At 34.1% G+C, this 72,089-nt stretch overlaps 6 protein-coding genes and 1 non-coding gene across 11 annotated transcripts; 5 read left to right on the plus strand and 2 right to left on the minus strand.

The window, feature by feature from the left end:
* The first annotated feature begins 21,902 nt into the window (after nt 1-21,902).
* LOC140881624 (uncharacterized) lies at nt 21,903-24,383 on the plus strand. 3 transcript variants are annotated; one of them, XR_012150025.1, is made up of 3 exons: nt 21,903-23,180; nt 23,435-23,841; nt 23,953-24,383. XR_012150025.1 is itself a non-coding variant. In XM_073287085.1 (2 exons), exon 1 carries the CDS (start codon nt 22,164-22,166, stop codon nt 23,160-23,162), a length of 999 nt encoding a protein of 332 aa, XP_073143186.1. In that variant the 5' UTR covers nt 21,903-22,163; the 3' UTR covers nt 23,163-23,180; nt 23,957-24,383. The 3 variants fall into 3 exon arrangements, 2 of the variants coding, with proteins under 2 accessions (XP_073143186.1, XP_073143184.1); XM_073287085.1 differs by lacking the exon at nt 23,435-23,841 and having other exon boundaries at nt 23,957-24,383; XM_073287083.1 differs by lacking the exon at nt 23,435-23,841 and having other exon boundaries at nt 21,904-23,180.
* A 264-nt stretch (nt 24,384-24,647) lies between these two features.
* On the minus strand, nt 24,648-24,719 carry TRNAW-CCA (transfer RNA tryptophan (anticodon CCA)). The gene has a single exon. It is a non-coding gene; the product is annotated as a tRNA-Trp (tRNA).
* Nucleotides 24,720-32,003: 7,284 nt separating this feature from the next.
* Nucleotides 32,004-35,688, plus strand: LOC140881116 (casein kinase II subunit beta-1-like). The gene is made up of 5 exons (XM_073286164.1): nt 32,004-32,409; nt 33,494-33,712; nt 34,592-34,701; nt 34,795-34,960; nt 35,356-35,688. Exons 1-5 carry the CDS (start codon nt 32,175-32,177, stop codon nt 35,484-35,486), a joined length of 861 nt encoding a protein of 286 aa, XP_073142265.1. The 5' UTR covers nt 32,004-32,174; the 3' UTR covers nt 35,487-35,688.
* A 1,551-nt stretch (nt 35,689-37,239) lies between these two features.
* On the minus strand, nt 37,240-40,767 carry LOC140882614 (protein TRIGALACTOSYLDIACYLGLYCEROL 4, chloroplastic). The gene is made up of 5 exons (XM_073288713.1): nt 40,407-40,767; nt 39,420-39,669; nt 38,592-38,973; nt 37,705-38,009; nt 37,240-37,545 (listed from the first exon to the last, which is right to left on the minus strand). Exons 1-5 carry the CDS (start codon nt 40,679-40,681, stop codon nt 37,348-37,350), a joined length of 1,410 nt encoding a protein of 469 aa, XP_073144814.1. The 5' UTR covers nt 40,682-40,767; the 3' UTR covers nt 37,240-37,347.
* A 5,751-nt stretch (nt 40,768-46,518) lies between these two features.
* Nucleotides 46,519-51,001, plus strand: LOC140884826 (uncharacterized). Its single transcript, XM_073291696.1, has 5 exons — nt 46,519-46,771; nt 47,270-49,536; nt 49,603-49,917; nt 50,004-50,103; nt 50,193-51,001. The coding sequence occupies exons 2-5, from the start codon at nt 48,980-48,982 to the stop codon at nt 50,985-50,987; spliced, it is 1,767 nt and encodes a 588-aa protein (XP_073147797.1). The 5' UTR covers nt 46,519-46,771; nt 47,270-48,979; the 3' UTR covers nt 50,988-51,001.
* On the plus strand, nt 47,275-48,486 carry LOC140878414 (uncharacterized). The gene has a single exon (XM_073282016.1). It carries the CDS (start codon nt 47,275-47,277, stop codon nt 48,484-48,486), a length of 1,212 nt encoding a protein of 403 aa, XP_073138117.1.
* Nucleotides 51,002-51,197: 196 nt separating the features above from the next.
* Nucleotides 51,198-53,780, plus strand: LOC140884827 (uncharacterized). 3 transcript variants are annotated; one of them, XM_073291700.1, is made up of 7 exons: nt 51,198-51,432; nt 51,499-51,659; nt 51,745-51,868; nt 51,948-52,011; nt 52,111-52,292; nt 52,425-52,532; nt 53,163-53,780. In XM_073291700.1, the coding sequence occupies exons 1-5, from the start codon at nt 51,205-51,207 to the stop codon at nt 52,116-52,118; spliced, it is 585 nt and encodes a 194-aa protein (XP_073147801.1). In that variant the 5' UTR covers nt 51,198-51,204; the 3' UTR covers nt 52,119-52,292; nt 52,425-52,532; nt 53,163-53,780. The 3 variants fall into 3 exon arrangements, with proteins under 3 accessions (XP_073147801.1, XP_073147798.1, XP_073147800.1); XM_073291697.1 differs by having other exon boundaries at nt 51,948-52,292; XM_073291699.1 differs by lacking the exon at nt 53,163-53,780 and having other exon boundaries at nt 51,948-52,292; nt 52,425-52,533.
* The last annotated feature ends 18,309 nt before the right edge of the window (nt 53,781-72,089 follow it).

Consider the following 72,089-nt stretch of genomic DNA (forward strand, 5'->3'; position numbering starts at 1 on the left):
ATGGTTGACTGATATTATTCTGGACTATAGTTTGTCAATTGGACTCCATGTTCCCACTAAAGAAAATGTTTCTCGTTTTCACTAGAGGGTGGTGAAATCGTCAAAATAGTGGGAGTGTGATTCATAAAATAAAATTCGCCATATTTTATGTCTTAGTAAATTATTAAACAAATCATCGATTATTGTCTGTTTCATCTCAGTATTTCATTACAATAAATTTGTAATCCACATGTTTCAATTCTCGAACAAAACAAATTTTCTGGCGCAATCTATACAGGATGGTTCCATAAGTTAAGATTGTCCTGAGTTCGGAAAAAATTTTCTAAGTGTTAGAAAAGGCTTCTCCGAAAACAGCCTCGGCTGATGTAACTGCCGAAAGGTTGGCCGAACTAGAGAAATGGTTGGACCATGATCTCAAGGCCAAATGTTACATGCAAAATTCGACAAGTCTAAACAAGTTTGCCATTACTGCAAGAAACCCGGTCATTGGAAACGTAACTGCAAGGAATACCTCGAGCAGTTGAGAACTGCAAAGGGTATGTTTTACATTGAAATAAATGTTTTACTTAATACTACTTCTTGGGTATTGGATACCAGATATAGATCTCACATTTACAATGAGTTGCAAATGATGACAAGAAGTAATAAGCTAAGGATGGGTGAGACCCAGCTAAGGCTCGGGAATGGTTCTAGAGTCGAAGCCAAAGCTATAGGAGACATTTATTTAGTTTTGCAGAACAATTTTAAGTTATTTTTTAGAGATGTTTTATATGTTCCGGATTTGGTCAAAAACATTATATCTATTTCTATGCTTGATAGAGATGGTTTTTCTTGCAATTTTGTAAATGGGATTTGCAATATTTACAAGAATGAATGTTTGATTGGAAATGGACAACTTGAAAACGATCTATATAGCTTAAAATTAAAAGACGTTCCAATTAATTATGTTGATAAACCGGTGACAACAATTAAAAGGAAAAATGATAGTCAAAACCCGGCAAACCTTTGGCATGCTAGGCTAGGTCATATTTCCTCAAGGAGGATGAACAAGCTAGTGAGAGAGGGCATGTTTGATATGTCTGATATTAACTCTCTACCTACTTGTGAGTTCTGCCTAAAGGGAAAAATGACTAAATCTCTTTTCAAAGGGAAACCTGAGCGTAGTCAAAATCTGTTGGATTTGATCCATACAGATGTTTGCGGTCCATTTAGGATTGGTACTAAATGTGGCAACACCTACTTCATTACCTTTACTGATGATCATTCTAGGTATGGGTATTTATATTTAATGAAATATAAGTCTGAAGCATTTGAAAAGTTCAAAGAATTCAAGGCTGAAGTAGAAAACAAACTAGGTAAAAATATTAAGGCACTTCGATCGGATCGAGGTGGAGAATACTTAAGTACCGAGTTTTTGGACTATCTAAAAGAGAATGGGATTCTCTCTCAGTGGACTCCTCCTATGACACCTTAGCTTAATGGTGTTTCGGAGCGTCGCAATCGAACTTTGTTGGACATGGTTCGATCCATGATGAGCTTCACTGAGCTCCCACCTTTGTTTTGGGGCTACGCACTTGAAACGGCGGTATTGTTGTTAAACAATGTCCACACTAAAGCAGTAAATAAAACACCATATGAGTTGGAATGGCAAAGCTCCTAAGTATTCATACTTGAGGATTTGGGGATGTCCTGCTTACGTGAAGCAGACAGTGGGAGATAAGTTGGATAGTCGATCCACTTTATGTTATTTTGTAGGGTATCCAAAGAATTCAATCGGATATTATTTCTATCATCCTGCTGAAACAAAAGTGTTTGTTTCAAGGAATGCCACCTTCTTGGAGAAGGAGTTCTTATTGGATAAGAAAGGCAAGATGATGGAACTCGAAGAAATTCGAGAAGAACCCGAGATACAAAATAGTGATCCTACACCTCAAGAATCATCACAAGACACGCCTATTACTAGGAGATCCGAGAGGACTTCTAGGCCTCCTATTAGATATGGTCTTCTTCTTGAAGGGGATCAAAGTGAACCCGACATTGGATGTAATCCAAGAAACTTCAAGGAAGCAATTTCTGATGCGGATTCGAATTTATGGCTTGAAGCTATGCAATCGGAAATAGACTCGATGCATTCTAACCAAGTTTGGTCTTTAGTAGATCCTTCCAATGGAATTATTCCAATTGGGTGCAAATGGATCTACAAGAGAAAGCTTGGGCCTGATGGAAAGGTATTGACCTACAAGGCACGATTGGTGGCAAAAGGTTATACTCAAAGACAAGGAGTTGACTATGATGAAACCTTTTCACTAGTCGCAATGTTCAAGTCCATAAGAATCCTTATTGCCATAGCAGCATGGTATGACTATGAGATATGGCAAATGGATGTAAAGACTGTATTTCTTAATGGAAACATTAAGGAAGAAATCTATATGACGCAGCCTGAGGGATACACATCCATGGGAAGCGAGCATAAGGTATGCAAGCTTCAGAGATCAATCTATGGTCTCAAACAAGCATCAAGAAGTTGGAACCAGAAATTTGATGAAACAATAAAGGATTTTGGTTTCATCAAGAACCCGGAGGAACCATGCGTGTACAAGAAAGTAGTTAAGAATGCGGTAACATTCTTAGTACTTTATATTGATGACATCCTACTCATGGGGAATGATGTAGGGATGTTGCAGTCAACAAAGATATGGTTATCAGGTAGATTCTCGATGAAGGATTTAGGTGAGGCATCTTATATTCTAGGAATTCAGATCTATAGAGATAGATCTAAAAGAATGATAGGACTCACTCAATCAACCTACATCGACACCATATTGAAAAGGTTTTCTATGGATGAGTCCAAGAGAGGACATCTACCTATGTGTCATGGAGTTTCTCTATCCAAGTCTATGTGTCCCAAGACTGACGAAGGGATAGAGAAGATCACACACGTGCCATATGCGTCAGCCATAGGTAGTATCATGTATGGGATGATATCTACCAGACCGGATGTGGCCTTGCTCTGAGCGTCACGAGCAGATACCAAGCCAATCCCGGTCAAATGCATTGGAAAGTCGTGAAGGATATTCTTAAGTACTTGCGAAGGATTAAGAATTTGTTCATGGTTTATGGAGGGAGAGAATTGAAGTTGGAAGGCTATACCGACTCTAGCTTCCAATGTGACGTGGATGACTCAAAATCAACCTCTGGATTTGTATTTGTGCTCAATGGCGGTGCTGTCTCTTGGAAGAGTTCCAAGCAGGACACCACAGCGGATTCCACCACTGAGGCAGAATACATTGCAGCATCAGCTGCTGCTAAAGAGGCGGTTTGGATAAGGAAATTCATCCAAGAGTTGGGTGTAATTCCTGAAGCTGTTGGTCCAGTCCCGGTGTACTGTGACAACACGGGTGCCATTGCTCAGGCAAAGGAACCAAGGTCTCATCAGAAGTCCAAACACGTACTGAGGAAATACCACATCATCCAGGAGATTGTGGAAAGAGGAGACATCAGTGTCGAGAGAGTGGCCTCTACAGACAATATCGCTGATCCGCTTACTAAGCCCTTGCAAGGACCATTGTTTGACAAACATCGCAAAGCAATGGGATTACGTAGTATGACTAGTTGGCTTTAGGGCAAGTGGGAGATTGAAAGAGTGGGTGCCCGGTTAGCCAACTTGTGGCTAAGGGCTTTTATGACTCTATGTAAAACAATCTTTTGTTTAATATAATTTACACTTTTATAATGGCATTGACTTTATCTTTCTTCATATTGTTATATTATGATATACTATTGTTGTTTTGATAAAGACCTTGAATATACTATAGTGTATGTAAGATGTGGTAGCACATGGAGATGGCTATCATGAAACACATCTTATAGTCACTGTATATTCTAAATTGTTCCTAGTCAATTGAGCCGTCCGCAAATAAGGATAAGGATCGCTCGAGATTAAGACTAGCATTTGCGATGCCGAGTACCACGTTTCATTGGTATGGAACATAGAGATGTTCAAAGCATGCAAACGGATATTCATATGATGAATGATCAAACTACCCTATTCGAACTTTCCAAGTGGTTATCACTTATCGAGTGGATAAAGTCCGCGGTTTTGGTTGTACACCATTAGTCCTTATTACTTGAAACATCATTGAGACTCTATATGCTAGTACTGTACTTTGACTCGTTTACCGACTCTATTGGGGTCATCAGGTGTCGGGATTGGGTACAGTTACGACACATATAGGAGTCGATGCTTTGTTGTCAAGGATTCACCACATACTCGCGAGTGTGGATATCCTATGCGATCTGAGGAGATATTAGTGTGACGAATCTCTGGCCAGAGTACATGATGTGTTTTAGGTTAATGGGTTATCCTAGTAACACATGCGATGTCACTAATAGATCTCCAAGATGTTATGCATAGTTATCGAATCTCGAACGACTCTCGATATACCAATGGTTGTTGATTCGATCGGGATATATGGTTGAAGGGACCGTACTGTACGCTAACCAAAATCTACTGGTTCTTGCAGGCACTATCAGTAATACCTAGGGAATCATGGGGCGATGTTGCTAGGCGCTCTTACCATGATTCTATGGGTAAGTCGGAAATTGTTGTTCCGAGTCACAAGGAGTTGTGAGCCCACGGCTAGCTGTATTCCTGAACCATTGAGGGTTACACAAGTAATGGATTACTAAAACCCCGTAGAGATAGTTAAATTTAAAGAGTTAAATTTAATGAAAGAGAAGTTGGAATTCTTAACTAAAGGGAGTGTGATTTTCTAAAATGACATAGGGATGGGCATTTTTGGAAATCACTGAATTCGGATTCAGAAAAATTATCTTGACTCTAAAAGATATAGAAATTGTTTCTGTGCACATTGGTGAAATCAGTTTATCAATCGGAGTCACGATGAATTTTATATTAATTTCTATAACAACGGGCTTGGCTTGTTGGGCTTAAGTTATGGATTGTGGGCTTTAAGGAGTTAGAGTCCTGATACAATTATAACTAGAAATTATCTATAAATACATGTAGTGGGTTCGAAAATTAAAGAGATTTCATTCATCAAATTTTCGAACACACACATATTATTTTGTAAGGGTTTTTCGAAAATCCTTGTCCCTTTCGGAGAAAATTCGGCTTGTGATTTTTATGAAAAATTACAATCTGAATTAACAGATCATATCTGTTTATTCTCTACGCAAACTTCTGATTGATTTCTAGTGCAGTCAATCAGAGGGTTTTGTTTTCTATTCGTGGACCTAATTGAAGAAACGTTCGTTCATCAGTTCCTGTGATATACAACAAGAGCAGATTAAATTCTGTTGGTGTCCATAATCTCGCTTCGAGATTTTAAGGTAAAATATTTAATTGTGATTATTTATTTTACTTACACAAATTTAATCGTGAAAGTTTTGATACCCAGATATGGAATCGTTCCATATTAATAAAATAAATTTTTAAACTTCTGCTGCACCGGGTATCAATTCAAATTGATCTGAGCACCGTTTTCCAACAGATGCTGCCTATGCTCCTCAACGCTCCTAGAGTAGATCAAGATATTATCAATGAAGACTATAATGAACTGATCAAGATACGGCTGAAATACCCGGTTCATGAGATCCATGAAAACCGCTGGAGCATTGGTCATCCCAAATGGCATCACTAAGAACTCGTAATGCCCATAACGTGTCCGGAAAGCAGTTTTGGACACGTCTGCATCTCTAACTCGCAGCTGATGATAACCAGATCGCAGATCGATCTTGGAGAACACTGAAGCTCCCTGCAACTGATCAAATAAGTCCTCTATCCTCGGCAGTGGGTACTTATTCTTCACGGTGACTCTGTTGAGCTCTCGATAATCGATGCACAGTCTCATACTGTCATCCTTCTTCTTCACAAATAACACTGGAGCTCCCCATGGAGAAAAGCTAGGACGAACAAAGTCTTTCTCTAATAACTCCTGAATCTGCTCCTTCAACTCTTTCATCTCGGTAGGAGCGAGTTTGTACGGTGCCTTTGAGATAGGCACAGTGTCTGGCAATAAGTCGATACTGAACTTCACCTCTCTCACTGGTGGAATCCCTGCAACATCCTTCGAAAAGACGTCCGGAAAATCACGAACCACCTCTATCTCTGATAATAATCTACTAGCTGGTTCTGAGGCCGTGACAATACTCGCTAGAAAACCTCGGCAACCCCGTTTCAACAGCTTCCTCGCCTGAATAAGAGATATCACCTGAGGAATATCACTGCTTTGAGATGCATGAAAAGTAAACGGGTCGCCTCCCGGCGGTTTCACTGACACCGTCCTCCGACCAAAATCAATCGAAGCTCCATTGACTGTCAACCAGTCCATACCCAATATCAAATCAAACCCGCTCAACGGCAAAACCACTACTTTTGCGCGAATAGAGTGCCCCTGCAGCTCCAAATCCAGCTCTCGAATGACACTAGAGGTAGAAATAATCTGTCCTGACGGCATAGTGACATCATAACCACTGTCGACAATTTCAGGTGTGATGCCTATTCGTCTGATAAACTCTAAGGAGATAAACGAATGCGTAGCCCCTGAATCTAGCAACGCAAACGTGGAGTTGCCTCCAACTAAAATTCTCCCTGCACGCAGAAGAATCCCAACAACTTCATACCACTACTAAACTTTTCCCCCAAAGATGAGTCACTAATAACCCTTAATTCTAATAACAAGTAAAACATGCTTCCTATTCTAACATGCAGATAGAAAAATCCCAAATAACAAATTATTTCACAAAGAAAAATCGAAATTCTTAACCAAATGAAGAAATTATAAAATACTAGGGGTAAGATATACCGGTGATCAAGGAGATATCTGGGTCTGCCTCCTCAGCCTGCATCACGAACACTCTCCCTGTAGTGTTCTTCTTCCTCGGGCAATTGGCCATCTGGTGCCCTGGCTCCTTACAATGAAAACAGACGCTCGCTCCTAAAAGACATGGTCCTCGATGCATCTTCTGGCACTTCGGGCAAGTAGGATATCCTCTAGCATTAGGGGCCCCGCCCCTAGGCTGCTGTCTCTGCTGCTGTGGCTTCTGCTGGTTTGGGCTCTTAGACGGCCCAGTATACTGCTTCTTCGTAGGAGGCTGCGAAGATGGTCGCTGATATCCAGACTGAAACTACCTCTTACCCTGCTGCTCCCTGTGGATCTCTCTCCTACCATCCTCCGAACGCAAGGCTCTACTGACTGCCGCCTCATAAGTAAGGACGAACGTCATGCTTGATCTCTGCCCTGAGTCCCTCGATAAACTGTCTCATCTTCTCAGGTGCACTGTCAGCAATCAATGGCACCAAGTGACAGTCCCTATCGAACTGACGGATGTATTCCACAACTGTCTTGTCTCCCTGCCGGAGACTCATGAAATCTCGAATCATCCTACTGCGCATGTCTTCAGTGAAATACTTGGAGAAAAACATCCTCCGGAAGTCTGCCCATAGCATAGTAGTCAGATTCACTCCCCGTGATGCACTCTCCTACCATAAGTCTGCATCACCCTTCAACATGTACACTGCGCATCTCACCTTGTCCGCATCAGTCAACCCCATGTAAGCAAAGATACTCTCCAAAGAACGGATCCACCCCTCAGCAATGAGTGGATCTGTGGCACCTGCGAACTTCTTAGGTCCCTTCTTCTGGAACCTCTCCGCCACATCCTCATCATGGGACAGTCTTGGACGTGCCTCTTGCTGCTCCAACAGAGCAGTAATCCCGGCCATCATGTTTGCATTGGCCTGCTCCAATGCCGAAAGCGGATTCTGCGGAGGTGGAGGTGGAGGTCCCCCCGCGTCTGTTAACTGGTCTCGGAGGCATTCCGCACCACCACATATTTCTTTACGTAAATCGCCATGCATAACTAAGTACTTAAAAATTTTCTGCTAACATAAATGCTTAAGTCTTAAACATGATACTACTAAATCATACTAAAAGCAATTAAAACTTACAGACCGGTAGCGTGGATTTCTGAGCTCGCATAGCAGTGATGACCCCTCCAAGAACGCGGCTCTGATACCAATTGAAACATCTACTACTAATAAATGCGGAAATTTTTTTTTTTAAATAATACTAAGTAAAATAGATGTACATACATGCCCATACATATATGCACAAAATAAACAGATTTAAAAATAACATAAATAAAATGCAACATTCTTACTTAAATAACTGAGTCAAATTTAAATAGAATACTATCAAACAATCCACTTAAAAGTTTGCATGCAATAAAAATTATTTAATAAAAATAGTACTAAAATTCACCACTGACAAACATAAAAGAAACAGAGTTTTTAAAAATTCTTAAAAATATCCATAAAGACTCAGCCGGCGGTCACGGGGGATCACTGCATGTCCGCTCATACGTCCTCACCACCGGTAGGAACTACATCTTCCTCTACGTACTCACCTGCACCATATAAGTGTAGTGAGCCTAGAGGCCCAACATGCTAACATAACAAGGGTTTAAAATAATTCAAATCACTGGAATACTAATACATAACATATACATGAATGAGCATGCTTAAAAATCATGAATCATGACTGAAAATCTTGCTTAAACTTGATCTTATATATAATCATATATTACATACATAAACATTGTTGAGCATAACATTTTCTAACATCGCATGGTCATATCCGTAGTGTAACCTTAAACTTAAAAGTTCGACTGATCAGTCTCTTAGAACCAACGTACGCGACGGTAACGAATCACCTCTTACTGGTAGTAAACTACCCTTAAATTGACAGTAAACTGCCCTTAACATGTGGAGACTGTTCCCCCTTAAATTGTCACACTACTTCAACTTCCAACATAAAATTATTTTCTAACTCAACCTTAAACATTAAATCATGCCATAAAATTATTTCATGAATGCATGCACTGAAAATATGTCCGTAATATATATTTAATTAATTTTTCATAATATAATATACTTATACTTAAAATAGACTTTATGCATAAAAATAATTAAATATATATCCCGGACTTATTTATTTTTCATGGGTTGGTCCAGACTGCTGGTCACTCACTCTAAGCCCATTAAACTTAAATAAAAGCTCAATAATCATATCTTAGCCCAAATAACTTAATTAAACTTAATTGGGCCTAAATAAAAATATTTAAGCCCATTAACTTAATTAAGCCCAATAAAATTCTAGATTGGCCCAAAAATCCACTGACTGGCCCAAAAATTCTCATGGGCTCCCAAGCCCATAAAATCATTGGGCTAACTTAAATAAATTATTTAAAGCCGAAATAAAATTATTTGGAGGCCCAAATAATTTTCTAACTAATTAATAAAAGCCCAAAACCAATTAATTTCTTAATTAATTAAAAATTAAAATACTCGAGCCCGGCCCACCTAACCCGGACCCGGACTCACTTGACCCGACCCTAAACTCTACTGAACCGACCCTAACCCCCAGACCAGCACCCAGCACCCAGCACCCAGCACCCAGCCCCAGCCCAAAACCCGTACCCCCCTCCCTACTCCCTTCGGCTGCGCGAGAAGCAGCCCTTTCAGGGCTGCTGCCGCCTTTCTCCGGCCATGGCCGGCCAGAGCGCCGCCGGCAGAACCTTCCCAAGGTCCTTCCGGTCCTAACCTACCATGGCTCGGTCCCAGCCATGCCCCATACAGCAGGACCGAGCCCCTCTTCCAACAACCCTAAACTGTGCACCCCAAGATAACCAGCTGAGATGGCTTCGTTCCTAGCCCTTCCTGGTTCGATCCCACTAAGCCAAATGACTCATAGGACCCTCACTCACACCCTTACACGACCAGCAGCAGTCTGGTCCCTCCCATGGCTGAAAAACGTGGCTATGTCCAAGCAAACAAGCAAAAACATGAATAAAAACATGACTAAACATGCATGCTTCAAATTTCCAGATTTTCTAACGTAAAAATCGTGGTGATTCTGATAAAAAGAGATTTAATAGCTTATATAGTGTAGAAGAAAAGGAATCAAACATGCCTTTATAATTGTTTGAAGTAGGTTGATGCGTATAAGGGCTCCGGGACGACGAACGGACCAAAAACTCGATAAATCTTCAAAGAACGAGTTGATCGGCTATGGAGGACTATTTTTCTGAGATGGAGGCATGAAGAGGGTTTGGAAGAAGGTGGGAGTCGGCTGATTAGGGTTGAGAGATAGGGTAGGTTTGTTTTAAATTTAATAAATAGAATTAAAATAGGATATTAACTAATTTAGAAATAAAATCATACCTAATTAAATATTTAAAACTCCATAATAACTTAATAATTCTGATAACACAACCCAAATCCCGAAATATAAATTTAAGGGATTTTTAAAATTTAATAAAAGTCATTAAAATGACTTATTTTGGCTAAAAATAAACCCTTAAATAAATATATAACTAAATACTAAATTTTTCTTGACAAAATACCTTAAAATATTATTTTAAGGCTCATAAAACTCATAAAATATTTTTGGCTAAATATTTTGATATCTCGTCCGTCCACGGTCCCGTCTACGCGATCAAAACAATTAATTTCCATAAATCATGAAAAATCACTAATTATGGGTTAAATACTTAAAAATAACTTAAAACATGCACACATAATTTCACATAATTATTTAACCCATAATCTAAAATTATAAATAAATAAAATCTCTAATTATGCATGCGAATTTACGTATTAAAAATACTGGATGTTACAAATATTGTTCATTTTTATTTAATTATTCACTATTATTCCTATTTTGAACCATTTTTATATGTTCCTTTAGAAATAAGATCGGAAAATCGACGTTTTTGGGAGCTTTTATAATAAGTTGGCAAATTAATTTTGATTTTGATGTTTGTCGATGTGTTGCCGTATATAGGTTTGAATAAAGACATCTTGATCACGGGTTCTCGATTTGTTGATGGTGTTTATCAAGTTTAGAATTTGTGATCAATAATACTGTGATGAAAAAATATATTTCAATGTCCAGTAAAAAATGGCATTCATTCAATCTTTTTTGCAATTTTGTGTTTTTTTATATATTTATGTTTTGATACTTTCTGGATTTATCTCCACGGTTAAAATCCAGATGTTGGTTTATTATTTTTGACAACTTAAAACTAGAACAATGACATGATATTGAAAAAATGGTGCTAGAATGAAGCAATTTTTTAAGAAATGCACTTCTAATTTGAGGCTGGGCTTGTTAGGGAAAAGGGTATTATTGGAATAAATGATAAGATAGAAATGAGGATTGTTAATAATGGGGTGAGGGGTGAGTTTATTTAACCAGGTTTAATAGAGGCTAGTCCTTTCTAGAGTACATTGAACTTGTTTAATAAAAATTCTACCAAACAAGTGATTATCATGAAAACTGCCAACAATCATACTTAATCCATGGTACCAAACACAGCCTTAGATGCTATAAAAGGCTTTTGAATTTCAATATTTGATTATCAAGATTCAAGATTTCGTGGTGGAGGCCCATTCGCCTAGAAAAATATTTACGCTGTTGTAGTGGATATATGTTTTAAAAATAATTAGTTCCAACTTTTGAAAATAAAAATGTTTTTTAAATAATAGTTCTATTAATGCTTTTTTGAAAATGCGTCTGCTTATTATTTTAATATCTTATCAATACTCCAAAAAAATATATCCCGCACGATGTAATTCGAACTTCTCTCACTCCGATTTTATTTCTTTTTAAATCATTCAATTTGGGATTATGATACTGTTTAGTCTGCGTTTATTTGGCTTGATATAGGTAAGATGAGTATATTAATCCAATATCATCATCTATTTACTTTAAAAAAATTAATTTTTCTCAAATCTCAAAGCCTGTCATTTCACCTTTTCTTACCCTTATTTGACGTGATATCTCATCTTTCATATTTCTAGATATAACTCATGTTTATCATTATTTTTGGAAAAAAAAATCCATAGATAACCTAATCTACTCTCCCGGTTTAAAATTTTCAATAATAATATAATCCAAATTTTATGAATACAAAAGTAAACATAAGATTATTTATAATAGGTGAAGGATAAAATTATAATTCGTCCACCATTCATTACTTCAATGTCAAAATTAATAACTCGAATTAAACATGTTACCGTTTATCCATTATTATTCTATATACATTAAACTTATTTTAATAATTTTAGTATGGTTTATCCATGTATAATCATATCACACTAAGTAAACGCAGCCTTAATATAATATATCACAATTTTAATCTCTCTTGATTAATATATGGATTACCTACATTATAGTGAGTTAGAAAACATGACGGCCTCACGGAACTTTATCCGTGAGACATGTCAACCAACTCATATTTACTAGGGGTGTCAATTCGGGTGGGTTCGGGTCGGGTTGACGAGAAAAATATTTTAAAAAGTCTCGACCCGAACCCGAACCAACCCGAAAATGATCAACCCGAATCCGTCTAACCCGGCTAACTCGATCAACCCGATTTTATTATTTTGTTGTTATTTTTTAACAAAATAATTAAATAAAAATTTAAAACACACAATAATAATAGTAATATTTAATTTAATCACATGATAACAAAATCTAAACTTATATATAATTTAAATTTGAAAGTCTAGTTGTAGAAAATTTAAAGTATACTTATTGCAAAAAATAAAAAAAAACTATTCTAAAAAATCAAAATTGTATAAAATAAACATTAAATAACAAAAATCTATTATATCAATATATAATAAATATTTTTCAAATATACAACATATGATTCTGAAAATGAGAAAATATTTTTAAATTTTATATATATAAAAATAAATAATAAAAAATTTCGGGTCATCTCAGGTCAACTCGGGTTGACCCGAACCCGATTAATTTTTTCGGGTTAGTTTTTGGGTCAAACCGATTCAACCCAAACCCAAAAACCCCCAACCCAAACCTGATATTTTTCGAGTTGACTCGTGTCGGGTTGGCGGGTTAGGTTGGTTTTTTACACTTCTAATATTTACAATAAAATGTAATAATTTTTACGAAATTGACTCGTAATACCGTCTCACAAAAGTTTTTGTAATAGTAAAAATATACGTGAGAATGGGATTAAATATAAAGTAAAAGGCATCATAAATTTTCCGTCAACTTCTAAAATAAACATCAACCACAGTACAACACCAAGGAGTAGCTAGTGTATATTACCTAATTATTTGCTTGAACATATATATATATATATATATATATATATATATATATATATATATATATATATATATATATATATATAAAGAAAAAGACATCATAAATTCCGTCAACTTCTAAAAAATCGACATGCATATTTTGGTCACAAACAAATTAATTCGGCATGTAGGCATGTAGCTAGCTCAACGAAAATTAATTTAAGGATTTTATCGATCCCGTCACAAAATGAAAATTAGCTTATAGGCCGCCAGGGATTTTTTAACAAACAAAACAACCAAAGGCCAAAGGGTGATCCTCAATTTAATAAGATCATCTTTCCATGTTACATACAATGCAAACATATCTGAATTAAAGATGAGAAAATTAAGGAAAAATGCATAGTTTAATCTGAAAGATGAGAAGATTTATACATTTATTAATTTTTCCATAATTATATTATAATTACAGATCAACATCATTCGGTTTGCATGAGCAGCTTATTATATATAGTTACAAATCATTAATATATTTATTTAGGTATCTATGTACACAGAAATATTTCACATATATGCATGCACTCACATACGCTTCGTCTTCCACCATTTAAACATTTCCATGAAAACCCTAATCCCAAAGGGCACTGAAGCAGTAGCCAACAGGTACCGAAACCTCACAGATTCGTCGGGAGCTATGGCGAAAAGAGCGGAAGCATAAGTCACAAACATGGACAAGATGGAAGTCCACAGCTCAACATGAAAAGGGAACTTGTAAGTTAAAGAAACCAGGACCAGAATCGAAGTCGAAAAAGCTAATGTGTTGGATACCAAGAAAGTGTAAAAAGCTTGTTTTTGGTCCGAATAAATCGCCCTCCCTGCCTTGTGCCCCTCCGCGTCGTCCTGCCACACGCCCCCCGGTGGATTCACCCCTGCCTGAAATGTTACGGCGGTGATCAGCGCCGCCACTATCAGCAACACGTTACGGGTGTCGTTCGGGTTATCGGTGTTTTCGTTGTAGACGAACTTTTTCCAGCTGCTCATTTTTCCGACGTTGCCTTGATGAGGGGGAGTAGCCATGATGTATTATTTGTTACGGATCGAAAATTTTTTAATTTGATATAGACATTGAAATAATATTTTAACTTGGTGTATAAATACTTGGTTTTTGTAAAGGTCTAGGTTAAGTTTTGACATCATCCCCGATGACGAGGAAGTTTCTGTTCATTTTCTTGTCGACTAAATAAACCGCATGCATGATTTTGTTTTGAGACAAAAATTAACCACAAATTAATTTGGACTTGGTCTAAGTCTTTTATGTAGCTAATAAAGTGATTTAATTAATTTGACCAAATTCGAGTTATTTTTCTTAATGAAAACTATTTTTTTAAAAAAAAAATAGATTGTATAAACGAAAGTCGTGAACCCTCGTCCATGGATGAAATGTGGAATGTTAGATCGTAATATATCGAACATATATAATATATCCATTTGAACTCGAAATCTTGTATCTATTTTTGAAAAAGGAGCAAAACTCTCGAAAGCTAAACAAGAAATCGTGATTCATTTCTCATTCATCCAACTGAACATATAGGGAAAATAATTTTGTTTTCCAATTTATAATTTATTAAATTTCTGATATTTGTGTTCAATTGTTGATGTAACACGAAAAAATATCAATATGACTTTGGAAATTGTTGTCTTGTCAAACTGTCACATCAACAATTATCTCAAAATAGTCAAAAATTATAAAGTTAGGCACCGTTTGGTTTGAGATATGGTATAAGTAATATATAGATAAGTAATATAATATAATAAAAAATAAATAAGAAATAATAGTTAAAATAATATTGGATTTGATTGATATATTATGGTTTATTTGATTTGATTGATTAAATTTTATATAAAAATGTTAAATGACTATTTTGTCCTTTTAATATAAATAAAATAAAAATTAAATTATTTATAAGGGGTCATATAGAAATTTGAGTTCAATGATTTGATTGATGTGAGATAAATAATTAATGATTTGATTGATGTAAAATAAATAATTAATATATAGATAAATAATATTATACATATATTAGTAATATGGTGAACAGAACGGTGCCTTAATATACTAAAACCAAAATTGATGACAAGTTAGTGAACAAAAACTAATTTTCCCAAGCATATATGTACAAATTACAATAGCACAATTTATATACAATTTCTCTCGTTTCCCTAGTTTAGTTTATGAAAGAAAGATCAGTTCACAAACACTAATTAATTTGAAGTTATCGTACGTACGTGGATTTTGGTACGATATTATTATTAATATTATTTTGACAAAAGCTTGTAACATTTTACGGGAAAAGTGCAAAATTGGTCCTGTATATTTGTCACTTTTCGATTTTGGTCATTAATGTTTTCATATTTCAGTTTTAGTCCTGTATGTTTCGGTTTTTGGCAATTTCGATCCTTTTTATTCGAAAATGCTTACGTGGCACTGTACACGTCAGCTCCACATCAGCACTGAATTGGTGTCACTAGGAGTGGACGTTTTTACATCGGGTATCGGGTACCGACCCGACCCGATCGGGTCGGGTAATTTCATGAAAATATCGGGTTCGGGTAATTACCCAAACCCGATTATTTGTGTTCGGGTTGGTGTCGGGTAGACAAGTGTCTACCCGAAATTTATTCGGGTACCCGACCTATATATATTATATATTTATAAAATAATTATGGCACATATATATATATATATATATATATATATTATAATTTATACATATATATTATATTAAAACTCAAAAGGGGAGAATTGAGGGAGTGCAATGGCTCTTTTCTGTTTCTTGGTTATAAATTTCGGGTACCCGAGGTCGGGTACTCGAAACTACCCGACTTTTTCGGGTAACCGAATGGTCGGGTAGTGCATAATAAATTTCGGGTTCGGGTAGTATTTTTACTACCCGAAAAGTTCGGGTACCCGACACGAACTACCCGAACCCGAGGAACCCGACCCGACGCCCACCCCTAGGTGCCACGTCAGCGCCACATCGGAAAAAATGATTAAAATTGTCAAAAAAATAAAGATAGCAGACTAAAACTAAAATTTGAATATATAAAGGACTGAAATCGCAAAGTGACAAACATATAGGACCAAAAAACAATTTTTTCACATTTTATTACGAAGACAAAGAATCCATAGTTACAAGATTGATCAATCAAGCAGGAAGACTCTCAGGCACCCAGTAAAAAGGCGTAGGGGAGGAAAGAACAAATTTTGCTAGAGAGTGAGCTACAACATTAGCCGATCTCCTAACATAAAAAAAATAAAAAATTGTTAAATTAGATAGCAATTCCTTAATCTCTGAATCGCATAGTCCAACATAACTCAAATCACTCGATGACTCAATGACTGTTTGCACTGTCAAAAATGGATCTGATGTAAGTATAACATCGTATTTTATTAACATCGTATTTTATTTATATTTGCATCCGTACGTATCATAAATCATAATCTCCACATGCATGTTTCCTTGTTCTTGAATATTAATAATGATATACATGTTATTTGGACATTATTCTAAGATTAATAATAATAATAATAATAAGAATAATAATAATATATTTCAAAAAAAATAATAATATATATTATTTCATATGTATGGGATTTGTCACAATTGTCAACAAAATACCTGCTTCTTTGAAAAGGTGGCTTATGATTCCAAGTCTACGCTACGGGTTAATTTATTTTCATTTACCCAGTTAGTCCTATATATCTACTTGCGAAACAAGTTATAAAACGTCGAAGCCTACAATAAATAAAATAATTATATACAAATATAGTAAATGTGAACCGATTAATACACGTGGGAGTTATTTTTCAATCTTGTTATGCTCAACTGGCAGGGGGTAGATTTCATGGTTTATTTCTTGGTCGTCTTTCTTTTTCTTTTTTTGTTCCATTTTTTTTAGGAAGACTTGACTAAATGTAATTGTTTGTATTCAAGAAATTAAAAGGCAACTAACGAACAAACTTGACTTGCACGACGAGAGCACCGCCGCGTAGAATAATTAATTTATTTTCATCTGAATTTTATTACATTCCAGAGGCTAGCTAGATAATTTTATTGTTCTAAAAAGTCTTCTACTAGCAACCATGACACGTGATTTATTTCTTGTAGCTTCTATTTCCTCTCCCTCAATGTTGAAAACATTGTTTTACAAGAATAATAAATGAGAATGTCGCGTCATAAAATCTCATTTCTCAAGATAATTGATCATAAGATTTAATTTATTTCCAACATATTGACAATCCCTTCAAGAGATTTATTGTAGTGCATTTCTTGCACAAACATTTACTTTCAGTACATGAGCATTTGGCATAATATTTATAATATATCTTTCAGATATCCCCAAATATGACGCATTTATTCTCATGATTTAATAGTTGATTGAAGGCAAAATAAATCAACTAAACCAATGTATTTATAATCATGAAATTGATATGCATATCCTCTTTTTGATCAAGCTTGTCTTGATTATATATTCTGGAAGTTTTTCTCAATACGTATTTTTGCAAACATAATGTTGTGCTTCGTGGGCCCACGTTATTTATTCATTCCAGATAATATGGGGGCTTCTATCAATTTGAGCTTTTATGATAGTGCCATCAATTTCGCTAAGCCATAAATAAGAATTCATAAAATCTTCTGGATCTTTGATTCAAAAAACTTTATATTTATCGATTCAAAAACTTTTGGCTTATTCATCAACATCTTTGTGCACTATCAATAGTTTTTTAACTATTTATATAATTTGAATGCTCAATTCAATTCATTATGCCAAACTCTGAAAGTATTTGTATCAATAATACTTTTAGAGCTCTTTAGCTCTTCTAGAAATATTGATTTGTAATATACTATTTAAACCAAATCAATATCTGCTAGATTCAAAAATACATATACATCATTATTGTGTATTACTATTTTATAATATCAAGCAGATCATCTTTTTTCATCGTCAATCAAGCGATCTTATAGATCTTTCAAACATTCAATCAACATACGATGAAACATATGATTTGGATATACATCAATGGTCTCCACAAACTGTTATATCTTGCTTTATAGATATCAATAAATCTTTTTACGTACTTCAGGTACGATAGTGATACGAGATATCGATGTACGTTTAGTACAATACTTGATTATGACGTATATCTCAATAGTTTGTGCCAAATTCATATCTCGCTTCATACGGGATGACATATTCTTCCTTGAAGAATTAAACTACAGTGTATCAACTGTGTTCATTGGCACTGTCACATCCACTTAAAAGAATGGACCACATTAATTAGACAATTGTCATAATTGTCTTTCCTTGAACAAAATAATATAAATAATATATTATATTAAAATAATTAAAATTGTGAAATCGAACGTACCTTTTAAAATTCTTGTATACACCAAGTAGATCTTTTACCTTCAACAATGACATTCAATCTATAACAAATGTCATCTCACATTAAATTTATGTTCCTACATGTAAGATAATAACATGTGATAAAAATATTCTATCATTTATTTAAAAAATGATTGCATAATCAAATGATTGAAAAAATTCAAAATTTATATCCACAGTCAAAATTGAGGAATTTAAAATCCATAATCAAAATTTTACGGAATAAAGATGTAACAACCCAATATATACTTAAAATATAAAATTTTTCAAATCAGAAAATTTATCACCAAATTGCATAATCAATATGTCATGCAATATATTGACTAATAGATTCACAAAATTTTTAGTTCTTATTTTATATCTTCAAAATAATTTATGTGAATCAAAACACATGTTAGATTTTTTTTTTTTTTTTAGTTTAAACATAAATAAAAACTCAATTTGTCAAAATAAATTAGTTCAATAAATAAATAAAATGGCTTGAAGTTAGTCATATATTAACCCATTAATATCATCATGCATAAGCTACCATCAATCTATCGTCGTCGTTGCCCAATATAGATGATGATCCAATTCATTGGGTTTAACGTTTATTTTTCTTTTTCGATTAATAGTGTTGCGATCTTACTATCGCACATTCATAATCGTCAATCAATAGCCTATGCAGTTCATCATTGAACATCAAGTCGCTATTCATAAAAATAGTGACAAATAATATAGCATGCTTCTTCTAGAGCATTAAAAACAAATATATGATTTGAATCGATATCAAGTCAATATCTTTTGATATATATATCACATACATATTTAATAATCTTTTCTTATGGATATTGACAATTTTAGATCATATATCGATATTCTTTGAGAAATTGTACCAAATTTCTCAATTAATAAGATCTCAACAACCAAAAGGGCATTACATTATATTCTTCGAGAATATTTCCAAATTTTGGATTTTATATTAATATTCTTCAAGAATATTATCAAATCTTGTATCTTTTTTATCAATATTTCAATATTGATATATTATGACATGAGAACAATTTCTTCAATGATATTTATAGATATTTGATATCATATCAGATATCAATCATGATTTTTTCACTTTCTCAATATACGAAATCATATATCTCATCTTTATCATGAATATATTCAGATTCTTAATATATTATATTATAACTAGGAATCTCTTTAGATTCTCAATATATTTGACTTATGTCAGATCTTAATCTTGAATATCTCAATATTCAGTATATTATATCATGAATTCATGAATATCTTTTCAAATATCAAAATTGTAAGCATGAATCTCTCAAAATTCTCAATTCATTATATCATGATCATGAATTTCTTCGAATTCTCAATATAAAATTATGTTGTGCTACTTTATAGCCATCAACATATTCATGATATTTCATGGGTACCAATATATCAATTATTTCATTGTGCTACTTCTAGAGCACCAATGAACATCTCTCATAAAATCGATTGTGCTATTCCAATAGCATCAATAAAATGAGAATTATTTTCATTCTCAGTTGGTTACAACATCGTGCTGATAACGTATTATAAATCATAAATGAATAAGAGAGATGAATAGAGAGAATTCATGAGAGAAGAGAGAATCATATGAGTCAATACTCAGGTACAAATTTTATTGAACTCAATCACCCCTATTTATAGGGAAAAATTACAAGATACAAATCTGTACAAATATTATCTTTACATATTTATCTTGATCACATATCTTTAATAAGATAATCATCTATAAATAATAATATATTTATAACAAATTCAATAATTATTTAAAGTACTATAATATAACAAAATGGATTAAATAGATGCTAGAATTAGAGGTGTCAAAACGGGACGGGACGGGCCGGTCCACCTTTTAGGCGGGTTGAAAAAACATCAATTCAACCACATATTTTAGGTGACGGGACAGGCCAATCCAGCGGGTCTACGTGTAATTTGGCGGGTTTTGGTGGGCCAACCCGATGGATCTAACCCATTTTGACACCTCTAGCTAGAATTGGTTTGAATGTGATGCCCTCATGCTTGGTCCAATGCTACAATATTTTGGTTTATTTCACGTTATCAGATTAAAATCTGGGCTTCAATCATATAAACTCGACCGCAACCAAATGAACGTACGGAGTCTAAAATTTGAGATTCCACATGATTAAAAAAAGTAGTTATTTTGTGAGATAATCTCATAGATATTTATTCGTGAGACGAATCAACTCTACCATATTTATATTAAAAAATAATACTTTCGACATAAAAGTAATATTTTTTCATATCTGAGTAGGGATAGAGCCAGGATATTATATTCGGGTGAGCTGAATTTGATACAAATTATAAACTTTTAGTATAAATATAACATATCAAGATTAATATATATAATAAATTAAATATATCGTAACATATATATTTAAATATTAAATGCTAAACAAATAAATAAAAAAACAATTTTTAGTAAGCTAGTTTTTTGAAGTATTTTTGTATGTTTTTAACAATCATATAATAACATATCTATAGTTGGACTAATATTTAAGCCAACTGTTATTTTTTTGAAAAATCCTTGAGTCAATTTGGATCGATTAATATCGATATATTATTTTGAAAAATATAGCATAATTAAGTAATAAATCCATTGTCATTGTATATACATTTCAAATCCAACCACCTATATTTACATTAAATCCAATACTTATATTCAAATTAAGCCCAACCCAACACATATAAAAAATTAACCAATAGATTTTGTACCAGTCCATGTATGTGAGACAAATAAGAGATCTATCTCACAAAATCGATCCATAAAATTGTTTTACATAAATTTTTGTGTTAAATAAATGATATATCTAACATTAAATCATTATTATTATAGATTTGTTTTGGGTATAGTAAATTATAAGCAATCCTTTAAAAATTCTGAGCTGATTTTACGTAAGTTATAATTTTCCAGGAGAAATTGTAATATTGTATTTTATGTTTTTTTTTTAAAATTTTGATCTTTTATTATTTTATATTGTCAAAATGGGTCTTACATATTTTATTAGTGTTTGCCATTAATGAAAATAATATTCATAATCGTTTATTTTTAGAGGTTGCAAACACTACCGAATTTTTGGACGATTTTAATATCTATCTCTTAAAATTTTTTTTAAAAAATGCCAATGTTTAATAAGTTTAACCGCATAAATTGAATAATAAAATGGGGGAAAATGCAAGTCGAGACCAAAAAAAGATAAATTTGCCAAATTATTCCCGCTGGGTTGACGTATAACAATTCAAAAGAATAGATGACAGCTCCTCCGATCCGCTCCATGAAGGCCAAAATGTTACGATCCCGCCGCCTTACGCGGCCAAGGAGGCGGGCTCAGACATTAGCCCAAACCAAAAATTCCAAATCACGCGCCTTCACCCGCCTCCCTAAGCGGTGGCCACTCATCTTTCTAGATCCTCCCACTCAGCCCGCCTGCCGCCCCTTTAACAACCCTACCCCACCCATTCCATTCATTATGCCACACAACTACCTCCTCTCTCCACCACCGTCTCCCAGATCTCAACCATGACCACCACCATCGTCTCCAATTCTTCCGACGATAACATCCCCACTGCCACCTTGGCTCTCCCTTCCGCCTCTCGCCGCCTTCCGCCGCCGTGCTGGTCCCCCGAGGAAACAAGCGTCCTCATCGAGGCTTACCAAGAGAAATGGTACTCCTTACGCCGGGGAAACCTCCGGGCCAATCACTGGCAGGAAGTGGCCGACGAAGTCGCGTCGCGTTTTCATTCGAGTCCTCCCAAGACCGCCGTTCAGTGCCGCCACAAGATGGAGAAGCTGCGCAAGAGATATCGAGCCGAGATCCAGAGAGCCGCCGCGCACGGCGGCGTCCGCGGATTCCCCTCATCGTGGGCGCACTTTCAGAGCATGCACGCCATGGAAAAGGGGCCTAACAACCGCCCTTCTCCTCCTTCTACAGATGATGATGAAGAAGAAAGTGACCACAAGAACAGCATCAAGCGCATCCACAATTTGTATGGCAATCAGATGGATAGTTTCGGTACTCAAGCGCCTGTTAGTAATGGGGCAGCATCTGGGTTTCGGATCAAGATCCCTGGGATGGTAAGTGCAGGGCCAGCCGAGACGAAGGTGCATGGTTGCCACAACGAAATTGGTGGTCAAAATCATTACAACCGTAACCCTAGATTTATCAATTCTGTTAACAGTGGATACGGAACCACCCATAGGAGAGATGGATACTTCGGGCAGAACGAAATGGGAAAGAGGGTTTCTGAGATTTCAAAAGGGGACTCCGGTGTGAGCGAGGTGGTTGAGGCGATACATGCGTTAGGGGAGGGGTTTATGAGAACTGAGAAGGTGAAGATGGATATGGCGCGACAAGTGGAGGAGATGCGAATGGAGATGGAGTTGAAGAGGACCGAAATGATTCTTGAATCGCAGCAGAGGATTGTGGAAGCATTTGCTAATACAATTTCTGAGAGAACTACCAAGAAAGCAAAAAGAGTGTCGACTCCCCAGTGCTCGAATGGAGTTGGAGCTAGATGATGAGTTGCTTCTGTAATGGTAAAGATTACAAACCCTTTTTCCCCTGTAGATTGGGATTTTTGAAATGTAAATTAGTGAATCGTGACATCTGTTACTTAGAAGTTGGATTTTTTCTTTTGCTAATCGGTTAGAAGTTATTCATTTTCCATGCTCTTTACTTGTAAACTCCAGCTTCAGGGATTCATAAGTTGATTACTTATTGGTTCTTGCTTGTTCTTGAGTTAAATGTGGCTTAACCTTAACCTTGCATTGTGTTGACAATTTTGCTGAAGGCCATATTCTCATTGACAATGTAATTGGAAGCTTTACATGGATGGATGAATTGCATCGAAACTTTGCTTATAAACATAAACTTATACAATTGGTAGTGTGTTGAACACTTCACCTTGTGCGAGTTGGTGGCGTCTTTATGCATTTTTGTCTGTTAAATAAGGCACTATCAAGCATTTGTGAGAGAATTGGAAGAAGCATGTTTCAGGAAAATGGAAAATGTGGTGTAATTACCCGAGTTTTAATGGTTTGCGAGTTTGGGAAGAGTCAAGTATTTGAATTTGCAACTTAAGAGGAGGCCCTAAGAAATGTGTAGGTGTTCGATCAATCACTACAAACTTTAGATTACGGACTTGTAAAGTCTCTGGTTTGCTGCATGCTACAGATTATATGTGCGGCTTTTAACCAGGTGGTCTTTAAGTTTTGAGCATTCATATGTCTTGAATCTTGATCTTGAATGTTTATTGTTCTCTGCAAATCAATTGTTATTTCTAATGAGATTTAAAATTATGTTGTACAGATAGCAGAGATTATAGAGTTGATGGGTCTAGAATCTCACCAGCGGAGTGCACAACCTATCTTGCTTGTCTCTACCTTGCATCTGAACTATGGTTTTGCAAGAACCATTTTTATCCGTCGAGTAACATTATATTATAAGAAGTTCAAGAATGATTGGATAGCAACGAAAGGTTTCCAGCACGCAACTCAGGTGGATGTAAATTCTGGATCAAGAGTCGGAGTCTGAAAATCTCGACCAAACTTGGTCTTCTATTTTAATAGTTTTAGTTTCATGGCTTACTAACCAACAATGTTCAAGGCCTACCTTCACTTGTTTTGCCCACTGTTTTCGGATTTATTAATTTAATTTCAGTACTGATTATTGTCCAACATGATTCTCATGTAATGTGTTACTAACGGTAGATCAGTTTGAGTGGAAAGTTGTTTTTACCATTAATTATTTTTTTATGTATCTGTTCCTAATTTTGTGTTCAAATTCGAAACTTGACCCGACGGAATGGTCGAGCAATCTTAAAACAAAAGCGTGGTGTCAATAAGCAATAACATAACACAGAGAATGTAAACAAATGCAAATTAAGCCTTTTTGTAATAAAATCGGAGAATATTAGGGGAAAAAATATGGAATATAATTAATGAGAAATTTAATAAAAACTAAAGAGTTTTTTAAAAAAGGATCTGATATATGGTTACAGGATTTGAACCCGACGTGAATCGAACACGCAACCTTCTGATCTGGAGTCAGACGCGCTACCATTGCGCCACGGATCCTTTACATGCTTATGGATGCATGTTTATTTAAATTATACGTTTATAACCTTCTATTGTTATATGCGGTTTTCTTTAGCTCATCTTCCCACACCAATTCCAAATCACCTGTCTGCTAACATTCCGATATATGATTCGTAATAGATTCATTATTAGACTTTATGTATTTTAATTCATATTTTCACTATTATAATCTAAAATAAATTGAATATATATTTAAAAAAATGAGATACTGTAATAAATGCTTACGATTATTTTAAATAATCATTAAGTTCTGCTCTTTAAAATAAGAGATAAATTAAGTTTAAATAACGAATATATATTTTTTTTTTTTGAAAAAAATAACGAATATATTTTAGGTCAAATAAAAAACAATTCCACTATTCATACCATAATTAATTACTCTCCACGAGTCAAACACTTATTATTAGGTAATAGTATCAATACGGTAGTCTAGGGGTGTTATCGAGTCGAGCCGAGCTCGAGCTCGGTTGTAGTTCGAGTACTCGAGCTCGAACTTTTATATTATATATATATAAAAATTAAAAATATATTAATAAATAAATAAATATAATATAATATTATATATATTATAAAATAAATAAATATATAAATATAATAAATAAAATAAATTAAATTAAATATTATAAATAAATATATAAATATTATAAATAAATTAATATATAAATATAATATTATATTATATATATTATATTTATATTTATATATATTTATATTATTTTTTAATATATATATATGTGGCTTATCGAGTAGCTCGCGAGCTACTCGATCATATAGTTTCAAAACTCGTCTCGAGGTCGATTGTATGCTCGAGCTACTCGAGCTCGAGCACGGTCAAATCAAACTCGAGTCGAGCTTTGACCGAGCTACTCGTGAGTTGCTCACGAGTAGCTCGGCTCGTTTACATTCCTACGGTAGTCTATGTGAAAATTTTGAGTGCATTAAATAATTTTTTGTTATATTTAAAGAGAAAGTAATATTTTTTAATTTTTTTTAAAAAAAGTAACATGAGAGATGATAATTATTAATAATAAATAATAAATTTATTGAACTATAAAAATAGTGATGATTTTTGATAATTATTAATAATAAATAATAAATTTATTGAACTATAAAAAATAGTGATGATTTTTTGTTTATATATTAAAATAACCAATTAATTATCTCTTATTTATTGAAATATAAAAATAAAGATATTTTTGTTTGCATTGTACAGAACATGTACGGGTGCAATTGTAATTAACAAACACTGAGGAGGGAAAAAGAAATAGAAAGAAAAGAGAAAAATCCCGATTTAGTCCCAAATATTTTGGGTCTTGCCCGGTTTAGTCCCAAATACATTTAATGGGCCGATTTAGTCCCAAACATTTTACTTTTTTTCCCAATTCACTTTTCCGTCCATTTAACTGTTAAGATAAACGGGATAAACATTACACACACTTCATCTCCCAAATTTCTCCCCCAAATTTCATAAATTTCATCGGCCCTAAATTCTTCTACTGAAACCTACTTCTTCGCTGCTGTCAAATTCCTCATCAGCCACTGCCGCCGTAGCCCAGCTGCTGGCCACCACTCCTCATTCAAGGTTTTTTTTTGGAAACTCTTTTCTCTGTGTTTTAATTCTCCAAACAATCTGCTGTTTTTTTTCGATCTCTTCATTCAGATACAAACACAAGAATTATATATATATATATATATATATATATATATATATGCTTTGTATCTATGCATTACCGTAAGAGATGGGGGCTAAGACTTAATCTTAAATTTTATTATTATTGAGCAGCAGATTTTGAGCATATAATAAACGTTTATATTATCTTATTTTTTAAAATTTGATTTTAGTATATTGTTTTTTGAACATATTTATTGTGTAGAATTTTCAGGACGAGTAATGGAGTAATTATATAAGCATGTTACTGACGTATAATTATTTGGTGGTGTAGCATCTGTATTTGTGGAACGAACAATGATGATTATGTATAATTCAAAAATTTGTGGAACGAGGCAATGATTAGAATGCGATGTATTTTAATTTTTTTTTCCTTTTAGTGTCTTGTTTTGCTGTGCTCACGAAGTTTTTGAGTTCCGAATTCCGATAATAACTTTTTGTTTTTTTGTTTTGTTTTGATGCTTAAATGAAGAAGTAAGTTCCAGCTTCTTCCTCCACGCCTAGTTTCAAAGAAAGGTTGCACGCTACTTCCAGTGCAAGTGCAAGTGCAAGTAGAGAATCTACTCAAGCTGAAAATTTAGCCAAGTTGAAAGATGTGCTGTCAAATTTAGCAAACGAGAACAACAAATGTGCAACGAGTTTTGAAGCAACGATGGAAGATATGAAGAAAAAAATTGAATATTTGAATCTATGAAAATTACTGGTTGATGATTAAATATCTTATGGAAATCTGAGATTTTAGACTTTATCATTGTAGAAGTTGATTTTATAATTGTTAAGGATATTGAAATATGTTGTTGGTCTTGTTTTGTAGTACAATATTATGTGTAAAAAAATTTCTGGAATTAAAATAACTTGTGTTGTTTTAGACTCATCCAATTACTATTTAGTAATATATTAAATATTTAGACACTGGACTTGAAACATGACATTCAGAAACCAAATTCAAATGTATTTGGAAGTTAACAAGATATAGCCAACTATTTTTTATATACAACCAGAAGAAAAGTTCATGTACAGCTGCTCTAACATCAACAATTTTCTAAGAATTATTCAAACAAAATATATAAAATCACATTAATTTCCAAAACCAGAAGCACATTCATTTCAATAAAATCACTCATTTCCAGAACCTGAAAGCACATTCATTTAAATTCACATTCATTTCCAAAACTAGAAGCACATTAATTTCCTGAACCAATAAAAAAAATCCAGAAGCACATTCATTTCCAGAACCAATCCTAAAAAAATTCCAGAAGCACATTAATTTCCAGAACCAATCCTAAAAAAATTTCTAGAAGCAAACTCATTTCATGAAAATCACATTCATTTTCAGAACCAATCCTAATAAAAAATATAACAGGATAACAGTCATGCACATAACCAATCCTAAAAAAATTCCAGAAGCACACGCTTCTAAAACCAATCCAAAAAATTCATATAAAATAAATAATGATTTAGTTAAACCTGTGAACATCATCTATAACAAAAAAAAATAGTGATAGAACAAGCAACTCATCCACCAAGTCCAACCAAAAACCAAAAAAAGATATTGATAGAACAAGTTCCTCAAAATTAGATAATTCATACACCAAGTCCAACCAAAGACAACAGTTTCTGTGTCAATTTGTTAAGGTTCAGCAGCCTAGGCAAATAGTCAAAATATGAAAACATATCCCCGAAAAATTCAATTCTTCATGACAGATGTTTTTGAAGAAGTAGACTGTTGTGAAGCTGATTGTACATCTCTAGGTTGAACACTCATAGAAGATCGTAGACGTGATACTGTTGTGAAGTTTACGCCACCTTTCACAAAAGCTGGTTTGGCAAGGACCTATATCAATACATAAAATTTTACAATATACTTTGCATTATATCAATACATAAACTGAATTCTTAAAATAATTATCTAATATTTTTTCATAGCTTATATTTATTGATGATTGTGAGCATGAGTTTCCTTCAACATTAACTGCTGCTTGTTGTGGTTTCCTCACCTGCATGTAAATACTTATAAATAAAAGATTTCATAAACAATAAAAAAAGTCAATAAATTTTAAAACTGTTATTTTTAATTACATGTAGTTTTTCCTTTCTAGTTGTCAACAAATTATCATCCACGATTCTTTGGTTGCTACTAAGATCCGCTGCAACATAATCTGAAAAATCACTACTTTGTCGTGTCGCAGGCACTTGTTGTGAACAAGTTCTTTGGTTATGTCCTAATCCACCACATTTTTTGCATTTGTTGTACTCTTTAACACCTTTCAACTTTTTTTGAGAAGATGGGGGAGGTTCATCTGATTCTCTTCTTCGCAACTTCGCAGGTCTTCCAGCTTTTTCTTTATAAACGGGAGGCAGCGGAGGGGCCAAATCACATGTAGGCCACAAATCTGGTCCATTCACGGGCATAATTGGCAATGAATAACATCGTTTATATGTTTCCACCGTGTAATACGAGTGAACATATGCCTCTGGATCCTCTTTTTTGCACCAAATGGCGCATACTGCGTGTTTGCAAGGAATACCTGTCAAATCATATTTTCGACAACTGCAAGACCTACTTGATAGGTCAACTGAATGCTGATCACGTCTATCATCTAACTTAGTGATCTGGTAATGCATCTCGTCTGATTTCATGGGGTAATACCCAACAACATCAATGTAGATCTTTGCCAACACATCTCTGATCTTTGGACAAATCTGGCTCTTCCATCTCCCAGCCTTCTCTCTATTAACTTGATATCTGGCCATTAAAAGATTTCGTATCATCTCAAACATCTCGATTACTGGTTTTTCCCTTGCATATAATATCAAGCTGTTAAAACTTTCACACATATTGTTCAATAAGATGTCACATTTGGGAGATGTGCTGAAAAATGCCTTAGACCACTGATTTTCAGGCTTCTTTGCAAGCCATTCATATGCATTTTCATCACTTTCTTTCATCTGTGTCATTCGTAATCGAAATTCTTCAACTCTAGTTGCCTTTGCCGCAGCCCAAAAGGCAATCTTAACAGCTACACTCTTGAACCCATCACGTTTCATGTTGTTGAGTAAGTGCCTAACACAAAATCTATTATCTGCATCAGGAAACAGAGATTCAAATGCATTAATCAAACCTTTTTGCTTATCTGACATGAATGTCCAAGCTTGCTGATCATTGCCAATCCCAATGTCTTTATCCAAAAGTTGGAGAAACCATGTCCAAGTATCCGCTGTTTCACGCTCAACCAATGCATAGCATATCGGAAATATATTGTTATTCGGATCTAACCCCACGGCGGATAGAAGCTGTCCACCATATTTTCTTTCAAAAAACAACCATCGACACAAATGACACGTCGACATGTATTCTTGAATCCTTGCTTACACGCAGAAAAACAAATATATAGTCTTTGGAACCTTTGACCTTCATCATCCTCGGTCAACTTCAAAACTATTGTTGTCCCGGAATCTGATCTTTTTAACTCAGCACAATACCTCCTTATTTGCCTAAATTGCTCTTCGGCAGTCCCTTGTACCAACTGAAGCGCCTTTTTCTTGGCCAGATAAGCAACCTTTCTCGAAACATCAGCCTTCAATGAACCGCAAATCTCATTCCTAAACTCAATTGTTCCCAATTTAGGATTTGTGTTGAATCTCTTGACAAAAGTCTTTTCCAACCACGCTGAGGTAATGCATTTGTTTTTTAAATCCCAAGAACATTTATTGTGCTTATCGTGGAATGTTCTCACTTGCCAACAACTATCATTAGTCATCTTTGCAACATGAATTGTCCAATCACAATGATTATTCTTGCATTTAGCCCAAAGTCGAATATTATCATTCTTTACAAACCTTATCGGCACTCCGTTTCTGATGCAATGGCTTTGAATCGCAAATTTTACTTCTTTCTTTGAGCAAAAAATCATACCCAACTTGAAACTTGGATTTTCAGAATCTTGCTCCGGATTAAACTTGGGATAATTTCTAACTTCTCCCTCATCAGAATCATGAAGACTATACAAACCATCACTATCTGCACAAACATCTTCTTCGCCATCATCATCATCAATAATCTTTTGCAAATCATCTATATTTTCACTCTCATCAACAACATTTTTTCCTTTTGTCAATTCTATCTCATGTTCAACAAAAGCATCAATCCAACTACCGTCTCCGATGAAATCATTATCATCATCAACAAATTCAGCTTCAACTAGAGGGTTTGGCAAAACACTTACACAAGCATCTAAGTGTTCTATAAAAATCTCAACCTCATAATTTTTCGGAATATGATTTCTAACTTCCAATACATCTGAATCGTTCTCCAAATATCTCCCACTCTTAAAAGTATATCCGATTTTGTGCAAAAATTTAATGGAATATTTATCTTTGAGTCCAAGATCTTCAGCAAAACCCCATAACTCCACCATTGCTAGCTTATCAAGATCAAAAAAATCGAAATATTCCAAACTTCCCCCAATGTATTCATCGTGATTGCCTATAGAATTCAATTTTCCACCGTAGTGCATTTTAATTGTAACCAAATTTGGTTCTCTGAGTATCCCTATACAAAAAATAATAACGAAATTATTTTTCAAAAAATGAATAATATAAATACTAGTGCGAGACAATGGAAAATTCTGAAATTACCGTAATCTGGAGTGCTCTCCACTGAGGAATTAATTCGTCTTGCCATTATTTATCCACCCAAACACCGATCGATTGAAACCTATATATATATATATATATAATTTAAGCACATCATCATCGGCACATCAAGAGAATACATAAACTTTTTTTTATCATTCAATTCAAGATTCTTAATTCAATTTCTTTATAACAAGTCAAATAAATAACAATTAATCATGAAAACAGTTTTTTCTTGACAATGAAATATTTTCCAAATTCCAGCAACCCAAAATCAGGAAGCACATTCATTTCCAGAGCCAATAAAAAAATTCGAGAAATATACTGTATGGTCCACTCCTTCCCTTCATTTTTGAAATAAACAAGTAAAGACTCTATCTTGTAAAAAACAAGTAAAAAAATATTTTGAAACAAACTAGTAAAAAAAACTCGAGCAATATATTTTTCCATTCCTTACATTCATTTTTGAAACAAACAAGTAAAAAAAATTCGAGCAATATACCAGCCGTGGACCACATACATGTAACTTCAGAAAACAAAATTTTTAAAACAAACAAGTAAAGACTTTATCTTGTATGGTCCATTCCTTCTCTTCATTTACTACACCCAGCCATTGACCACATACAATACATACAGAGAAAAGATATTGAAAAAAAAGAAAAGAAACCTTAACAAAGATCGTCCGAAAACAATGGTCCGACGGCGAACATCGGCAACAGTGGTCGGTGAGGAATTTAGACAACAGGGGAGGGGGAAAAAGACGATTTGGTGAGAAAAATAAGGGCGGGATTTAGGAATGACAAGACTTTTTCGTCTGTATTAACAATTAAATGGACGGAGAAGTGAATTGGGAAAAAACGTAAAACGTTTGGGACTAAATCGGCCCATTAAATGTATTTGGGACTAAACCGAACACGACCCAAAACATTTGGGACTAAATCGAGATTTTTCCCGAAAGAAAATAAACACTGAAAAATGACCACCGGCTCCGCTCTAGCTCGAGCCATCACGGCTCCAAGTCCAACGCCACCATACGTGCTGAAATGAAGAAACCCTAGTTGCGAAATTCAGTAATTCTCACAGATACCGATGGGGGTGTAGTTGGTTTCTAATTCATTCTTCGGATATAAATGAGCATGTATCGAGATCGAGGGGGAGGAGGCCCATCCAAAGGTGGGGATGCGTTGGATCGAAAACGAATCAACGATGAGAGCTTCAAGCCTCCGGAGAAGTCTTCTACTTCCACCTCTAGAACCAAAGCTGGTGCGGTTACCGTGACTCCTAACTCCGCCGTCACCGCGGGAAGGAATATTGACTACCGAGACAACCGCTCCTCCGCCAACATCACCAAAAACAAGTCCGATGGTAAATTTCGTCTTTGCTGGGACTGAATTTCGTTAATAATTTTGGTTCGGTGGATATTATTGTCTTGATTTTTAAATTTACTGGAAGTTAGTGAAATAAGTGGTTATTGTTTTATTTTTATTTTTTTTTGTGGAATGTATGTGTTGTTTAACATCTTAACCATGTGTCTGGAAACCCTCGTTGGTGAATGGATCATCTATTTTGCAGTTGTTGGTATGACCGTGAATGTGTGTATCTCGAGTATGAAATTTTTGTTCTAAACTTGATTTTGCTGATGCGTATGAAGCTTTTATTCTAAAATTTATTTTGCTGATGCAGTACATTGAGGTCGTGATCTTGTAATGTATTGATTCTCGCTTTTTCATTAAGATGGAAGTATTGAAGTAGTTGGAAATAGAGAGTTAAGAAGGTTACTGATTGTAAGTTTCAACCAGTCAGGTAGCTTCTTGCATTGCGTTTGGACTTTTCAACAATGTCCTCATGTTGTAGACGCATGTGTTGCCTTCAACATCATAATTGTGATGATTGCGTTGAGGATTATAAAATTAAGGCTCCCACTCTCGAGTGTTGAATTCCTCATAATTTAAACCTGAAACCTTGAGTTATATTGCTGGTTTGATTTGTGAATTTTGCCGCAGTAGAATTATAATATGCAATAGGTTGGTTTTTGTTTATTAGGCCTAGTCTGTGATATGCACATATGTTTTGGTGTATCCAATCATATCTGTAACACAAAAGTGTTTCTCTTCATGTGATATATCGTAGGCACAAACATCCGACAGTATGCAGAATGTTCTTTCCTGTGTAGTTTAGAATAGACCAATTTGTTATATTCATAATTGATTGTTTATTCCTTAAATTTAACCTAATTGTTGGTATGCCGAACACTTTCAAGGAGACAAGTCTTTGCTTAATTTAACCTAATCGCCCTGTACTTGAATCCAAGTAGCTGAATTACTATGCCTATGTTATAAACTTATAATATGCACCTGTATGCAGATATGTTTGTTTTGTTTGCCAATAGTGTACACAGAGCGGTAATTGTTAAAAAAACCTAAAATGTGATTCTGTGTGAATTTTGCAGAGGAATCTGAAACAGACAGTGAAGGGTCTGATGTCAGTGGTTCTGATGGAGATGATACATCTTGGATTTCATGGTTTTGCAACTTGAGAGGAAATGAGTTCTTTTGTGAAGTTGATGATGAGTATATACAGGATGATTTTAATCTCTGTGGATTGAGCAGTCAAGTCCCTTATTACGATTACGCACTTGACCTAATCCTTGATGTTGAATCTTCTCACGGTAATCTCTATAGTGTTTTTTGTTGACTTCAGATAGTGTTGCTTGATCTGAAAGTTGTTTAAGTTGTTTTGTGTTAGACCTCAAACTTCTGTGTTTTTGTCTATAGGTATTCAAGTTGTTGCAACTTTTTAAATAAATAAAAAAACAAACAAACACAAAAGTGGTGTCCCATATGTGAATACCTACAAACTGAAATCGCTTTGTATTAAGGATCATTATCTGGTGGCATTGTAACTGGTTCACCTGCGACTGAGTTTTTTTTATTGTCTTTTTCCAATATCATAAATCATTGAGATTGAGCATTTTTCTGTGATCAACGACACAACTATTTGCCTCATAATTGAAGGATTAAAATAAACACAAATTTGGTGGACAAAGGTAGTGAGGTATTAATGCTTCTGGGCGAGGATTCGCTTTGTCGTAGTATTGTTAGTTATCATCTTCTGTGAGGGGTGAGTGAGGATAATGTTACCAAAACCTTCTTGTTCTCTGTTGAGATATATCTTGTGATTTTGCCGTTTATCATCATTTTCGGCACTTTTTCTATTCAATTATTTGTTTTCAAAATGTGAGTCTTGGTGTGGTTTGGCTTTTTATGCGGAAGCTTTGGTAATGGGCAAAGAAAATCATAAGCTTACAGAGACTTTTGTAACGACTTTCATATGTAGGTGTGCATATGCCTTCATCCTATACTCAAGTTTCGGAGTTATGTAGTTGCCTTAAATTTGTTTGTTTGTTTTGTTTTTTGCTGTGGTATACTCATAGCTGCATTCCATTGATTTATTTACTATTTACTGCTTACTGTTTCCCCATTTGGTTCGTTTTTAAGTTGAGTAATTTTTTGTTTGCTGATATAGCATTCACAATGAGTGTATGTAGGCGATATGTTTAACGAGGAACAGAATGAACTGGTTGAATCAGCTGCAGAAATGCTCTATGGACTCGTTCATGTCAGATACGTCTTGACAAGCAAGGGAATGGCTGCAATGGTAAACACCGTCGGTCAGATTATGGCTGCTTTCATTGGCTACTCTTTATTTGGATTATTCTCGTATATGAAACTTGAGCTGAAACTTGAACAGTTAGAGAAGTACAAAAACTATGACTTTGGAAGATGTTCAAGAGTTTATTGCTCCGGACAGCCTTGCCTTCCAGTTGGACAATCAGACATCCCGCGCTCAAGTACAGTGAAGGTATACTGTCCCAAATGTGAAGATATCTACTACCCTCGATCCAAGTACCAGGGCGGTATCCTTCCATTTCCCTATTGCAATTAGGCCTTGATCTTCTGGTTGATTTGCATGCTAACAAGTAACAACCCTCCCCACTTCGCTGCACACACACACACACACACGCACACACACAAAAGTTCATCCTAGTGGCCATGGGTTGCATTAAGAATGTTTTTAACACCAAATCAATGATCAATCTCACAATCAATACCTATTTCACACACACACCAACTCATGTGCACCCACACGCAAATAGTAAACAAATTAGCATAAATATCATGATATAAACAATCTTGATTGCATCAATATACGTCGGATTTGCTAAAATAGATGTGAGAATCGACAGAGTAGAACCTTTTCCCAGTATATGTTGCACACTTGCTTGACAGATGATTTCCTTTACTGCCGAAGATATTGATGGAGCGTATTTCGGAACCACATTCCCTAATCTCTTCTTGATGACTTACGGACACCTCAAGCCACAAAAGCCGTCACAGAGCTATATTCCTAGAGTTTTTGGCTACAAGATTCACAAGCCTTGACGCCTTGCTTTGGATCCTTTGCTGCTATTAATCTCTCTCTTTTTCTTTCAGATGTTCCGTATTGGGCTTTGTTGTGTACCAGTGGGTTGTGAGAAGAATGGCTTAGATACATGCAGAAGCTATTGCTATTGATGTACCAATTTGCTTAAATAATATATTAGCTGTAGCCATTCCGTCGATCAAATTCATCGGTTTGATTTCAGTTCTCGTGTCCGTTTTCATTTCTCTCTTTTTTCCCCCAACTCTTAACCTAGTGGGCTGTTTTATAATCGATATTTGTAGGGATTTTTTTTTTTTTTCTGACTGTAAAATGGTGTACAAAAAGGGTGATGCGTGCACAGCAGCTGCATGCACGAAATCAGTTTAATTTTATATCAATTACTCTTAACACATTAACACCAATATGCTTTATCCTTGAATTTGGCCTTCATCGTCTAAAAATTTCACAAAGTGACTTCTCCATTAACTTAAATTAAGATATTAGCTAATGCTCCAGTGAAATGTAAGTATCGATTAAGATTTAAAAAAAATTGTTAAAAATTTTAATGACCTTAGTCCAGCTAATAATATCCTGATAATTTTACTAATCATAGTAAAATAACTTTTCTGAATTTATTCATCATTAATCTTGGTAAAGTGTATTAATCATGATAATTATTTTCTGAGAAAATGAATTATTTTACAATCAAGCTTTTGAAGTTACCTTACCGAATTTATTAATCATGATATTTCTTATAGTTGCAGCATTTTATAAATAAAAAAGGAGTGGATGAACTATAACTCGACAGAAGGGGTCGTGTCACTGCCTAAATTTAAACATGTTGGTGCTAGTTAATGTTCTAATCAGCCCAAAATTTATGCCTCTCCCACTTTTTAATTTTCATTTTCTGTCTTATTATTTATAATATCCACAATCCATTATATATGCTATACATAATGCAAACATGTATCGTGTATTAATTAATTGTCACATAGAACGATAAATGAGAAGTTAATAGGTTAATTGAAAAATGGAAGTTTATTTTACATGTCTCGATATACATGTGTGCACACTGATAAATAGATTATGGATTAATACAACACATGATATGATAACAAAAATATTAAAAACTTACAAGCATGCATTCTTAAAATCCAGTATGTCCTTTTTTCTACTTGGGTTCTCGTTGAACAATTTTTCCGTTCCAAACATTTATAATCTTACTATCTTATTAATTAATTAAAAATTTACATTTTATAATAACTTATTTGTAATTTATCTATTATTATCATATCTCCTTTGAATTTTTTTAAATTACTAAATATTAATTATTTTATCTTAATCTATCATAATATAAACTTTTAATATTTAATTTATTATGTCAGTTTTGAAAAAAATATGAAAATTAATTAACATAAAAATTATTTATTCAAAAAAAATTATATAACGATTTAAAAAATTTCCTTATATCATGATACCATTTTTAAAAATTTGAGGGAAAATGTAACTTAACTGGCCACTGCACGCAAATAGTGATCATTTGAAAAGAGAGTCAAATTTTGTCAATTAGTTATAAAAAGCCACAAGGGAGCTGCTTAATTAAAACACCAAATCACCTTTGAGTTTGCATACACGTCGACACACCAATTAGAATCACATTAATTTGTATTATTGTAGTATGCTAATTTATTTCACAGGCCACCGATTTCAACAATTAATTTAACGAGTTCCACTTTTTCTAAGCGTTAGAACCGACTACCTGAGACAATCACAGATCATAAACTTAATATATCACTGGGGAACTAAGCCAGAATTGGTTTGGACAAGATAGAACTAAAATTCAAGACAATAAACTCATTGGTCTCAAAATTTATAAAAGTTTTAGAATTCAAAAAGGCGAAGTTCAATCATCCCTTCTTTTCTTTTCGGTGAATACCATGCTACCACCTTTCCGGAACGCATGATTCTCAGAGAGTAATTCAAGCTGTACATCAGATCTTCCAGCTGAGGTCCACGTCTCCCATCTGAAGAGTCCAAGGCAAATTTGGAATCCATTCGGAAAACAATCGGTCCAGCAACCTGCATAATTTTAAACACCATAATATCTAACACATCTTCAAAGAATATTGAATCAGCAAACTCGAGACTTCATTTCTATATGAATAAAATGTTGGATGGCAGTTTTGTTTGTAACATGAGACTTGGAGAAAAATGTCGTGATAAGATGGAGATAATAACCTGCTGCTGAAATATTAAACTAAATCTTGGAGAAGACTGTAAATTTGATGATTGATTGCCTTCTGTCCTTCGGTATAGGTTGGACACTGAATTCACCAATGCAGAAGCTGAAGAAATATCCGCACGAGCATCTAGTCTGGTGAGGTCTCCAAATTTCTTTGTGAATTTCCCGTGTTGGAAAGTATAGCAAACCGATCCAAACAAATCAGCAGCAAAACGACCTCTATTCTTAGCCCTTGAAGAATTTATGTCCACAACTTGGGGTGAATCTTTCGCACCACCAAACCAGGCTTCACAAGTACCTCCTAAATGCAGGAGTATAAAGAATGACAAACGTAGAAGTGTGAAATGGTAAAAGGAAAACAAGTTTTTACCAGTTACCAGAGTAATGAACTCGGGATATCATCATAATCAAAACAAATATATTGCAAAATGATAGATAGGATTGAAAAATCATTTAAATGTTATGCCATGTCCATTGTAAGGATTGAAAATTTCGTTCCAAAGAAAACAAGTTAGATATCCATGTTTGCATTTAGCATTAATGTTTTGATACATCTCTGTTAGACTGATCTAGCCATAAAATACAATATTCAGTGAAGAAGTCATCCATCCATAACGTGGAAAGTACCAAAATTGTTGGAAATAGAAGCAGTCAATTCAATAATGAAAGATGTAGTCAATTAAAGGAATATTTAACAACAAAATGCACCCAACAGGCCAACACCCAGTGCAAATGTAAATATGGAAAGTATGAAGGCATTGAAATTTGAACATAAAGTTTGAAGAAAAATTTAAAAGAAATTCACAGCAAATAGACTAAATTAAATAAGGCAAAACTATAAAACTAGTAGTTATTAGCACATTCTGACAAGTCTTAAAATTACCCATAATTCCAGATATTGCCGCATGAGGCTCTTTGAAACGAATATCATATGAAGGATGCCACGATTGGTCTGTTTCTGCCTTTTTTATCACATCCTCCTCTGTTTCTATTTGTCTCCACAGGTCCTTAGACTTTTCATATGAAAAGGCAGCTTTTGCACATATACCAGGCAATAAAGGTAGGGGTGTTTCACCATCAATGGAACCAACAGCCTGTGGGAAGCCATTATTTTTATGTATGCCAAAACGGTATCTTAGTCCTGACTCAGAGACAAGGGATGAACAGTCCAATGATATTGACTCGGGAACTTCCCAGTATTTTCCTTTACGGTCTATGAACAACTCAGGCCATGCTGCTTCTAAAGTAATATCGTGATCTGGAAGCTGTGAAGTTGAGAAAGACAGAGAGCAAACTTTGAAATTATTATAATTATAAAGGTTAAGTTGAGCAGATCACTGGACCTAATTCAAACATTTGATTGAAGGTGGGTAACAAAGAAAAACAGAATAAATTTTATTTCTCTTTGACATGTGTAACTTGTCATTGGGACTTGGGACTATGATTGGTTAGAAAGAAATTATGGCTCAATAGATGATCAACATGCTAATCACATAAATAAGTTTCCAAGCGAACTATCAAAAATTAAATTATTGTCGAAAAAACAGAGGTCGAAGACTTTGATACTGAACCTCAGGAAGGATCCTTTTTCCCATTTTCCAAGTTTGGACATTTGAAAACAGTAGACTTCAGAAAGCAATTAAATGAAGGACAATGGCCAATGGGAGGTGGGCTTGTGAAAGGAGCTACTAAAACATGTTCAGAACTTTACCTTGTGAAAGAGCATGGCCTTCGCACGCCTTTTCTTCTTCTCACCGTGCTTTTCAGTGCTCAATAGTAAGGATGACGAGGATGTTAGAGCTAATTGCGAGCATAAGCCCACTGCATAGAGTGATTTATCCAAAAAATGCTTCGCGGTTTCCTTGAGCAGAGGCAGATCCCATTCTTCTGAAGCAGAGACTTCAGCTTTAATAGATGAGATCAATTTATTCGGACGGAATTGTCCAACTAAACCAACCCAACTGCAAGAGAAAATTTCTCTCTCACAGTTAGTACATGAAAAAAATAATCCACAAATGCAATATTTGATGCTTCTGATGGTGAATAAAAATATAAAGTTGAAATAGAAAGTTAGTGTAAATTAAAGAATTCAGTATAAAGAACCCTTGGAAGTCATGGATCAAAGATCTTTGGCACATTTGTTAACAGTTGTAACTATGGGAAATCTCTTTGTAAGACGACATTTGGCAATCATGGAATTCCCGAAGATGTAGAATTAAGAAATTCACAACGGTAATCATACTTATTCAGGCCAAAATGTGTCCATTCTACTGGACGTATAAAGACAATCAACAGGAGTATAGTTTGCCCTTTAAAACTATAAATACAATCATATGGTTAAAGTGTAAGTAGTTCGGTTCATCTTTGATTTCTTTAAGTACATAGTTATCAATATTTACAATGACCGAATGGGGCTCGAAAGCGTTAAAGCAGATTTTAATAGCATATCTAATAATACGAGAACCGAATTTGAGCTTTGCTACATGACAGGGGCATATGTACATGAGAAGCCTAGCGATTCCTCGGCTCCAAATATTTCATCACATAGATGATTTCCCTGATCAAGACCATGGCCCCAGATTACATCTCATAGCAACAAAAAAAAAAAAGGATATCAACAAACACGACAAGAAAAACAAAATACACATCAGTCATTACGATTACACACGCACACCAACAAAGGTGCTGAGAATTTTACGAGTTGCCGAAAGCTGCTTTTCCCAGAAGTGACTGCAGAGCAAACGAGCCCAGTTCTTTATGATTAGCAGAGGGAGAAAAGGAAGGAATGATGCCTAGAGGGAACCCATTTCCCAACAAAGACAACTGCTGAATTCTGAGAGCTTTACTGGCTCTAGCACCGTCAATCGGAGGAGAATCCCCTGGAACAGCCCTTGAGACACCATCAAGGGCTTGAGGGGTCGAAATGTTCAGGTCCCAGAACGCTGCGTCCATCGTTGTTCTTAGATTCGCCATTTTCTGGGGAATTTTTCAGCCCGCCGGACGAACGAGGGTTTGGTATGGTATGTAATGATTCCTTATCTGGGAGTCAGTGTGCAGTGGTTTTTGGATGAGAGTCCAGGGCGGGGGTTTTTAGTTTCGGTTAATTGCATTATGGCCCTTCTATTCTTCGTTTATTTTCCTTTTTTTCTTATTGATTCTTGGTCGAAAATAAAACTATCAAATGAATTAATGTGACGTTATAACCATTCAAGTGACAACTGACAAGTCTCGTCTCTAATAGGTACAGTTGTTTTTGTTGTGAAAAAATAAAAATTTATGGTAAAAATTAAAAAGTTCAAAACTCAAAATATATCAAATTCTACACTTTATAATATTTTTTTCTCAATTCAATTGTATTTTTCATCACAAATGAAGACCTATTTATAGATCCACATTTGAGATTAGTCCAAAAATAAATACATCATCATCTACATCATCACACACTAATTTTTCACATTTTACAACTCAATATTCAACATTCAATATTCAATATTCAATATTCAAAATAATAATAATAATAATAATAATAATAATAATAATAATATATTTTTCAACATTCCCCCTTGTGATGATGATCGTGATATGATGACTGTCTTTATTACGTGTTTTATACTGTCTCGTTAAAAAACTTACTAGAAAAAACCCAGTGGGATAAAAACCATAGTAAGGGAAAAAAAGTGCAGCCACGTAAACTCCCCCTCATGTTAACATGAGTGATTCTTTACATATTCCACAGATTGCGCATCCCAATGTTGTATATATGTTTTCTGAATATCGTCGTGGGAAGTGAATTTGTGAAGAGATCTGATGAGTTCTCACTTGATTGAATATAACAGATATCAATATCTTTATTCTTCTCAAGCTTTTGAGTGTAGGCAAAGAACTTTGGAGGTATATGTTTTGTTCTGTCATTTTTTATGTATCCTTCTTTCATTTGAGCAATACATGCAGCATTGTCTTCATACAACGTCACATGCTTCTTGTCTACTGATAATCCACAAGAAGTTTGGATATGTTGTGTCATTGATTTTAGCCAAACACATTCACGGCTTGCTTCATGTAGCGCAATAATCTCAGCGTGATTTGATGAAGTTGTTACGAGTGTTTGTTTCTGTGAACGCCAAGAAATTGCGGTGCCTCCAAGAGTAAATACATATCCGGTTTGGGAACGTGCCTTATGTGGATCAGATAAATATCCAGCATCGGCATAACCAATGATACTTTGATTGGTGTCTTTTGAGTACAAAAGTCTCAAATCTGTCGTTTCTCGTAGATAACGGAATATATGTTTAATTCCGTTTCAGTGCCTCTTTGTTGGATATGAACTGAATCTTGCCAATAAATTTACAGCAAAAGATATATCTGGTCTAGTGCAATTTGCAAGATACATAAGGACACCAATGACACTTAGATATGGTACTTCTGGACCAAGAATAACTTCATCATCTTCACATGGACGGAATGGATCCTTTTCTATGTTTAATGATCTTACAACCATTGGTGTACTTAATGGATTTGATTTATCCATATTAAAACGTTTAAGGATCTTTTCTGTATAATTTGCCTGGTGAACAAAAATTCCACATTCTTTTTGTTCTATTTGCAAACTCAGACAATACTTGGTTTTTCCAAGATCCTTCAGTTCGAATTCTTCCTTCGAGTACATCATAACCTCTTGAATTTCTTTATTCGTTCCAATGATGTTTAAATAATCAACATATACAGCAATAATTACACATCCGGATGTTGTTTTCTTGATGAAAACACAAGGGCATATTGGATCATTTACATATTCCTTTTTCATCAAGTGCTCACTTAGCCGATTATACCACATTCGGCCGGATTGCTTCAACCCATATAATGATCTTTGCAATTTTACAGAATAAAATTCTCTGGATTTTGAACTTTGTGCCTCAGGCATCTTAAATCCTTCAGGGATTTTCATGTATATATCACTATCAAGTGATCCGTATAAGTAAGCCGTAACAACATCCATCAGACACATTTTCAAATTTTCAGACACTTCCAAACTAATCAAATATCGAAACGTAATTGCATCCATAACAGGAGAATACGTTTCTTCATAATCAATTCCAGGCCTTTGAGAAAAACCTTGTGCAACAAGTCTAGCTTTATATCTTACTATTTCATTTTTCTCATTTCGCTTTCGAATAAAACCCCATTTGTATCCAACAGGTTTTTACACCTTCAAGTGTGAGGACTATAGGTCCAAAAACATTGCGTTTATTTAGCGAATCCAATTCAACCTGGATGACATCTTTCCATTTTGCCCAATCATGACGAGTTTTATATTCACCAAAGGATTTTGGTTCATGATCCTCGTTTTCATTTATGATGTCACATGCCACATTATAAGAAAATATCTCATCAATATCTTCTATATCTTTTCGATTCCATATTTTTCCAGTATTAATATAATTGATAGAGAATTCATGATTCTCGTCAGTTTGTGGTTCTGACAGAACATTTTCATCATCAGGTGTTTCTTCTGGAACACCATTTTCTATTTTATGATCATCGTGTTTCTCTATGCCTTTTCTTTTCCGAGGATTTTTATCCTTGGAACCGACTGGCCTTCCACGCTTCAAGCGTTTTATGACATCATGAGTGTCTTCAATTTGTTTCTTTGGAATTTCAATTCGAGCAGGGGCATTTACAACATGTATATATGATTTTGTTACCCCTTTTGTGTCTGCAAATGCATCTGGCATTTGATTTGTAATTTTTTGCAAGTGCACAATTTACTGTACATCTTTCTCACATTGTTTGGTCCTTGGATCCAAATGTAACAATACTGGTACATACCATGTGATTTCTTTTTCGATGTGTTTCTTTTCTCCCCCTAACATTAGGAAGATTTATTCATTAAAATGACAATCAGCAAAACGTGATGTAAACACATCGCCTGTCTGAGGCTCAAGATATCGAATGATTGATGTGCTATCATAACCGATATAAATACCGATTTTTCTTTGAGGACCCATTTTTTATCTTTGAGGTGGTGCAATAGGCACATACACCATACATCCAAAATTTTTCAGATGAGAAATATTTGGTTATTTACCAAATGCAAGCTGTAATGGGGAGAATTTATGATATGCACTTGGTCTGATGCGAATTAATGCCGCAGCATGTAAAATTGCATGTCCCCATATAGAAATAGGGAGTTTTGTTCTCATAATCATTGGTCTAGCAATCAGTTGTAGACGTTTAATCAATGATTCAGCTAATCCATTCTGTGTATGAACATGAGCAACATGATGTTCAACAGTAATTCCATTGACATACAATAGTCATTGAAAGTTTGGGAAGTAAATTCTCCAGCATTATCAAGTCTTATTTTCTTGATTGTATAATCAAAAAATTGATTCCGCAATTTTATTATTTGAGCCATTAGTTTTGCAAATGTCACATTTCGAGTTGACAATAAGCATACATGTGACCATCTGCTGGAGACATCGATCAATTCCATAAAATATCAAAATGATCCACATGGTGGATGAATTGGCCCACAAATATCACCATGAATACGTTCAAGAAATATGGGTGATTCTGTTTGGATTTTAGCTGGCGATGGTCTTATAATAAGTTTTCCAAGAGAACATGATTTACATTGAAACTTATTATTCTGAAAGATCTTCTGGTCTTTCAATGGATGACCATGCGTATTTTCAATAATTTTTCGCATCATTATTGACCAGGATGTCCCAATCGATCATGCCAATTGATTAATATTGAAGAACTATTAACCATCATATTTGATTCGATTGGCCTTATATGTGTATAATGCAATCCAGTGGGGAGCATTGATAATTTTTCAACCACATATTTCTTTCTTGGTTTATATGTGGTTAGACACATATATTTCTGATTTCCATCAGTTATCGTCTCAGTATCATATCCATGAGAATATATGTCATTAAAACTCAACAAATTTCTTTTCGATTGTGGTGAATATAAAGCATCATTTATCAGAAATTTTGTACCATTTGGTAACAAAAATTGTGCTTTACCACAACCTTCAATCAAGTCTACAGGACCTGATATTGTATTCACCATTGTTTTTGTTGGTTTTATTTCCAAGAAATATCTTTCATCTTGCATAATAGTGTGCGTTGTACCACTATCCGGTATGCAAATTTCCATGATATTATTTCCATGTTTGCTCATGGCATTTTCCATATCAAACTTCACAAAAATGCAATAAAGAAAAATTAAGTTCAATACAAATGCAAAATATAACATGCTTTATAATACAAGAATGTATGAAAAAATACAAATTTGTTACAATCTAGTTCCACAAATCTTTAATCAATGTCTTCGAAATCATTCAAAAAATCTGCAGCATTGAAACTAGTTGAACCAATTAAATGGTCACTATGTTCAACAAAATTGGTCTCTTTTCCTTTCTCCTTTGTCGATTCTTTATAGAGCTTACATAGGTGCTCAGGGTTTCGACAAATATGTGACCAATGTCCTGGAATGCCACATCTATAACAAACACTTTCAGTTCTTTTTGAGTGATTTTCATTTTCACTCGTATTTTCATGCTGCCTTTTTGGTGGGTGGTTCGTGACGTTCTTTTGAGATGAGTTATTGAAGTAACTATCTCGATTATTTTCATATCCACGGCTGTGACCACGACCGCGATCATTTTTACGTCCACGTCCACGTTCACGCCCACGTCCTCGACCTCGACCTCGTCCACGACCAAAATCTGGTCTATGCCTTTGATTTTGATTTTCATTTTTCATTACGACATTTGCTTCAGGAAATGCCGTTGATCCAGTGAGTCGGGATTGATGATTTCTTATTAACAATTCGTTGTTATTTTCCGCCACAAGAAGACATGCAATGAGTTCAGAATATCTCGTAAAACCACGCACTCTATACTGTTGCTGTAGAGTTATATTTGATGCGTGAAAAGTGAAAAACGTTTTCTCAAGCATTTCCATCTCTGTGACTTCAAGTCCACAGAATTTTAATTGCGAGACTATTCGATACATCGCAGAATTATAATCACTGACTTTTTTAAAGTCTTGGAATCTCAACGTATTTCATTCATCACGGGCGGTCGGGAGTATCACTTCCCTTATATGCTCAAATCTTTCTTTCAACCATTTTTATAAAATCATTGGGTCTTTTTTTGTGAGATACTCACATTTCAACTCTTCATCAAGATGTCAGCGTAAGAAAGTCATTGCCTTTGCTTTATCTTGTGAGGTTGATATATTAATTTCTTTGATGGTATCACTTAGACCCAATGACTCATGATGCATCTCAACATCAAGATTCACTACAAGAAAACAGGGTTTCAGAGACGGAAATTTGATACGGAAATAAAATTTGTATTAGAAGTATATAAATCAGAAACAGATTTAAGATGGAAATATGAATCCGTTTTACTTTAAGTACATCGAATATTTTTTAAAAATTTTGACAGAGAATCGCAAACGGATCTGAGACGAAATTTGACTTAGATTTTTATAGACGAAAATAAATACGGATTCAAAACAGATTTTGCGACCAATCTATTTCGGTAGAAAAAACCGTTTACAAAAATTATCTTTTGTGACAAAAAAAATCCGTTTCTAAATTGTGAAAACCATAAACGGAAAAATCCATCTCTAAAAGTATTTCAATGTATACGTGGGTAAAAATCTCATTGTTCCATATTTTCTCTGATAAATTAATATTTTAACTAAAATTAAAATATTTTGACAAATATGTTTTCCTAATTAAATCTTTACGCAGATAAAAAAAAATTAATCGGGACAAAATTCCTAGTTCCCACCAACACTTTCACTGCCCGCTTCTTACTTCGCGCCTCTCTTCACAATCCCCAAATCATCGCCTGCCAACTTCCCCAAATCCATTTTCTATCGGAAAAAAATGCAAAAGTGCTTCACCCTCTTTTCCCACCTTACAAAATACTTAAGAGTGGAGTTAATTTGAAGAGGCGGGATCGGGAGGCAACGATTTCTGGGGTTTCATTACAGCCAAGACCTTACAGTGATTCCACCTGCGATACCTCACGTACAGGTAAGAAAAATATTCAATAAAATAGAGTTTATTTTTGTGAAACATTAATTTTAAGATCATGGTCGGTATTGGGTCCATAACAGAGGAGAGCTTTTATGCTTTTGTATTGAGGTTAAAAATTGTGATTGGTATAGGGTTAAAAATATGTGTGTGAAATATGAGTTTCGTGGCAGCCAAGACTTTTATGATTTTGTGTGTTTGATTTTTCCATTTTTTCCCCTTTTATAATATGATGATATATATAATATACAATAGATTACATTTGTGTGAATATTGGGTTAAAAATTTTGGGCTACTGGTGTTGTAAGTCTGGTTAATTGTGTATGACTAAATTAAAGAGTATGATTATATTACATTAATAATGTAGGCCTTCAATACGTGTTTGCATACCATGTCAACATATTATATGAAAGTTGATAGTTTCTAGTTTTATGATATAAGATAAGATTATTTTTTGTTTGATTTATAATAAATGTTTGTGTGCTAACTGAAAAACAGAAAGTATGTCTACAAATCGTGATTGGATGTGGCGTCGAATAGACGATAAAGGTTATCTCGTTGACGAGTTTTTGGAGGGAGTTAAAGAGTTTTTGACATTTGCCTATGAACATTCGGGCTGTGTCAATAGTGAGAACAAAATAAAATGTCCATGTAGTGAATGTCGTAATAGATACTTTTTTATTCAAAAGGATGTGCGTTATCACCTTGTCAAATATGGATTTGCCCGTGGCTATGATATATGGCATGCACATGGTGAACCAATGAAGAAAGCTAGACATTCTGTTGATTGTGAAAGTGTTCAAAATGAAGAAGGATCTCGTTACAAAACCATGGTGATGGAGGGTATTGAGCAAGGTTTTGATTGGTCGGCATCAAATAATGATCAGCCACCCAATCATGAGGCACAAAAGTTCTTTGACTTATTGAAGGACGCCGACGAACCGCTATGGGATGGTTGCAAAAACCACAGCAAACTTTCAGCTGTCACCCAGTTGTTAAATCTCAAGTCTGAGTTTAATATTCCTGAGGCCTGCTATGATAGACTCATGTCAATCGTTAAAAGCATGTTACCGGAAAGTGAAAATTTGCCACCCAATTTGTATAAAACAAAGAAGCAACTTGCCAATCTCGGACTTGGTTATGTTAAAATTGATGCGTGTGTCAACAACTGCATTTTATACTATGAAGAATACAAAGACCACAAAGAATTCCCCGTTTGCTTTCATCCTAGATACAAACCGAGAAAGCCGAGAGTACGAAAAGAAGTTCCTTTTAGTGTCTTACGGTATTTTCCATTGATACCTAGACTCAAGAGGCTTTATGCATCTTCATATACTTCTGAACAGATGACTTGGCATGCCAAAAATCATTGCAAAGGTGGAAAAATGGCACACCCATCTCATGGTGAGGCATGGAAGCATTTTGATCGTTCCTATCCTTCTTTTGCCTCAGACTCACGTAACGTGCGCCTTGGGTTATGCACTGATGGATTTAATCCATTTGGTCATCATAGTACCCCTTATTCATGTTGGCCTGTGATAATTACAGTTTACAATCTCCCTCCATGGATGTGCATGCAAAAGCCCTTCATGTTCCTTAACATGGTTATTCCCGGACCAAAGAGTCCGGGAAAAAATATTGATGTGTTCTTACGTCCTCTAATAGACGAGTTAAAAATATTATGGACTGTTGGGGTCGAAACTTATGATGTATAAAATAAACAAAACTTTCTAATGAAGGCAGCACTTTTGTGGACAATTAGTGATTTTCCAGCTTATGCAATGCTGTTTGGGTGGAGTACTCATGGTCAATTGGCATGTCCTTACTGTATGGAGCATATAAAGTTATTTAGACTTCAATATGGAAGAAAGGCTTCTTGGTTTGACTGCCATCGTCAATTTTTACCTCGTGATCATCTTTTTAGAAAACAAGCACATAAGTTTCGAAAAGGTAAGATTGAAAAAGATTCACCGCCTCTTCGGTTAAGCGGGAAAGAAATTTTTCAAAGAGTAAACGGACTTCCATATGTGACATTCGGGAAACCATCGGGCGGCGCTCAACCAATTAGTGGATTTGGCATAACACATAATTGGGTGAAAAAAAGTATATTTTGGGAGTTACCATATTGGAAGACAAATCTTATTCGACATAATTTAGATGTGATGCATATTGAGAAAAAATGTGTTTGATAATGTTTTCAATACTATAATGGATGTTAAAGATAAGACAAAGGATAATGTTAAAGCTAGAAAAGATTTAGAGCAGCATTGTAGCCGTCCAGAGTTGCATCTAATTGGGGGAGTAGGTGGTAAAATTTACAAACCGAAGGCAGCGTACACTTTGAGTAAAGTGCAAATGACAGAATTGTGTGTTTGGGCAAAGTCACTGAAACTTCCAGAAGGATATTCTGCGAACATATCTCGTTGTGTAAATGAGAGCTCACACAAGTTTAGCGGGATGAAGAGCCATGATTGCCACATATTTATGCAAAGATTGTTGCCTGTTGCATTTCGAGATCTACTTCCAAAATCAATTTGGGAAGTGTTAACAGAACTAAGCAATTATTTTAAAGATATATGTGCAACTGTATTGAGAGTAGAGCATATGGAACAAATTGAATTAAATATTGTTGAGATATTATGCAAACTTGAAAGGATTTTTCCCCCGGCTTTCTTTGATTCTATGGAGCATTTGCCAATTCACCTTGCATATGAAGCTAAAGTTGGTGGACGTGTACAATACAGATGGATGTATCCTTTTGAGAGGTTTGTTACATCTAAATTCACTAAATTTGTGCTTATTTTCATAATATAATTAAACAACTGTTGCAGGTTTTTGTATCATTTAAAGAAGAAGGTGGGAAATAGAGCTCGAGTTGAAGCTTTGATCGTTGAAGCTTATATCATAGAAGAAGTTTCAACATTTTGTGCATCATACTTTGAACCACAAGTACAATCACGACTAAATCGAGTTCCAAGAAATGATGATGGTGGATCAGCAGATTCTTCTTGTAGGCTGTCAATTTTTACTCACCCAGGACGCGCACTTGGGTCTCGATTTACGACTAGATATTTGAAAGATGATGAGTTAAAAGCTGCCCATAGATACATTCTGATGAACTGTGAGAAGATAAATCCATTTCTCGCGTAAGTTTTGTTTTAATTTTTTGTTCTCTCTCTGTTAATTTGTAAATGTGAAATAAAATCTATTAACAAGCACTTGGTATATGAAGGAAATTTACTGAAGAAAAGAAACAACAAATTCCAGGTATGACTGATAAGGAGCTTCAAATTTTATGTGATCAACAATTTCCTCCATGGTTACTCTCTCATGTAAGTAGTTACACAGTTTTAATTTATTTATTAGTTCTTAACAGTTTATCAACATTTTTATAATGCAATTTTTTTTATTTCGTTGGTAGATTCAAGAACATCCTTATGAGGTTGATGACGACATAAAGAAGCTAGCACATGGTCCAAATCGACGGGTGTCTTGCTATAATGGATACTTTGTGAATGTATTTAAATTTGAAACAGTGGAACATGGACGTTACAAAGCAACATCAAATTATGGCGTGTGTGTGTTAGGTAGCACCACTGATGAGTACGAAGTAGACTACTATGGAGTGTTGGAAGAAATTTTGGGATTGGAATATTATGGTCTTAGGGATGTGATTGTTTTGTTTAGGTGTCATTGGTATGACACGTCTGATAAAGGGGTTAAAGTGCATAGGTTGGGTATTGTAGAAATTAATAATAAATCGAAGCTGAATACAAATGATCCTTTTCTATTATCTTCTCAAGCCCAACAAGTGTACTACACTGTACCTCCTACCATCAAACAGGTAAGGAACAATTGGATGGTAGTATGCAAAGTGAAAGCTAGGGGAAAATTCGAAATCCCTTTACTTGAAGAACAAGAAGAAAATGTTCCACCAAATGTTGAGTCTGCTTTTCAAGAAGAAGAGATATTTACTCCACATCCTATTATCATAGATGCAAACATTGATGAGGTTAACATTTTTTTTAATGAGGAAGATGAGTTAGATTCTGTGGAACTTGAGGAGCTTCGTCGTGCTGCAAATGACAAGCAAGTTATTTCAGATGGTGAAGAGCTAGAGGAAGAACTTGAAGACTTCGAATCAGATGAAGAAACACAAGAGAAAACTGACCATGACACTGACAATAGTGCCAATGAAATGGAAAATGAGGATTAAATTTATTTATCGAAGAAACTATACTGATTAATATTTTTATTTTTAACGATATGCATTCTTTTGTTTTATGTGTTAAATAATAGTTAAAATTTTGGTATTTACATTTTTCTATATATTTCATTTAACTGTATCTACTTCTTTATCACAATTTTTTTAAAGTATGATCTTTGTCTTTGTCATGTATTTGATTAATTGAATGTTTTAACGTTAATGCAGCATGTCCGGCCAAGGGAAAGCTATTGGTTCCATCAGAGGAAGATCAAAGGGGAGCATGTCCAACAAAGGGAAAGCTATTGGCTCCATTACAGGAGGATCAATGAGGAGAGGACGGATGGGATGGAAATCTCATAGGCTGCAAGATGATGATGTAGACTTAATGCTAGTGAATCATAGAGAATCTGAACAAAACACTGGGTTGAATAATATTCCCTGTAATGAGACACAGGTGTGTGAATGTCCTATAATGTCAAGTTTATCAAATCACATGTATTATGTATTTTAATTGGCATAGGACAAGGAGGCAAGAAGACAATCATCGGAAAACAATATCTCAAGTGATGCTTGTAATGAAGATGATAATTCGTCAATAGTTCGTCGAAGAGGACCTAATCGGGGGTCTCAGATTCCACCAAACAGCGATGAACGGACTAACATTCATGTGGCCATGAATAAGTAAAAGCATATCACCTTTCAAGTTATTGTTTTTACAATTGTTTAGTTTTATTGATATAATATTTTTCTGGCTTGTATGTCTTAGATTTATTGAGATTGAGGTTGTTCGTGATATTACAACTGATATCAAAGGATCCATTAAAGAAGCTTGGCCAACTTGGAAAAAGGTTCCGAATGATAGTAAGAATCTGCTTTGGGACAATTTTAAGGTAAGTGATAATTTTTTAAAGTGGTTTTAATTCATTTATGGTGTATTTTTAACCACGGCCTGCTTATTAAATGATGCAGCTGAGATATAAATGGGATAATCTTACCGATAGGGAAATGAAAAAGGTGTGGAACGAAAATGCAGGTGAGAGATATAGGTCAGCAATTCATTTGGCTAAAAAAGAAGCATTATCATTGGCACACGAAGAGTTAGAACGAGAACCAACCACGCTGGATATGATAGGTAGATGACCAGAATGGATGGATGCTGAGATATGGAGTAACTTAGTCATCAATCATTGGAATAAAGAAGATCACAAGAAAAAATGTGATGTTGCTTGAAATAATCGAATGACAATAAAGTACGGATCGATTACAAGGCATGCAGGAGGTTCAATTCCTTTTGGAACACACCGGGAGAGAATGGTAAACATTTTGTACTTTTAAGTATTTATCCAAACAAATCTCTCTTATTACAATTTTAAATTTATGTTTCTATTAAAGGTATCTCATTTTTATAATTGATATTATTTTGGCATATGATACATTTAATTGTAGGAAAAAGAATTAGGACGAGATGTGGATGATTTTGAAGTTTTTGAACGAACGCATAAAAGAAAGCAAGGTACTGGAGAATTTGTGGACAACAAATCGGCCCGAGTTAGTGTGAGTCATATTAATCATTTTTATGTCTTTTCTGATATCGTATCGACAATATGAAAGCATGTTATGTATTTAGCTTAATTTAAGTTGTTTATTGGATTAATACATTGTTAAAGGAAATTAGATTGAATAATGCTGATGATATTTTTCCCTTTGGTGGCTGATTTTTAATATGCTGATGAGTTTCTTTTGTTAAAGAAAAGTTGCTAGTGTTCATTAATATTATTATATTTGTTAGCTTAGACCATCTCAAAATTTATTGAACAGGTTTTATGCATTCTGGAAACCAAGAAGTGTTATGTCTTTGAATGATTATGCCCATTAATATAGTGGCATGAATAATCTAGTATCAAGTTACTGTTTTAAAGTATAATCCATTGTTAAAGGAAATTGTGCTGTGATGATGCCGATGAAAATTTTCCTTGGGTGACTGATTTTGGTGGTTTGACTGAATAATGCCGATGAGTTTCTTTTGTTAGAGGAAAGTAGGCTGAATATTTTTCCATTGTTTATTAACATATGTAATTGGATTCTAGAATAGTTGATTCATACTAGTATTTAATCCGGAGCAACACTGATTTTGGTGGTTTTGGTTTATATTCATTAGACTAACACATTATTTTCATTGAATAGGAAAAATATAGAGAGAAACTGAATGATCATGACGATGAACATACTCAGCATTCATTTGATTTCAACACATGGTGTGACATGGTAGGTCGCCCATCAAAGGGGAGGGTGTACGGATATGGACGTGATCATCGTTTTGGAAGAGCGCATAATGGAAATTTACTTGTACCAACAAGTAATGAGACGTTCTCAAATGAGGAAAATAAAAAACTGTCGAAAGAAATTGAAGACATGCGGGCAGTTAGCAAAAAGATGGAGCAAGAGATCCTTGAGAGTAAGAAGACATTAAAGTTTGTTATGATAGAAAGCAGAAGGAGAGAAGAGAAGCTTATTGAGGAAAGGAGGAACACGGAAGAATATTTGGAAAATATGGTACGTAAAATTATTCAAGACGTGGGATATACGAATCATTTATTTTCAGGAGGATCTGGCTTTCGTGAGCGACGATATAAGTGAAGTGAAGTGAAGTGAAGATCAGTACGTGAGATTTGAATTTTATTTAGTTATTTGGGCACACTTTGATATTTTTTAAGATTTGAACAATTATCTGATTTGTTATAGTTTTATTAAAGATTTTCTTTATTGGATCATGGGAATATTTTTTTTATTCTAATGTTAATTATGCGATATCTTTTGTGGATTGCCAATATGTTTATGCTATCGTGTTATATATATATATATATATATATATATATATATATATATATATATATATATAATAATAATAATAATAATAATAATAATATAATATAATATAAATTTAATAACTAAATTAGACATGGATTTATATACGGAATTTTATACAGATTTATAAACATATTCATAATCGGAAATGAGTTTATATACGGATTTATAAACAGAAAAAAAAATTATCTTCATTATGCTATTTGAGACCCAACAGTGACGGATTTAAGACAAAATTAAAAACCGAACAGTGATAGATTTAAGACAAAATTAAAAACGAATTGAACTTGAAATTGAAGGAATTTGGTCAAATTAAAAACGGATTTATAAATGGTTTTATAGTCCGTCTCTAAAATTAAAAACGGAAATTTTCCGTTTCAAAATCAGAAACGAGACCTTGAACAACGGATTTTTGAGACGAAATGTTCCGTCTCCAACTTCTTTTTTAAACGGAAAAACGGGCTTCAGAGACTGATATTTTCGTCTCTGAAGCCCTGTTTTCTTGTAGTGAGTCCATGACATATAATTTTTTCCAGTGATATCGAGTGCAATGAATTCAAGCTTTGCCAAGTTTGACATGGTGATACTAGAAAAATAACTGTAACGCCCAGAAATTCGTCACGTAAATCCACATGCATAACTAGGAAATTTAATAATTTTAAAATAATTTAAAAATATGTTAAATTATTTTTATGAATGATTATTTAAATTATGTGATTTATTTGCATGTTTTAAATAATTTCTTTCGGCATTTAAATCGGTATGATATGATTTATGAATTTATTTGAGAAAGTTTATTTTATAATCGCGTAGGCGAGACCGTGGACGGACGAGATGTTTGTTTTCACCCAAAATATTTTATGATATTTTTAGGAGCCTTAAAATATTATTTTAAGGTATAATTGGAAGAAAATTATGGTATTTACATATATATTTATTTATGTGCTAGTTTTTACCCAAAATAAGTTATTTTAATTACTTTTATTAACCTTTAAAAATCTCCTATTTTATTATTTCGAGATTATTAAGTTCTTAGCAAATTATCATGTATTTTTTTAAAGGTTAAATTATAGTAATTATCTAACCAAAGTATTTATTTAAATATTTAACCTAGATTACCCAAAATATTATCCTAAGATTTTCTACCCCAATTCACCTACCCCTTACCCTACGTAAACTCACCTTTGAGCCGCCTCCATCATTCATCAGAAACATCCTCCAATTCACAGCACACACAACACGATTACCTTGAGGAAAATTTAGGATATTTGACGTCTCGATCGTCCCGGTGCGCCGATACGTGTTGTAATCACTTTTTGGATCAAGAAATCATCGAGGCACGTTTCGAATCCCTTTTTGCTCACCGTTTAAATCGTAGTACACTGATTTTTACATGATTGATCAGTTAATGCATGTATAATGTGGCGTGAATGAAAAATCTTACAAGATCATGCATGTGTTTCACGTTTTTCTGCATATATCCAGATTTTCGGTTGTTTTTTTTTATTTTGGACAGATCTAAGCTGCTGATCCATGTGTTAGGGTCGTTCTAGGGTCCTTAGGAGTGTCTTGGGGTGGTGTCTCGGCCATGGAAAAGGGCTGCATTCAAGCTGGACGTGGCTTTTTCCGGGACGCGGCAGATTCTCGCATCGGCTTGGGTAGGGGTTCGGGTTATTCTTGCTGGTTCATGGTCAGACCAGGGACTAACCAAGGGCTAGGGGGTTCGAGTTAGGGTCCTTAGGGGCTGGTCTGTAGGGTGGCTCGGTCTTGGTAAGGGCTGGAACCAAGGCTGGTCGTGAGTGGGTGCAGGTGGCGGGTTGCGCAGGTTCATGGGGTAGATGGGATCAGGTTGCTCGGTTAGGGGGCTGGCTGGACCAGGGGCTGGTCTGGTCGGTCCGGCAGGACCCTGGGGAGGTCCTGCCGGCGGAGCTCCGGCCAGGGGTGGCCGGAGCTGGGCAAAGGAAGCAAGAAAGGATGGGGCAGCGTGAGGTACGTGGGCTTGAAAAGCCACGTACAGTGTGGGTTTTTGGGTTTAGGCGGGCCGGGCCCGGGTTTTGGGTCCGGGTCGGGTCTAAAATGATGGGTCAAATAACTTTAGTCCGGGTCTAGATTTTTATTATTTGGGCTTGGGTATTTTATTTTAATTAATTAAGAGTCTAAGTAGTTAATAAATGAGTTGGGCTTGTTAATTAATTAATTGAACTAATTTATGGGCTTTAATAATTATTGAAGTGAGCCCACTAATCTTTTATGGGTCGTGTGATCCATGAGAATTATTGGGCCAAGTTGAGTCCGGTTTAATAATTTTATCGGTCTAGTTTATAATTAATGGTTAAATAATAATTTTAATAATTTAATTTTAAGTTAATTAGTTAATGGACTTAAATTATGTTTTTAAGTGAGCTCATTAGTTTCTCATGGTTCTGGGGGCCCATGAAGCTTAATGGGCCAGTCAAGTTGGGTTTTTGGGTTTTGAGCCAGTCTAGGAATTTTTGAGTTTAAGTCTAGTGGTCAGCAGCTCGAACAAGTCCTTGGAAAAATAAATGTCCGTAAATATATATTTAATTCATGCATGCATTTTTATTAGATATATAAGTATGTTTTTTTAAGAAAATAAATTAAATATATATTTACGGACAAATTTTCATGAAATAAAGAAATAATGAGAATTTTTATGTTCATGCATCATTAAAAATTTTTATGATAAGCTTAATTGCATGTTAAGAAAAAAAATATATTTTTATGAAAGTTGAAGTGAAGGTGGAAAGTAATGTGGTTGGAGGCCGGGATACCTGGGCCCGGTGACCTTCCTAATGATGTTTATGTATGATGAGCTTATGGATCCAGCTGAGAGGGCTGGTGAAGTGGCAGCACAGAGGTGGAAATCCCACCGCCACGTACGTTGGTTTATATATTGATCAATCGCTTAGTATGATGCCACCGACATGGATACGACCTGTTGAGAACTAAGAAATCATGATAAGTTATTTTTTTGAGATTTATAAAGTATGATGAATTATGTTATAGCATGATGATTTAGCAGTATGATTATTTATTTATGTTTATATGCATATAATTTTAAGATCATGCACGTATAATTATCATCCACGTATTTTATATGATGTGTGCTTGTGTGTGGTTTCATTTTGTTATGTAAGGATAGAACGTGCTGAGCCTCTAGGATCACTAGATTTAAATGGTGCAAGTGAGAAAAATGTCAATAAGGATAATGTGTTTCCGACTGGCGGCGAGGGCGTATGAGTTTCCAGGCGGCTAGAACCCGTGACCATTGCTCTAAGATGAATTTTATGTTGAGACTAGAACATTTATTTCCGCATATGATTGATTATTATAGATTTTCAGTATATGCATGGATTTTTAGATTTAAGTATTTATTTTCTAAGTTTTCATGAATTTTTGTGAAAGAAATATTATTTAGAAATTTTATTATGAAATTCTTATGAATTATTATTTAGTAATTAATTTTAAGTATTTAATTGCATGCGTGTATCTTTATTGTATTTTTTGTGTATTTTTATTTTAAATTAAGTAAAGTTATTTTTAAGTATTATATATATATGTATGGGCATATATATATATTTATATTTATTATTTTATATTTTATCGTTAGAAAGTTTTTTTTTAAAAAAATCCAGTAGAAGTCCTAGATGTTTCAATAACAATGCATTTTATTAGTTAATTTCCATTAATATGACTATACAAAATAATGGAAAAATAAAAATTACAAGTGCGTATACAAATAGATAAAAAATATGTGGTGAAAAATCGCTGGTGAGTACAAGACTCGTGAGCATGCTGATCATAATCGTTGTGAAAAATAGTCTTATAAATGCCATCATCTTCATCTTCGAAAAATCAAGGAAAAATTATTTTGAGAGAAAGAGTGAATTTGGTGTGATTGAAAATGAGTTTGAGTGAACATATTTATAGGGCAAAAACTAGCTGTTTGTTACTGTTGGGGTAAGAAAAAATCGAGTATGTGTTGAATAAAATTTTTTGATAATCATGTGATGCATATAATGATAATCATAATTAAATATACGCAATAATATCACGTTATTATAAGGTCAGTGTCCTAGAAAACCTCTTATATAATAACATGAAAATATATATTGATATAGTTAGTATATATACATAATAAATATATATCATATCACGTTATTGTTTAAAAACCTTAGAGAATTTTATACTTGTCGTATCCCTTATTGGGAGTGTGGGATGTCGTCTTAACATCCTCCCAGGATTTATAACAAGTTTTTAAAAACTATTTTTTTTTTGATCATTTTTGATAATAACATGATATTATATATTAAATATATACACACAACAAATAAATAAACAATAAAATAAATATTCTTACTTTTGTTACATTTTTCTTGTGTTTTGGAGCTTGGAAAAATATGGAGGACTTTTAGAGCTTCGTGCTGATAACGTGTTGTGAAAAAGTAAAAATTTATGGTAAAAAGTAAAAACTCCAAAACTCAAAATATATCAAACTCTACACTTTATAATATTTTTCTCTCAACTCAATTGTATTTTTCATCACAAATGAAGACCTATTTATAGATCAACATTTGAGATTAGTCTAAAAATAAATACATCATCATCTACATCATCACACACTAATTTTCCACATTTTACAACTCAATATTCAACATTCAACATTCAATATTCAATATTCAACATAATAATAATATATTTTTCAACAGTTTTATTATTTAAAATCTGGATAAAATTATACTTATACTTTCGAAAAAAAAAAGTAAGGGATATTATATAACATTTTTTTATTAGCATGAGAAATTTCCAAATGAAACTAAAATTTCCAATATTTTAGAAATCAATACAAGTATGGTAAATATCGAGGAAAAAAACATCGATAATGTTTACAAAATAAGACTTTATAAATTTTATTCAGAAACTATATTATCTACAATCCACTATAAATTGTTTGAATCACACCACATTTCTGAGTTTTTTGATGAATAATGCTAGATTTTTGGATTGTGTTAGTTGGGGATTGCTCGTGTTCTTTGGGGATCGCTATATTCGTTTTAGCGCATTTTTGTCGACACGCAAACCCTTATATGACTTTCTCACGTAATAATTTATAAAATTAATCTCCGATCTAACTTAACTTATGAAAAGTAATCCGTTTTCACGTCTAAAGTGTTATTTTTCCTTCCAAAGACCAAAGTATAATTTTTCATTAGTTATGAAATATTGTGTTATCTATTCTATCTATTCTATTATATAAAAGATAAGCCTATTAGACTAACTAACTTTGAGAACACCAAAATACTTTATTCCTTAATTATCCCTTCCTATTCACTATCCCACTAAAAACTTCCCACTCATTCCTTTTTTTGCTTTAAAAAAAATGTACATATAAAAAAAAACCTCTATTTTACGTATGCATGGCCATTTTTCACTAGTATATATTTATTTAAATGGAAAATATACTGTGTAATATTTATCGCTGGGCTCTTTTTGCTTTTGGGATGTACCCACTCGCCGCATACAATGTTTGAGATTATTCTATGCTACACCTGGAGTATTTTTTTTCCTCATGATGTTGTCAAATTACAACCAGTGTATCATCAACGCACATGTTAATTTCCATAAAAAAATATAAGGGTCTCACGTGATCTAATAATATTAAAATAGGGGAAAAAACACTCCCGATTTAGTATAGACTAACCCACGATGTTTGTGCGGCTAAATTTGTGTGCCACGAATCACGACACGTTTTTGCGAGGTTTAATCCAATTTACGTCAAAGTTTATAACCCTATTTACTAATCCAAATGAGAACGATACAATTTGGGCTTTGGTTCCGAAAAGTATTTAGCTTTTCAAATCGTTTCATCGAAAAAGATATTTTAAATTGTAAATATTTGGACTCAATTGTAAGGCCCGAAAATATTAAATTATTAATTATGGGATTTGAGATTTAAATTCCATATTATGGGCTAATATTGATTTGAGAAGTTATGGAAATTATAGATTTAATTTTCGAGCCAAAAATATTTAATTTGAGAATTTACGGATTGTGAGAATTAAATTCTGAGAATTCTTAAATTAAAAGAATAAATATTCGATTTGAATATTTATGGAATTTAAGATTAAATTCCATGTTTCGGGAATTAATATGATTATGTCGAAGATGAAACCCGATCAGAAACTGATTTGCAAATATCGAAGTTTGAAGGGTAAAGTGCAAAAGGTCGGGATTATTGATTTAATCCGAATTTATTTCATTTTAATCCGAGATTATTTAATTTGAAAATTTTTAGAGTTTTGATTTAAATTCTAATATTCTTAAATTAATAAGGATTGAAATTGAATTAATAAGAGAGCCGAGGACTGAATTGTAATTTACGAAGGTTCAGGGACTAAATGGAAAATTATGTAATACATATCTGATGTTAAATTAGATTATCAGCATGTACACGTGCATATTTTGCATACAATTCAGAAAAGTGAAGAAATAAGAACAGGGAGCCGAAACTCTCTCCATTTTTTTTGTTTTTTGATTTTCAAATTGCCGTAATTTTTGATCTGATTGCCCGATTTCGATTCCGAAAACTGTTCTGGAATCCTTGCGACGAGGGCTTCGATTTGCTGTAAGTTTCTAATTATTTCGGCATAGTTTGAAGATCTAAATATTGCTGAGATCAGATTATGAGTTTATAATTGTGTTCTTGAGCTTGTATGCACTTCAATAACGAAACTGAATTGATGATCGGCTATCGTTTATGTTGCTTATGATTTCCAGAAGTGTTTCGACTTATATAGGGTATGATTATGCTGGTTTCGATGGCTTATGAACTGAATTGAAGTTACGTATGAATGGAATTGAAGTTAGATTCGAATTCGATATTTCGTCGGTTACCGATTTTTAATCGCTATGCCGTCGATTCGTGTTTTGAGACCAGTTTGATAGCTGATTATTGAGATGAGATGTTCTTTGAAATGTTATCGATGATATAACATTTTTATTTCTCAATTTCAGACTTGTTTTAAAGATTAACGACGCTTAACTTCGAATGAGAACCGAGGAAGAAGAAGTGGAAGTTTGAAATGGATTGAATGAAGATATATTGATGAATTTGACTCGATTCTGAAATAAATGAATTGAACGAAGCTTGATGTGAATGTTTTGAGGTTGTATTTTAGATTTGAAGAATTCAGAACAGAAGAAATACGAAGGTAAAAGTGGACTACTACTTGAATGAGATTAAAACTCGAGATGGTTTGTATCGAGTTCCCTAAATCACATACTTATTTGATTACTTGATCTTATATGAATTCTTGAATGAGACTATGATGTGAATGAATGCTATATTGATTTTATATGTTGAATTCATCTTGAAACTGATTCCTTGATTTTAAAATGAATGGAAGCGTTCGATTAGACGATTTGAGGGATTATATATGTATGGCCTGGGTGGTTGACTTAGCCTAGCGTTTGATTTGCATATATAGTGGCTTCAAAGTCTAGAGAAGCAAGATAAGTAGCCCCACCTCGATCGGGAGAGTCGGTGGTTTAGTTACAATATCTTCTTCTCGGGATCCCAACCGACGAAATGAGAGATTTCTTGAGAGAAGCCTATTTTTAATCATGCATTGTCTTTTATTTATATCATGAATTTGATATATAACTTGATTTGCATGTTAGTTGCTTTTACAGGGAAATATGTTTCTTACCGGAGTTATCCGGCTGTTGTCGTATTTGTATGTGTGCATGACAACAGGTGGTTCAGGATCAGGGCAACGACGGGCTTGAGGAATTGAGACTTGAGATATTAGAGTGATGATCCGGTTTAGATGATGAGCTGCTGTCATATTATGCTTGTATAGATCTTAGACTTGAACTTTAGTCTAGAATGTTGCTTCGTGATCTTGTAACCATATTCGAAGTTCTTGTTGTTAATGTTATTACCTCTTTTGTTGAGATGTTGAGATATGGACTTAGCAAGATCACATCTTTGGCTGCTGAATAACAGAGCTCGGGACTGTCAAGGATGAGCCCGAGCTGCAGAAAACTGCAGCTCGAGCGCACCCTTTGGTGCTCACACCCGAGGGTGGGCGCTCGAGCGGCTGAAAAGTGCCGCCCGAGCGCACCCCCCTATAAAAAAATAAAAAAAAATTGTTTTCTTTGTGGCTTTGATGCTTAGCCTTAATCCATGAACCTTGGATTATTATTTATTCTTATTTGAGAGATTAAGAACCGGGTCGTCACAACAGGTGGTATCAGAGCATAAGTTTCTCGGACTGAGGTAGAATTTGAGCGGGGTAGATTGAGCCACATGCATTTATAGTATTGCATGATTATGCATTACGCGATTTGATGATTTGATGATGTGATGATTTGCATGTGAGCGTGATCTATCTTTGAAATTCAACTGCCTGATTTACTAATTTGTAAATTTTTGAATTTCTTACTGATTTTGTTATAAGATTTTTCTCGGGTGATGTAAGAACCCAGAATCGAAGAGAACATTGTTCTTTGGGAGACGTAAGCACCCCAGACTGACAGAATAGTATGGCCAGACGAAACAGATTGGTATGGTCAGATTGAACAAAACAGTATTGCTCAGCTGAAAGAAGTATCTCTGATTGAACAGAACAGAATATCAGTGAATGAATAGATGTTATTGCAGGTAAAAGTTGGCCTGAAGAATTTGATCCGTTGTTCAAATACCTGAAAGATACAGATGAATGACGTATCAGATTGACTGTATACCAACTTCGAAACCTAACAACCAGCTGATAGATTTTGACGAAGAAATGTTGAGAAAACAGAGGTATATTGATTTGTTGGTAAGTGCTTAGAACAGAATTTTATTTACGATTCTTTGCCACAACAAATAGAAATGATCAGAAAGCAAAATATACCCATTAGAAGTCGAATATTTTGAATAGTGAAGACTGCCTTATTTGATTTTCAAGTTTACTACAACTCTTTGAATTGTTGAGGTTGATAATGAAGAAGCTCAACATTGAATTGTTAGTTATGGCTTGAATTCAAAAATTATGTCTGAATAATTGTTGACGACTGAAACATGTAATGAAAGACATAGCCCTGTCTAAGAGAATTGAAGTTGAATGATGAGTTAGGAGAATGAAATTGTAGACATGTAAGAGTATATGAGATACACATACCTTTATCTACAATTTTTATTCCAGAACAGATATGAAGTGAATGATATGAAAGTAATTCTTTAACTCTAGCGGACCGAAACAGATTTATCTGAGTCTGAATGCAGAGTATGATAGAAATTATTACACTCATTGTGAAGGGAGATATCCTAGCAATCAGTGTAAAGACATGTCAGGAAGATGTGCTAGAATCTGTTCGAAGAAACATAAATTCTAAGAAGATTCGAATGAAGAACAAATATCAGAAGTATACAGAGGATCAGAATGAAATTGCACATGAGAATAAAATTTCAGGTAACAGATTTATTTTGTTTTGACCTGTTTAGTATTGGTGCAATAGATACATGATAACTGAAAGCTTATTATATGATTACCTTTGTATCAGAAAAGAGATTTTGTGAATTGAACTGAAGAATAGAACTTTTGCTTCGATGAAATGAAATTGAATATGATGTTGTTCATATGGGAAATATTTGGTTATGATGCCTGATAGATGATGAGACTATAACCAAGTACTGATTAGTGATAGTTTCAGATTATTGAATCACTTGATTTTGTGATTTAACCAATCAGTATGCTTTATGCTTTACGAAGTACATGTTTACCTGAATATCTGAGTTGCTTGGAAGCATGTATTACGTGAAAATGAAGTAGAATTGGTTTTTGATCAGAATTCGAGTTATTAAGAAGTATGACTAGTCTGATCAAAAGAGAACTGAAATAGAATTGATGAATAGTAGAAGATCGATAATAAGAAATGATTGAATTAGATCAACAAGAACATGATGTGCTTATGAATATGATGATAGTGATGGAATCTTGAATTAAGATTCTTTGATTTCGGTTTGATATATGATGTTTGCTTACAGAAATATTCTGAAATCAGTATATTCGATGCACTAGATATGTTCAAGATCTAAATCAGCATTGATAGATATGCCGATGAATCGAGATGACAGATATATTCCATTAAGATTTAGACTTTAGCTTAAGTTGTGAATTGGAATTTTATAGCAACTTTATGAATTGATGAAATGAAACTGCTTTTGAAGTTTATACGATAGACGATGATATGAAAATCAGTTACAGATGAGTCTTTTTTTTTATTATCCTGAATCGATTACATTAAATGGAGATATGATTCTTGAAATATTTAATATTGAGTATTCATGGCGCCTGAATTATTCACTCATTTGGAGTTATGAGATGTAAGTGAGTTGTTTTCACTGTGCAGAGTTTGTTATCCAGAAGATTTGATTTTGGATGACCTTGATTGAGGGATTTTCTCAATCTTGATTTATTTATTTTATTATTTCGAGAATTATTGATCATTTGATGATATTTCAGCGTATTGTAAGATGGTTGGCTCGTAACTGATAGAAGAAGTTGAATATGATCCATGATTTTTAAAGTTAGATGATATGAATTGTCGATATTTGGAGATAGAAATAAGAAATGAAATAGGCATCCGATGAATTGATTCCAGATTTCTGTGTATTTTGATTTGAAATATTCAGATGAATATATCACCAATCAGAATGATTTTTGCTTGGACGTAAACCAAAACTGTTAAGAAGATGAAAGAAACACAGAAAGTAAACTGAGAATTCAGTACAGAATGCCAGAGTGAGATATGAATTGAAGCCTCAGATCAGAATGCACGAATTCTATTATGATTGATTATCTGATTGTGCTTGATATTTCCGAAAAGAAATATCATATTTTGAAGAAAATGCACAACAATAACATTAAGATTCATCCAATAGTTGTTTTATCAGAAGATAAAGCAAATAGAGGTAACAAAATTAGTACAATTTCGAAGTTACATGTACAGAGAGTTTCTGATGAAGTTGAAAATCATTGACTAGCTTAGTTCAGTGACAATTTAGAAACTCCAGAATTGTTATGAGATCATAATTTGACAAAATATTTTACGGAACTACCATGATAAAACAGTATAGATGAGGTAAACAGGTGGTAGTTATGAACAGATTTATTGAAATTACTGTATACGATTATCTGTCTGTATGATCAAATCACTGAATTGTGATTAGATTCGTTGCAATAAGAAAAGTAAGCCAAGAATTAATGTTTCAGATTGAAACATTGGGTTTAATATTAAATTGTAATACGGATGATCAGACGACTTTTATTTTATTAGAATTGATACCCGGTGCAGCGAAAGTTTAAAAAATTTATTTTATTAATATGGAACGATTCCACATCTGGGTATCAAAACTTTCACGATTAAATTTGTGTAAGTAAAATAAATAATCACAATTAAATATTTTACCTTAAAATCTCGAAGCGAGATTATGGACACCAACAGAATTTAATCTGCTCTTGTTGTATATTCCCGGAACTAATGAACGAACGTTTATTCAATCAGGTCCACAAATAGAAAACAAAACCCTCTGATTGACTGCACTAGAAATCAATCAGAAGTTTGCGTAGAGAATAAACAGATATAATCTGTTAATTCAGATTGTAATTTTTCATAAAAATCACAAGCCGAATTCTCTCCGAAAAGGGACAAGGATTTTCGAAAAACCCTAAGAAAATAATATGTGTGTGTTCGAAAATTTGATGAATTAATTCTCTTCAATTTTCGAACCCACTACATGTATTTATAGATAATTTCTAGTTATAATTGTATCAAGACTCTAACTCCTTAAAGCCCACAATCCATAACTTAAGCCCAACAAGCCAAGCCCGTTGTTATAGAAATTAATATAAAATTCATCGTGACTCCGATTGATAAACTGATTTCACCAATGTGCACAAAAACCATTTCTGCATCTTTTAGAGTCAAGATAATTTTTCTGAATCCGAATTCAGTGATTTCCAAAAATGTCCATCCCTATGTCATTTTAGGAAATCCCACTCCTTTTAGTTAAGAAGTCCAACTTCTCTTTCATTAAATTTAACTCTTTAAATTTAACTATCTCTACGGGGTTTTAGTAATCCATTACTTGTGTAACCCTCAATGGTTCAGGAATACAGCTAGCCGTGGGCTCACAACTCCTTGTGACTCGGAACAACAATTTTCGACTTACCCATCGAATCATGGTAAGAGCGCCTAGCAACATCGCCCCATGATTCCCTAGGTATTACTGATAGTGCCTGCAAGAACCAGTAGATTTTGGTTAGTGTACAGTACGGTCCCTTCATCCAAATATCCCGATCGAATCAACAACCATTGGTGCATCGAGAGTCATTCGAGATTCGATAACTATGCATAACATCTTGGAGATCAAATAGTGACATCGCATGTGTTACTAGGATAACCCATTAACCTAAAACACATCATGTACTCTGGCCAGAGATTCGTCACACTAATATCTCCTCAGATCGCATAGGATATCCACACTCGCAAGTATGTGGTGAATCCTTGACAACAAAGCATCGACTCCTATATGTGTCGTAACTGTACCCAATCCCGACACCTGATGACCCCAATAGAGTCGGTAAATGAGTCAAAGTACAGTACTAGCATATAGAGTCTCAATGATGTTTCAAGTAATAAGGACTAATGATGTACAACCAAAACCGCAGACTTTATCCACTCGATAAGTGATAACCACTTGGAAAGTCCGAATAGGGTAGTTCGATCATTCATCATATGAATATCCATTTGCATGCTTTGAACATCTCTATGTTCCATACCAATGAAACGTGGTACTCGGCATCACAAATGCTAGTCTCAATCTCGAGCGATCCTTATCCTTATTTGCGGACAGCTCAATTGACTAGGAACAATTTAGAATATACAGTGACTATAAGATGTGTTTCATGATAGCCATCCCCATGTGCTACCACATCTTACATACACTATAGTATATTCAAGGTCTTTATCAAAACAACAATAGTATATCATAATATAACAATATGAAAAAAGATAAAGTCAATGCCATTATAAAAGTGTAAATTATATTAAACAAAAGATTGTTTTACATAGAGTCATAAAAGCCCTTAGCCACAAGTTGGCTAAACGGGCACCCACTCTTTCAGTAAACAGGTGGTAGTTATGAACAGATTTATTGAAATTACTGTATACGATTATCTGTCTGTATAATCAAATCACTGAATTGTGATTAGATTCGTTGCAATAAGAAAAGTAAGCCAAGAATTAATGTTTCAGATTGAAACATTGAGTTTAATATTAAATTGTAATACGAATGATCAGACGACTTTGAGTACTTTTTGAGGTAAAGATACAACATATTATCCTTGAATTGGATCAACAGCACTGAATACTTTGAACTCTGTGAATACAGCATATTATACTTTGATTAATAGATAGTCCGAATAGACTAATCAGAATTTTAGAATACGCTGTATAAGATGTGATACAGATATAACTAGATAGCTGTGAAGAAGTTAGAGATATGATGAAATTACAGGAATGAGTAAAATCTATTGTCCGGATTAAGACTTTAGATTTATTCGACAGAATGTGGCATCGATTGATTGATTGATGTTCTGAGAGTTGGTTATATGTGATTGCATTATACCATTCTTCGATTGATGGATTATCTGAGTTGATTTTCCAGATGTTGAGAATATTCTCAGAACTTTAATACCTGATTCGATATTATTTGACTTGATGGGTTGCCACTTGATGATTATAATTCCTGTAACAGCTATTGAGCCGATTTTGAGATAATGCTATAAGGATATGATGAAAGAAAATCCGATTTCTTTGTGTTGAAATGATACTACTGAAGTATATGACATCAGATCAGACATAATTTGTCGATATCAGATCAGATTTGATTTAAGACACGTAAAGATGATGAATATGAATCTGTACGAAGTGAGAACAGAGAAGAAGAAACAGAATTAGTAATTGAATGATAGATATAACTTTGAAGCTGAAACTGATTAGTTAAGCGGAAAAGTTATTCTTGACATATCATTTAATTCCGAATTGAGAAAGAGCAAAGGTTAATTTACAGATTCAGAATATGAAGTTGAATACTGATCTTGAAGCGATGAATAGAATGACAGTATAGACTTGATATATCTTCTATGCAGAGCATAGAATGATTTAGAAAAAGACACAAGTCGTCACTGAAATTGAATTTCACTGAATGAGATGTCGGACAGAATTGATGATTTTATTGAATGAATTATTCTTTCCAATTTGATATGAAGGATCAGATTGTTCCACGTATCTAGTATACGGAAGTGTCAGTTAGATTCTTCCCATGTACGTTAATCAGATGAGTTAGATATTGAAAAGATTCTGAGTTAAGTCGATTATTCGACAGATCCTTGATTTGGGGAAAAAGACATCTCTGAAAGATTTCTTTTCAATTATTTAAAGTACAACTGAATAGATATCGAATACAAGAGACTAGACGCAGATTCGAAGAAAGAATTTGACAAGAGATGAAGAGATGTGATACGAAGTTCAGAGCTATATGATTGAAGTGATAACTTCAGATAATTATTCAGTCTATCAGATTGAATAGTTCGATTGAATGTGATTTCGAGGACGAAATCATTTCTTAGAGGGGAGGAATTGTAAGGCCCGAAAATATTAAATTATTAATTATGAGATTTGAAAATTAAATTCCATATTATGGGCTAATATTGATTTGAGAAGTTATGGAAATTATAGATTTAATTTCCGAGCCGAAAATATTAAATTTGAGAATTTACGGATTGTGAGAATTAAATTCTGAGAATTCTTAAATTAAAAGAATAAATATTCGATTTGAATATTTATGGAATTTAAGATTAAATTCCATGTTTCGGGAATTAATATGATTATGTCAAAGATGAAACCCGATCAGAAACTGATTTGTAAATATCGAAGTTTGAAGGGTAAAGTGCAAAAGGTCGGGATTATTGATTTAATCCGAATTTATTTCATTTTAATCCGAGATTATTTAATTTAAGAATTTTTAGAGTTTTGATTTAAATTCTAATATTCTTAAATTAATAAGGATTGAAATTGAATTAATAAGAGAGCCGAGGACTGAATTGTAATTTACGAAGGTTTAGGGACTAAATGGAAAATTATGCAATACATATCTAATGTTAAATTAGATTATCAGCATGTACACGTGCATATTTTGCATACAATTCAGAAAAGTGAAGAAATAAGAACAGGGAGCCGAAACTCTCTCCATTTCTTTTGTTTTTTGATTTTCAAATTGCCGTAAGTTTTGATTCGATTGTCCGATTTCGATTCCGAAAAGTGTTCTGGAATCCTTGCGACGAGGGCTTCAATTTTCTGTAAGTTTCTAATTATTTCGGCATAGTTTGAAGATCTAAATATTGCTGAGATCAGATTATGAGTTTATAATTGTGTTCTTGAGCTTGTATGCACTTCGATAACGAAACTGAATTGATGATCGGCTATCGTTTATGTTGCTTATGATTTCCAGAAGTGTTTCGACTTATATAGGGTATGATTATGCTGGTTTCGATGGCTTATGAACTGAATTGAAGTTACGTATGAATGAAATTGAAGTTAGATTCGAATTCGATATTTCGTCGGTTATCGATTTTTAATCGCTACGCCGTCGATTCGTGTTTTGAGACCAGTTTGATAGCTGATTATTGAGATGAGATGTTCTTTGAAATGTTATCGATGATATAACATTTTTATTTCTCAATTTCAGACTTGTTTTAAAGATTAACGACGCTTAACTCCGAATGAGAACCGAGGAAGAAGAAGTGGAAGTTTGAAATGGATTGAATGAAGATATATTGATGAATTTGACTCGATTCTGAAATGAATGAATTGAACGAAGCTTGATGTGAATGTTTTGAGGTTGTATTTCAGATTTGAAGAATTCAGAACAGAAGAAATACGAAGGTAAAAGTGGACTACTACTTGAATGAGATTAAAACTCGAGATGATTTGTATCGAGTTTCCTAAATCACATACTTATTTGATTACTTGCTCTTATATGAATTCTTGAATGAGACTATGATGTGAATGAATGCTATATTGATTTTATATGTTGCATTCATCTTGAAACTGATTTCTTGATTTTGAAATGAACGGAAGCGTTCGATTAGACGATTTGAGGGATTATATATGTATGACCTGGGTGGTTGACTTAGCCTAGCGTCTGATTTGCATATATAGTGGCTTCAAAGTCTAGAGAAGCAAGATAAGTAGCCCCACCTCGATCGGAAGAGTCGGTGGTTTAGTTACGATATCTTCTTCTCGGGATCCCAACCGAAGAAATGAGAGATTTCTTGAGAGAAGCCTATTTTTAATCATGCATTGTCTTTTATTTATATCATGAATTTGATATATAACTTGATTTGCATGTTAGTTGCTTTTATTGGGAAGTATGTTTCTTACCGGAGTTATTCGACTGTTGTCGTGTTTGTATATGTGCATGGCAACAGGTGGTTCAGGATCAGGGCAACGACGGGCTTGAGGAATTGAGACTTGAGAGATTAGAGTGATGATCCGGTTTAGATGATGAGCTGCTGTCATATTATGCTTGTATAGATCTTAGACTTGAACTTTAGTCTAGAATGTTGCTTCGTGATCTTGTAACCATATTCGAAGTTCTTGTTGTTACTATTATTACCTCTTTTGTTGAGATGTTGAGATATGGACTTAGCAAGATCACATCTTTGGCTGCTGAATAATAGAGCTCGGGACTGTCAAGGATGAGCCCGAGCTGCAAAAAACTGCAGCTCGAGCGCACCCTTTGGTGCTCACACCCGAGGGTGGGCGCTCGAGCGGCTGAAAAGTGCCGCCCGAGCGCACCCCCCCTATAAAAAAAATAAAAATAAAATGTTTTCTTTGTGGCTTTGATGCTTAGCCTTAATCCATGAACCTTGGATTATTATTTATTCTTATTTGAGAGATTAAGAACCGAGTCGTCACATCAATAAACTTTTTATTTTATTGGAAAATACAACTAATTGAAGTTTAAATCAATTTAATAGTCTTTAATATAACAATTATTTTTACTTATTAGTCTTTCATAAAAACATATTTACGTATTTTATACGATAATTAAATAAAAAGGTATAGATTTTATAGAATATATATATGTGTTAGCAAATTTTATTTGAAACTTGCATGAAAGGCATCAAGAATATGTTCTAGATTAATATATTTATTGAGCCATATTAAAGTTCAAGTTTAATATATTACATTGCCAAATAATGCCCTTGCTTGCGTTTCTCCTTGTCTCCACTCTCCTGTTGCCACCATTCCACCAAACAACATACCTAAAGATGAGCCACATATTACGTCAAGGGAGTGCAACTTCATAAATATCATGGAACACATTACATTTTTTCCCTCAAATATACTTTTATTTAGGATTGAATTTGGGAATAAAAGTCTTTTCTAAGAAAATGTTTCAATTTTTTTAAAAGTAGTACTTCTGTTTGGTTAATATACTACTTTACATTTTTTTCTCAGTTTTAATCATTTCTCATCTGCGTATTAATGTAATGTACGAAAATGATAAATCGACAACAAAAAATGTTGAAACGTCATCCAATCTTGCAAGACTTGCACATTTGTATGAAAACTTGCAGCATATAAAAAAAAAAACCCACCATTTAATTATGGAGTTATTAGGGACGAAGTAATGATGGCTTAAAAGGTTTGAGAAACCGTGTTGTATTATTTTATTTTTTTTGTGTGTAAAGAAACCCATGCTTTAGGTATGGAAACATGTAATAAGGTTATAGTCCACATTGTATGTTCAACATCAACATGGCTTGGTAGATGCTTACAAGCAAAAAATATTAGAGGGTCCCAAATATGTTAACAAATGATGTAATTCCTGTTGATGGCTACTCTTTCAGTTTGATTTGGAGAAAAGTGACTTAAATTATGGAAATAAAAATATTTTATTCGGGGTTTATTTTTAAAGTAGGTGGTCGGTAAATATTTATTCGATCAAGTACTCTTAAAGTAATTTTTTAAGACTTGACATAACAACATACAATATACCATATGATTTTTCACGTTGTCTAATGTATAACTTCACACGAAAAATCAGATGTGACTTATCGTATCACGTATGACATTGATCAACTCAATGCCCTAAAAGTGTTCCAA

Source organism: Henckelia pumila, chromosome 2, assembly GCF_033568475.1.
Source record: "Henckelia pumila isolate YLH828 chromosome 2, ASM3356847v2, whole genome shotgun sequence".
Lineage (NCBI taxonomy): Eukaryota > Viridiplantae > Streptophyta > Magnoliopsida > Lamiales > Gesneriaceae > Henckelia > Henckelia pumila.

Bases quoted from the DNA above. Each gene is read 5' to 3' on its own strand.
- LOC140884827 (XM_073291697.1), top strand. From the start codon at position 51,205: ATGTCCGGCCAAGGGAAAGCTATTGGTTCCATCAGAGGAAGATCAAAG. The intron at 51,433-51,498 runs GTGTGTGAATGT...TAATTGGCATAG, and splicing joins TTCCCTGTAATGAGACACAG to GACAAGGAGGCAAGAAGACA. The intron at 51,660-51,744 runs GTAAAAGCATAT...TGTATGTCTTAG, and splicing joins ATTCATGTGGCCATGAATAA to ATTTATTGAGATTGAGGTTG.
- LOC140882614 (XM_073288713.1), bottom strand. From the start codon at position 40,681: ATGGCGAATCTAAGAACAACGATGGACGCAGCGTTCTGGGACCTGAAC. The intron at 38,974-39,419 runs GTAAAGTTCTGA...TCAACTTCACAG, and splicing joins AGGCCATGCTCTTTCACAAG to CTTCCAGATCACGATATTAC. The intron at 38,010-38,591 runs GTAATTTTAAGA...TCCTGCATTTAG, and splicing joins GGCAATATCTGGAATTATGG to GAGGTACTTGTGAAGCCTGG.
- LOC140881116 (XM_073286164.1), top strand. From the start codon at position 32,175: ATGAGCATGTATCGAGATCGAGGGGGAGGAGGCCCATCCAAAGGTGGG. The intron at 33,713-34,591 runs GTAATCTCTATA...GAGTGTATGTAG, and splicing joins TGATGTTGAATCTTCTCACG to GCGATATGTTTAACGAGGAA. The intron at 34,702-34,794 runs GTAAACACCGTC...AAACTTGAACAG, and splicing joins GCAAGGGAATGGCTGCAATG to TTAGAGAAGTACAAAAACTA.
- LOC140881624 (XM_073287085.1), top strand. From the start codon at position 22,164: ATGACCACCACCATCGTCTCCAATTCTTCCGACGATAACATCCCCACT.
- LOC140884826 (XM_073291696.1), top strand. From the start codon at position 48,980: ATGGATGTTAAAGATAAGACAAAGGATAATGTTAAAGCTAGAAAAGAT. The intron at 49,537-49,602 runs GTTTGTTACATC...CAACTGTTGCAG, and splicing joins TGGATGTATCCTTTTGAGAG to GTTTTTGTATCATTTAAAGA. The intron at 50,104-50,192 runs GTAAGTAGTTAC...TTTCGTTGGTAG, and splicing joins CTCCATGGTTACTCTCTCAT to ATTCAAGAACATCCTTATGA.
- LOC140878414 (XM_073282016.1), top strand. From the start codon at position 47,275: ATGTCTACAAATCGTGATTGGATGTGGCGTCGAATAGACGATAAAGGT.